The 72,089-nt window shown below is 38.4% G+C and overlaps 1 protein-coding gene and 2 long non-coding RNA genes across 3 annotated transcripts; 1 reads left to right on the top strand and 2 right to left on the bottom strand.

The window, feature by feature from the left end:
• Positions 1 to 23,065: 23,065 nt before the first annotated feature.
• On the bottom strand, positions 23,066 to 39,697 carry LOC109169494. The gene is made up of 3 exons (XR_002052228.1): positions 39,688 to 39,697; positions 31,632 to 31,637; positions 23,066 to 23,150 (listed from the first exon to the last, which is right to left on the bottom strand). It is a non-coding gene; the product is annotated as an uncharacterized LOC109169494 (long non-coding RNA).
• Positions 39,698 to 50,284: 10,587 nt separating this feature from the next.
• On the top strand, positions 50,285 to 53,251 carry LOC109169493. The gene is made up of 5 exons (XR_002052227.1): positions 50,285 to 50,532; positions 50,827 to 50,992; positions 51,325 to 51,443; positions 52,558 to 52,720; positions 52,935 to 53,251. It is a non-coding gene; the product is annotated as an uncharacterized LOC109169493 (long non-coding RNA).
• A 2,560-nt stretch (positions 53,252 to 55,811) lies between these two features.
• LOC109169456 (uncharacterized mitochondrial protein AtMg00810-like) lies at positions 55,812 to 56,609 on the bottom strand. The gene has a single exon (XM_019318339.1). The coding sequence runs from the start codon at positions 56,607 to 56,609 to the stop codon at positions 55,812 to 55,814; it is 798 nt and encodes a 265-aa protein (XP_019173884.1).
• Positions 56,610 to 72,089: the final 15,480 nt, after the last annotated feature.

Raw genomic sequence — 72,089 nt, forward strand, 5'->3', positions numbered from 1 at the left:
GTTGGTAGTTGTTTCCTCAGTTGTGCGTTTAGTCGTTCTCTCTTGTTTGTCGTTGTTGTTAGCTTGTGGTTTGAGTAGTTAGTTTAGTTGCTTCGCTTTTATGAAGACGCCGTCCGTCGCAGTTAACCAAAGGTTGGATCAGCTTGAGACCAGTTCTATCCGAGGGGAGCACTGATGAGTCGGAGAGCGAGTCGTTCTAGTTCGGTGTTGTGGTATCCTTGTTCGCCTTTTTCTTAGTAGTTGTATCTCCTTAGCCGTTGTTGCCGTTGTTGGTTGTTTGTTGTTTGCTTTTGTGCTTGTTTTGCTTGTTGCCTTGTTGCTTAGTTAGCATAGTAGTAGCAGCTGGTGCTTTGTGTTGGTTGTCTAGTTCTTAGTGGTTGGCTAGAAGTAGGTGTTTGTGTTGAGGCTAGAGTTCTTGATCCTCAATCTATCCGTTTGTTAAACTCTTGCCAATCCTTGAATTGAAATACCTTCTTTCTAGCTTTGGAATACTTCTTTGCCTTGGAATCTTTTGGAGTCTTTGACCAAAAGAGTTTGTTCTTGAACCTCTTGTCACAATGTTGTTTCTTCTCACCGTTTTGCCTTAAATTCGTCGTACCCAAGCTTCGGGGACGAAGCTTCTTTGAAGGGGGAGAGGATGTGACACCCCGAAATCCAAATGCAATTAATAGATTAATTGAGTAATTAATCCTATTTCTATTGAGGAATTAATTCCTAAAATCCTGAAATTTAATACTTGAGGACTAGTATTTGACTAGTCAATCCCAAGTCAAAGTTGTACCTATACCTTGCTTTGAACCCTTGTTTTCTCTAACTTTGGTTAGTGGCAAACACCTTTGTTGCTTAAAACCTCGTTTGCAACCCATCTCTTAAGCTTTGTCATCCGTTTCGCAAGCCGACCATTTTTGTTGCGGAACCTTGTTGCATCCCTTGCTTGTTTTGTTAGTAGGTTCGTTGGTAGTTGTTTCCTCAGTTGTGCGTTTAGTCGTTCTCTCTTGTTTGTCGTTGTTGTTAGCTTGTGGTTTGAGTAGTTGGTTTAGTTGCTTCGCTTTTATGAAGACGCCGTCCGTCGCAGTTAACCAAAGGTTGGATCAGCTTGAGACCAGTTCTATCCGAGGGGAGCACTGATGAGTCGGAGTGCGAGTCGTTCTAGTTCGTTGTTGTGGTATCCTTGTTCGCCTTTTTCTTAGTAGTTGTATCTCCTTAGCCGTTGTTGCCGTTGTTGGTTGTTTGTTGTTTGCTTTTGTGCTTGTTTTGCTTGTTGCCTTGTTGCTTAGTTAGCACAGTAGTAGCAGCTGGTGCTTTGTGTTGGTTGTCTAGTTCTTAGTGGTTGGCTAGAAGTAGGTGTTTGTGTTGAGGCTAGAGTTCTTGATGCTCAATCTATCCGTTTGTTAAACTCTTGCCAATCCTTGAATTGAAATACCTTCTTTCTTGCTTTGGAATACTTCTTTGCCTTGGAATCTTTTGGAGTCTTTGACCAAAAGAGTTTGTTCTTGAACCTCTTGTCACAATGTTGTTTCTTCTCACCGTTTTGCCTTAAATTCGTCGTACCCAAGCTTCGGGGACGAAGCTTCTTTGAAGGGGGAGAGGATGTGACACCCCGAAATCCAAATGCAATTAATAGATTAATTGAGTAATTAATCCTATTTCTATTGAGGAATTAATTCCTAAAATCCTGAAATTTAATACTTGAGGACTAGTATTTGACTAGTCAATCCCAAGTCAAAGTTGTACCTATACCTTGCTTTGAACCCTTGTTTTCTCTAACTTTGGTTAGTGGCAAACACCTTTGTTGCTTAAAACCTCGTTTGCAACCCATCTCTTAAGCTTTGTCATCCGTTTCGCAAGCCGACCATTTTTGTTGTGGAACCTTGTTGCATCCCTTGCTTGTTTTGTTAGTAGGTTCGTTGGTAGTTGTTTCCTCAGTTGTGCGTTTTGTCGTTCTCTCTTGTTTGTCGTTGTTGTTAGCTTGTGGTTTGAGTAGTTAGTTTAGTTGCTTCGCTTTTATGAAGACGCCGTCCGTCGCAGTTAACCAAAGGTTGGATCAGCTTGAGACCAGTTCTATCCGAGGGGAGCACTGATGAGTCGGAGAGCGAGTCGTTCTAGTTCGGTGTTGTGGTATCCTTGTTCGCCTTTTTCTTAGTAGTTGTATCTCCTTAGCCGTTGTTGCCGTTGTTGGTTGTTTGTTGTTTGCTTTTGTGCTTGTTTTGCTTGTTGCCTTGTTGCTTAGTTAGCATAGTAGTAGCAGCTGGTGCTTTGTGTTGGTTGTCTAGTTCTTAGTGGTTGGCTAGAAGTAGGTGTTTGTGTTGAGGCTAGAGTTCTTGATGCTCAATCTATCCGTTTGTTAAACTCTTGCCAATCCTTGAATTGAAATACCTTCTTTCTTGCTTTGGAATACTTCTTTGCCTTGGAATCTTTTGGAGTCTTTGACCAAAAGAGTTTGTTCTTTAACCTCTTGTCACAATGTTGTTTCTTCTCACCGTTTTGCCTTAAATTCGTCGTACCCAAGCTTCGGGGACGAAGCTTCTTTGAAGGGGGAGAGGATGTGACACCCCGAAATCCAAATGCAATTAATAGATTAATTGAGTAATTAATCCTATTTCTATTGAGGAATTAATTCCTAAAATCCTGAAATTTAATACTTGAGGACTAGTATTTGACTAGTCAATCCCAAGTCAAAGTTGTACCTATACCTTGCTTTGAACCCTTGTTTTCTCTAACTTTGGTTAGTGGCAAACACCTTTGTTGCTTAAAACCTCGTTTGCAACCCATCTCTTAAGCTTTGTCATCCGTTTCGCAAGCCGACCATTTTTGTTGTGGAACCTTGTTGCATCCCTTGCTTGTTTTGTTAGTAGGTTCGTTGGTAGTTGTTTCCTCAGTTGTGCGTTTAGTCGTTCTCTCTTGTTTGTCGTTGTTGTTAGCTTGTGGTTTGAGTAGTTGGTTTAGTTGCTTCGCTTTTATGAAGACGCCGTCCGTCGCAGTTAACCAAAGGTTGGATCAGCTTGAGACCAGTTCTATCCGAGGGGAGCACTGATGAGTCGGAGAGCGAGTCGTTCTAGTTCGTTATTGTGGTATCCTTGTTCGCCTTTTTCTTAGTAGTTGTATCTCCTTAGCCGTTGTTGCCGTTGTTGGTTGTTTGTTGTTTGCTTTTGTGCTTGTTTTGCTTGTTGCCTTGTTGCTTAGTTAGCATAGTAGTAGCAGCTGTTGCTTTGTGTTGGTTGTCTAGTTCTTAGTGGTTGGCTAGAAGTAGGTGTTTGTGTTGAGGCTAGAGTTCTTGATGCTCAATCTATCCGTTTGTTAAACTCTTGCCAATCCTTGAATTGAAATACCTTCTTTCTTGCTTTGGAATACTTCTTTGCCTTGGAATCTTTTGGAGTCTTTGACCAAAAGAGTTTGTTCTTGAACCTCTTGTCACAATGTTGTTTCTTCTCACCGTTTTGCCTTAAATTCGTCGTACCCAAGCTTCGGGGACGAAGCTTCTTTAAAGGGGGAGAGGATGTGACACCCCGAAATCCAAATGCAATTAATAGATTAATTGAGTAATTAATCCTATTTCTATTGAGGAATTAATTCCTAAAATCCTGAAATTTAATACTTGAGGACTAGTATTTGACTAGTCAATCCCAAGTCAAAGTTGTACCTATACCTTGCTTTGAACCCTTGTTTTCTCTAACTTTGGTTAGTGGCAAACACCTTTGTTGCTTAAAACCTCGTTTGCAACCCATCTCTTAAGCTTTGTCATCCGTTTCGCAAGCCGACCATTTTTGTTGTGGAACCTTGTTGCATCCCTTGCTTGTTTTGTTAGTAGGTTCGTTGGTAGTTGTTTCCTCAGTTGTGCGTTTAGTCGTTCTCTCTTGTTTGTCGTTGTTGTTAGCTTGTGGTTTGAGTAGTTGGTTTAGTTGCTTCGCTTTTATGAAGACGCCGTCCGTCGCAGTTAACCAAAGGTTGGATCAGCTTGAGACCAGTTCTATCCGAGGGGAGCACTGATGAGTCGGAGAGCGAGTCGTTCTAGTTCGTTATTGTGGTATCCTTGTTCGCCTTTTTCTTAGTAGTTGTATCTCCTTAGCCGTTGTTGCCGTTGTTGGTTGTTTGTTGTTTGCTTTTGTGCTTGTTTTGCTTGTTGCCTTGTTGCTTAGTTAGCATAGTAGTAGCAGCTGGTTGCTTTGTGTTGGTTGTCTAGTTCTTAGTGGTTGGCTAGAAGTAGGTGTTTGTGTTGAGGCTAGAGTTCTTGATGCTCAATCTATCCGTTTGTTAAACTCTTGCCAATCCTTGAATTGAAATACCTTCTTTCTTGCTTTGGAATACTTCTTTGCCTTGGAATCTTTTGGAGTCTTTGACCAAAAGAGTTTGTTCTTGAACCTCTTGTCACAATGTTGTTTCTTCTCACCGTTTTGCCTTAAATTCGTCGTACCCAAGCTTCGGGGACGAAGCTTCTTTAAAGGGGGAGAGGATGTGACACCCCGAAATCCAAATGCAATTAATAGATTAATTGAGTAATTAATCCTATTTCTATTGAGGAATTAATTCCTAAAATCCTGAAATTTAATACTTGAGGACTAGTATTTGACTAGTCAATCCCAAGTCAAAGTTGTACCTATACCTTGCTTTGAACCCTTGTTTTCTCTAACTTTGGTTAGTGGCAAACACCTTTGTTGCTTAAAACCTCGTTTGCAACCCATCTCTTAAGCTTTGTCTTCCGTTTCGCAAGCCGACCATTTTTGTTGTGGAACCTTGTTGCATCCCTTGCTTGTTTTGTTAGTAGGTTCGTTGGTAGTTGTTTCCTCAGTTGTGCGTTTAGTCGTTCTCTCTTGTTTGTCGTTGTTGTTAGCTTGTGGTTTGAGTAGTTGGTTTAGTTGCTTCGCTTTTATGAAGACGCCGTCCGTCGCAGTTAACCAAAGGTTGGATCAGCTTGAGACCAGTTCTATCCGAGGGGAGCACTGATGAGTCGGAGAGCGAGTCGTTCTAGTTCGTTGTTGTGGTATCCTTGTTCGCCTTTTTCTTAGTAGTTGTATCTCCTTAGCCGTTGTTGCCGTTGTTGGTTGTTTGTTGTTTGCTTTTGTGCTTGTTTTGCTTGTTGCCTTGTTGCTTAGTTAGCATAGTAGTAGCAGCTGGTGCTTTGTGTTGGTTGTCTAGTTCTTAGTGGTTGGCTAGAAGTAGGTGTTTGTGTTGAGGCTAGAGTTCTTGATGCTCAATCTATCCGTTTGTTAAACTCTTGCCAATCCTTGAATTGAAATACCTTCTTTCTTGCTTTGGAATACTTCTTTGCCTTGGAATCTTTTGGAGTCTTTGACCAAAAGAGTTTGTTCTTGAACCTCTTGTCACAATGTTGTTTCTTCTCACCGTTTTGCCTTAAATTCGTCGTACCCAAGCTTCGGGGACGAAGCTTCTTTGAAGGGGGAGAGGATGTGACACCCCGAAATCCAAATGCAATTAATAGATTAATTGAGTAATTAATCCTATTTCTATTGAGGAATTAATTCCTAAAATCCTGAAATTTAATACTTGAGGACTAGTATTTGACTAGTCAATCCCAAGTCAAAGTTGTACCTATACCTTGCTTTGAACCCTTGTTTTCTCTAACTTTGGTTAGTGGCAAACACCTTTGTTGCTTAAAACCTCGTTTGCAACCCATCTCTTAAGCTTTGACTTCCGTTTTGCAAGCCGACCATTTTTGTTGTGGAACCTTGTTGCATCCCTTGCTTGTTTTGTTAGTAGGTTCGTTGGTAGTTGTTTCCTCAGTTGTGCGTTTAGTCGTTCTCTCTTGTTTGTCGTTGTTGTTAGCTTGTGGTTTGAGTAGTTGGTTTAGTTGCTTCGCTTTTATGAAGACGCCGTCCGTCGCAGTTAACCAAAGGTTGGATCAGCTTGAGACCAGTTCTATCCGAGGGGAGCACTGATGAGTCGGAGAGCGAGTCGTTCTAGTTCGTTGTTGTGGTATCCTTGTTCGCCTTTTTCTTAGTAGTTGTATCTCCTTAGACGTTGTTGCCGTTGTTGGTTGTTTGTTGTTTGCTTTTGTGCTTGTTTTGCTTGTTGCCTTGTTGCTTAGTTAGCATAGTAGTAGCAGCTGGTGCTTTGTGTTGGTTGTCTAGTTCTTAGTGGTTGGCTAGAAGTAGGTGTTTGTGTTGAGGCTAGAGTTCTTGATGCTCAATCTATCCGTTTGTTAAACTCTTGCCAATCCTTGAATTGAAATACCTTCTTTCTTGCTTTGGAATACTTCTTTGCCTTGGAATCTTTTGGAGTCTTTGACCAAAAGAGTTTGTTCTTGAACCTCTTGTCACAATGTTGTTTCTTCTCACCGTTTTGCCTTAAATTCGTCGTACCCAAGCTTCGGGGACGAAGCTTCTTTGAAGGGGGAGAGGATGTGACACCCCGAAATCCAAATGCAATTAATAGATTAATTGAGTAATTAATCCTATTTCTATTGAGGAATTAATTCCTAAAATCCTGAAATTTAATACTTGAGGACTAGTATTTGACTAGTCAATCCCAAGTCAAAGTTGTACCTATACCTTGCTTTGAACCCTTGTTTTCTCTAACTTTGGTTAGTGGCAAACACCTTTGTTGCTTAAAACCTCGTTTGCAACCCATCTCTTAAGCTTTGTCATCCGTTTCGCAAGCCGACCATTTTTGTTGTGGAACCTTGTTGCATCCCTTGCTTGTTTTGTTAGTAGGTTCGTTGGTAGTTGTTTCCTCAGTTGTGCGTTTAGTCGTTCTCTCTTGTTTGTCGTTGTTGTTAGCTTGTGGTTTGAGTAGTTGGTTTAGTTGCTTCGCTTTTATGAAGACGCCGTCCGTCGCAGTTAACCAAAGGTTGGATCAGCTTGAGACCAGTTCTATCCGAGGGGAGCACTGATGAGTCGGAGAGCGAGTCGTTCTAGTTCGTTGTTGTGGTATCCTTGTTCGCCTTTTTCTTAGTATTTGTATCTCCTTAGCCGTTGTTGCCGTTGTTGGTTGTTTGTTGTTTGCTTTTGTGCTTGTTTTGCTTGTTGCCTTGTTGCTTAGTTAGCATAGTAGTAGCAGCTGGTGCTTTGTGTTGGTTGTCTAGTTCTTAGTGGTTGGCTAGAACTAGGTGTTTGTGTTGAGGCTAGAGTTCTTGATGCTCAATCTATCCGTTTGTTAAACTCTTGCCAATCCTTGAATTGAAATACCTTCTTTCTTGCTTTGGAATACTTCTTTGCCTTGGAATCTTTTGGAGTCTTTGACCAAAAGAGTTTGTTCTTGAACCTCTTGTCACAATGTTGTTTCTTCTCACCGTTTTGCCTTAAATTCGTCGTACCCAAGCTTCGGGGACGAAGCTTCTTTGATGGGGGAGAGGATGTGACACCCCGAAATCCAAATGCAATTAATAGATTAATTGAGTAATTAATCCTATTTCTATTGAGGAATAAATTCCTAAAATCCTGAAATTTAATACTTGAGGACTAGTATTTGACTAGTCAATCCCAAGTCAAAGTTGTACCTATACCTTGCTTTGAACCCTTGTTTTCTCTAACTTTGGTTAGTGGCAAACACCTTTGTTGCTTAAAACCTCGTTTGCAACCCATCTCTTAAGCTTTGTCATCCGTTTCGCAAGCCGACCATTTTTGTTGTGGAACCTTGTTGCATCCCTTGCTTGTTTTGTTAGTAGGTTCGTTGGTAGTTGTTTCCTCAGTTGTGCGTTTAGTCGTTCTCTCTTGTTTGTCGTTGTTGTTAGCTTGTGGTTTGAGTAGTTGGTTTAGTTGCTTCGCTTTTATGAAGACGCCGTCCGTCGCAGTTAACCAAAGGTTGGATCAGCTTGAGACCAGTTCTATCCGAGGGGAGCACTGATGAGTCGGAGAGCGAGTCGTTCTAGTTCGTTGTTGTGGTATCCTTGTTCGCCTTTTTCTTAGTAGTTGTATCTCCTTAGCCGTTGTTGCCGTTGTTGGTTGTTTGTTGTTTGCTTTTGTGCTTGTTTTGCTTGTTGCCTTGTTGCTTAGTTAGCATAGTAGTAGCAGCTGGTGCTTTGTGTTGGTTGTCTAGTTCTTAGTGGTTGGCTAGAACTAGGTGTTTGTGTTGAGGCTAGAGTTCTTGATGCTCAATCTATCCGTTTGTTAAACTCTTGCCAATCCTTGAATTGAAATACCTTCTTTCTTGCTTTGGAATACTTCTTTGCCTTGGAATCTTTTGGAGTCTTTGACCAAAAGAGTTTGTTCTTGAACCTCTTGTCACAATGTTGTTTCTTCTCACCGTTTTGCCTTAAATTCGTCGTACCCAAGCTTCGGGGACGAAGCTTCTTTGATGGGGGAGAGGATGTGACACCCCGAAATCCAAATGCAATTAATAGATTAATTGAGTAATTAATCCTATTTCTATTGAGGAATTAATTCCTAAAATCCTGAAATTTAATACTTGAGGACTAGTATTTGACTAGTCAATCCCAAGTCAAAGTTGTACCTATACCTTGCTTTGAACCCTTGTTTTCTCTAACTTTGGTTAGTGGCAAACACCTTTGTTGCTTAAAACCTCGTTTGCAACCCATCTCTTAAGCTTTGTCATCCGTTTCGCAAGCCGACCATTTTTGTTGTGGAACCTTGTTGCATCCCTTGCTTGTTTTGTTAGTAGGTTCGTTGGTAGTTGTTTCCTCAGTTGTGCGTTTAGTCGTTCTCTCTTGTTTGTCGTTGTTGTTAGCTTGTGGTTTGAGTAGTTGGTTTAGTTGCTTCGCTTTTATGAAGACGCCGTCCGTCGCAGTTAACCAAAGGTTGGATCAGCTTGAGACCAGTTCTATCCGAGGGGAGCACTGATGAGTCGGAGAGCGAGTCGTTCTAGTTCGGTGTTGTGGTATCCTTGTTCGCCTTTTTCTTAGTAATTGTATCTCCTTAGCCGTTGTTGCCGTTGTTAGTTGTTTGTTGTTTGCTTTTGTGCTTGTTTTGCTTGTTGCCTTGTTGCTTAGTTAGCATAGTAGTAGCAGCTGGTGCTTTGTGTTGGTTGTCTAGTTCTTAGTGGTTGGCTAGAAGTAGGTGTTTGTGTTGAGGCTAGAGTTCTTGATGCTCAATCTATCCGTGTGTTAAACTCTTGCCAATCCTTGAATTGAAATACCTTCTTTCTTGCTTTGGAATACTTCTTTGCCTTGGAATCTTTTGGAGTCTTTGACCAAAAGAGTTTGTTCTTGAACCTCTTGTCACAATGTTGTTTCTTCTCACCGTTTTGCCTTAAATTCGTCGTACCCAAGCTTCGGGGACGAAGCTTCTTTGAAGGGGGAGAGGATGTGACACCCCGAAATCCAAATGCAATTAATAGATTAATTGAGTAATTAATCCTATTTCTATTGAGGAATTAATTCCTAAAATCCTGAAATTTAATACTTGAGGACTAGTATTTGACTAGTCAATCCCAAGTCAAAGTTGTACCTATACCTTGCTTTGAACCCTTGTTTTTTCTAACTTTGGTTAGTGGCAAACACCTTTGTTGCTTAAAACCTCGTTTGCAACCCATCTCTTAAGCTTTGTCATCCGTTTCGCAAGCCGACCATTTTTGTTGTGGAACCTTGTTGCATCCCTTGCTTGTTTTGTTAGTAGGTTCGTTGGTAGTTGCTTCCTCAGTTGTGCGTTTAGTCGTTCTCTCTTGTTTGTCGTTGTTGTTAGATTGTGGTTTGAGTAGTTGGTTTAGTTGCTTCGCTTTTATGAAGACGTCGTCCGTCGCAGTTAACCAAAGGTTGGATCAGCTTGAGACCAGTTCTATCCGAGGGGAGCACTGATGAGTCGGAGAGCGAGTCATTCTAGTTCGGTGTTGTGGTATCCTTGTTCGCCTTTTTCTTAGTAGTTGTATCTCCTTAGCCGTTGTTGCCGTTGTTGGTTGTTTGTTGTTTGCTTTTGTGCTTGTTTTGCTTGTTGCCTTGTTGCTTAGTTAGCATAGTAGTAGCAGCTGGTGCTTTGTGTTGGTTGTCTAGTTCTTAGTGGTTGGCTAGAAGTAGGTGTTTGTGTTGAGGCTAGAGTTCTTGATGCTCAATCTATTCGTTTGTTAAACTCTTGTCAATCCTTGAATTGAAATACCTTCTTTCTTGCTTTGGAATACTTCTTTGCCTTGGAATCTTTTGGAGTCTTTGACCAAAAGAGTTTGTTCTTGAACCTCTTGTCACAATGTTGTTTCTTCTCACCGTTTTGCCTTAAATTCGTCGTACCCAAGCTTCGGGGACGAAGCTTCTTTGAAGGGGGAGAGGATGTGACACCCCGAAATCCAAATGCCATTAATAGATTAATTGAGTAATTAATCCTATTTCTATTGAGGAATTAATTCCTAAAATCCTGAAATTTAATACTTGAGGACTAGTATTTGACTAGTCAATCCCAAGTCAAAGTTGTACCTATACCTTGCTTTGAACCCTTGTTTTCTCTAACTTTGGTTAGTGGCAAACACCTTTGTTGCTTAAAACCTCGTTTGCAACCCATCTCTTAAGCTTTATCATCCGTTTCGCAAGCCGACCATTTTTGTTGTGGAACCTTGTTGCATCCCTTGCTTGTTTTGTTAGTAGGTTCGTTGGTAGTTGTTTCCTCAGTTGTGCGTTTAGTCGTTCTCTCTTGTTTGTCGTTGTTGTTAGCTTGTGGTTTGAGTAGTTGGTTTAGTTGCTTCGCTTTTATGAAGACGCCGTCCGTCGCAGTTAACCAAAGGTTGGATCAGCTTGAGACCAGTTCTATCCGAGGGGAGCACTGATGAGTCGGAGAGCGAGTCGTTCTAGTTCGTTGTTGTGGTATCCTTGTTCGCCTTTTTCTTAGTAGTTGTATCTCCTTAGCCGTTGTTGCCGTTGTTGGTTGTTTGTTGTTTGCTTTTGTGCTTGTTTTGCTTGTTGCCTTGTTGCTTAGTTAGCATAGTAGTAGCAGCTGGTGCTTTGTGTTGGTTGTCTAGTTCTTAGTGGTTGGCTAGAAGTAGGTGTTTGTGTTGAGGCTAGAGTTCTTGATGCTCAATCTATCCGTTTGTTAAACTCTTGCCAATCCTTGAATTGAAATACCTTCTTTCTTGCTTTGGAATACTTCTTTGCCTTGGAATCTTTTGGAGTCTTTGACCAAAAGAGTTTGTTCTTGAACCTCTTGTCACAATGTTGTTTCTTCTCACCGTTTTGCCTTAAATTCGTCGTACCCAAGCTTCGGGGACGAAGCTTCTTTGAAGGGGGAGAGGATGTGACACCCCGAAATCCAAATGCAATTAATAGATTAATTGAGTAATTAATCCTATTTCTATTGAAGAATTAATTCCTAAAATCCTGAAATTTAATACTTGAGGACTAGTATTTGACTAGTCAATCCCAAGTCAAAGTTGTACCTTGAGCTTTTAAGGGGGTTCCCTTGTTCCTTACATTTCCTAATGTTAGTAAGGGCATTCTTGACTTTACACATAGTGTTAGTATTCAAGTCATTTTGTTGTATTGGGTGAGATTTGGCATGTTTTGGACTTGAAATTGAGTTGGAGATGAAAAATCCGCGAAGTGTGTTTTGTGGTACAGGTTGTACCCGCGGGCGGAATGGCGGGTAGGAGGCCCACCCGCCGCCCACCCGCGATGTACACTTCTTGGGCGGCCTGTACCCGCGGGCGGAACCGCGGGTAGGGGCTTACCCGTGGGCCTACCCGCGGGTACATGATATGGTGATGGTGGGGATTTGTTCCCCGTGATTCTTTTGACTCGGTATTTGGTCTTTTGACTACCCGATGTTCTTTTGTGGGACTATTTGAGTGTGTTCTTGATGTTTCGTATGTCTAGAACTATATGGTAGGTATCCATGTACGACTTTGGTGTCTTGAATCGTGCTAAGTGTTCAACATTGTGTTTCGTTGAACCGTGGTGAGTCTTGTGTGTTCCTCGGAACTACCTTTGATTTACCCGTTTCATAAGCATGCTAGTTTAGTGTCTAAATGCTAGCATGTGTGTTGTTTGTACCTCCCGTTTGGCTGGTGATAACTTGTGTTATTCATCGTTGTTGTTGTTGGGCCGTGACCCATTCCTTGATTGAGTATGTTTCATACCTTCGTTGTGATCCGTTGATTGATTCTGGTTGAGGTGTGATGCGTGCGTGGCTTTACCTGGATTGCACGATTAGTGGTATGGGACACTAGTCACCAAGGTATTGCAGTGGTCCTCGTGGTGGCCTTGACGTGATTATGGAGCTGTGGCCTTTGTGTAAGGTTCACGTTTTTATTACTGGGATAACATGTGTTATCCAGGGCATGTGCTGCCATGTGTGTGTAGGGTACCTCGTGTACTATGAAATCGGTGGTTTTGTTGGAGGACTGTTGGAGGGGGAACGACGGTTCCCGGGGGAATAAGGTTGGACTTGGTGTACAGGGGTCCTGGAGGTAAAGGTTGGAACTAGATATAAGGTTGGGGGTAGCCATAAGGTTGGAACAGGGCATAAGGAAAGCATATCAACTCGTGATGTGTGATGTCACGAGGGCTTGTGTAGACGTGGTTGTGTGTTCTCTTCTTGTGACGTGTGTAGCCACAAAGGCATGTGTTGCCTAGGCATGTGTTGCCATTTGTCGTGTCTTTATCCTTGAGTTGTTATTGTCCTTTGTGGTCTTGGGATGTGTTCCCGTGTTATCTTTGAGAGTGATGAGTCTTGAGTTGGTGTTTACTCTTGGTTTTACACTTATATATATGTATTCCGTTTCGAAATGATTTTGTATATATATCATATCTATATGTATGATACTTAACAGGTATTGGTGGGTTACCAGCATTATTCGCTGACCGGGCGTCGTCCCATGTTTTTGTTGTGTTCTTTCAGGTGATGTCTAGACGAGCGCGATGTCTAGTGCCGATAGTATAGCTTCTTTCGTTTGTCTTACGGCCTGTGAGCCAATTTAGTTATAGACATGTGAGTTTTGGGATAGTTGTGAACCATGCAGATTTTGCCGTAGCGTTTATCGTTGTTGGTAAACGTGGCGTAACACCCCATGACTGAGATTTACATTTATCCAGTTATCTTTTAACCTTCCACTGTGCAAGTGTTTAGTTGTGTTATCTGCATGTGTTAAGGCTTTTTATATAGCTTGTTTTGGGGGGTGTTACAAATTGTCCCCTCGAGACCTGTCGGGACATGCCGTTTAATGTGCTTGGAGCGAAGTAGTCTCAAAATTTAACAACTGTCCTTTAAATTCAACAACGTGCATCTTAATTCCATGAGCCCAAAACACATTCATAATATTTCTTGAGTTTAATTTTAGGATGAAATTGACGTAGTGCATCTCCGTGGTCTCAAACATATGAAGATCCTGCCATGTTGATTGGTCTGGATATTGCATGAGCCCAAATCATCTCAAAGACATAACACCAGACTTGCGCCTCGTTACAAAAATAACTCAAGCCATGCTACACGTTACTCCAATAAACTAACCCAACTACCGCTTTAACCATTAATACCGTAAAATTAATCTAAACATCTAGCTCAGAACTAATTTTCACCATAGCCCAATAATAAATGCTTGGAGACTTATTAAATCAATTTTGTTTTCGTTAACCAAAGTGTTCGGCAGTGGGCTTCCTTTTGATAAGGAGTGCATGGACATCCAATAAACAACATTGGGCCGAAAATCACATAAAACAAATCAAGCCAACCGCACAACAAATTCCCTCTAACTGGGAGTAAGATCAGGCCACTTAAATTCAAAGTGATGGCAATCCCCAATGACTCAAGTTCATCCCTGCGGGATTCCAGCAACAAAACTGTAGAACTCCACTTCAATTCCAACCACAACACTCCTTTACGCCACACTATAAATATGACCACAACCCATCAGTTTTTCAACCACGAACAAAGGAGAGCAAATCACAGTAACGAGCTTCCCTTCAACAAGGTAAATCTCTACTCTTTATTTTTGTTTTCATTATGCGTTTTTATTTACAGGAGTAGGAAGGGAAGGCGAGAAGGAGACTGCAACATGAAGGCTAGAAAGGGACCTGGCAGCAATGGAAACGAGAGGACTGACGAACAAACAAGTTAGGACAACCATCGGAGCTTCAAATAATTTTTGCTAATCGCACATGGAAAAACCACTCGGCATGGGACCAATGTGTTACCGTCGGAGTGTGGGTTTCCATCGATTAATGCATAAATTCGAAGAGGAGCAATAGGAGACCTGCCAAACAAGTTAGGACAACCACCGAAGCACGAGTTTCCACTTGCAGTGCTCGAGTCATGTTGCTGCAGAGCTCTCCGCCGACGGTCGCCAGAGTTCTTTACTGTTTATTGCAGGTCGCCATTGCTGGAAATCAATGCCTTCTGTTCATCTCTGCTTTTCTACTACTTGGAGGTCGATGTTCGCCGGAGTTCCACCGTCAAGGTCGCCGGAGTTCTTTACCTTTGGTTGCAGGGTGCCGTAGACCGTCGGATTTGTTGAAGGTTGCCGGACTGCTGCCCGCCGGAGTTCCTCACGGAAGTCGCCAGAGGTTTTTACCGTCAGTTGGAGGTTGATGGACTGCTGCCCACCGGAATTGTTAAAGGTTGCCGGACTGCTGCCCGTCGCACTCAGCCCCTCGCCGACGCTGCCGTCTTGCCGATTGCTGGAGCTCCTCGGCGAATTTTTGGTTTTGTTTTTTTTTTTTTAAGTCGCTGGAGACTGCCGGAATGTTGCTCGCCGGAATCCAGAAGTCGCTGCTGTTGGAGCTTCCAACTACAACCAAATGTCGTCGTCGCACTCTGTCTCTTCGCCGTGGCTGTCGCTGGGAGTTGTTGCCGAAGTCCGTCGCCTTTGGATCGTCATCGCATTGCTCTGTTTCTCTATTGTTGTTGGTATAGGATCGCTGCCTGGAGTTAATCTTCCCACCGTCGAACGCATCGCTAAGCTCGGTTCTCTTCCGTCGTCGTAGCTGGAAATGGACTGAAGTCCCCTGTTGGAGCTTCACTTCTCAACCGACGACACTGCTGCATAGCCTAAGCGAAGAGGGAGGTGCAAACGAGAATTGGTGTTGGTGAAGACTTGCAAAGTGGAGAGTGGGATGGATTGAATTAAATGATGATGGATTTGATGGTGACAACACAGCTGCAACCCCCTCCACCTATCACCTTTCCGTCTTTTCCTTCTGTCTTTCTTTCCCCTTTTCTTTTATTTTTTCTTCTTTGCTTTCTGTTTCGTATTCCCTCATGATCCCCCTTTTTTATTTGCTTTTTTCGTTTTTTTTTTGTTTCGTTTCTTTTGTTTCTTTTGATATTTTAATATTAATACTTATATAATAATAATAATAAGTAATAATAATAACATTAATTATTGCCGCGGTTTTTTTCCGAATTTAGTATAATATGAACACAAACGGTTTAACGGGACCGGGACTAAAGAGCCTGGTGATATACGACAATCATAGCAATTAATTCACCACCCCTAACAAATTGACCCCTGAGCACGAAAGAGAAGTTCAAAGAAATTCATGACCAACAATTGAAATTCTTTTTACCCACGTTCAACAATAACTCGATATCACGCAAGCTGTCGTTCCATTAGCTCGCTTTGTCATTATAGCTCTGAATTTGTATTGTTGCTTCGCTTTAGCTCGTTCCTTTATTGGATTGTCAAAGCATACTTCTCTTCCACTTGAATATCCCTGGACACTAAAAAGAACCATGAAAACTACCCATATACCTTCTCCTTGGAAGAATTAAATGAGATATGAACATATATAGAAAATTCTGGACAGATTCGTGCATTCACTTTCCCTCGAATTTTGACCCTGAAAAAATTACATTCAAGCTTAGATGTCTTCATGAAAGTCGTAGCTCTGTAAGTTAGCTTTCCAACGATACCTATATCACCTCAATCGGACTATTATCAACCGAGATATGATCAAAATACTAAGCAATGACCAATTGTTGCGGGAATGCATACTTTGACAATTATTTTCCATTCCAAGACTTGCAATGTTTCCTAGACTTGTTCTACTCCTTTCCATGCCAATAATTAACGTGTGCTTGAATAGAATCACTATCTTGGACAAAAATATAAAAAATTTGTTATGACTGAACTTAGATAATAAAATTTCTAAGCTGCCTACGTACTCCTGCAAAGGAGATCAAGTCAAACGTAGTTCAAATTTTTAAAACAAGTCAAACGTAGTTCAAAATTTTTTTAAAAAAAGTAAAGCCGTTCACAGTTTAAGCTCATGCGGGCCAGGAGCGTCTATGACTTGGGCCCCCCATAGACAAGTGAGATGCATTAACAGTTTAACCACGCGCTGCATTTTTGGTGGATATCATTCAAAGTAGTCTCGTTTACTTAATTAATAGGGCCGACTTGCGCATCATTTTCATCAAAGTTGTACACGCCCCCCGCAACGGGATCTCATCATGTCAATTAACGTGGAATGAAGATGGCACCTCATCTTGAGTTGGTGTCGCTCCATAACCGGAATCAAGGTCTTCTTCTTTTCCTTCTTGCACACGGGTGTATATAATGGTCTTTGGCTGGACTTTCAAGACTTCGTTGCATGAAACATGGACATCAACTTCTCGTCTCATACAAGAGGGAACTATACTTCTAAGCTTTTTTTTAAGACTCTATTCGAAGAGAAGTGCTGGTGAGTTCTTTTAAAACTCGAGAAGCTCCAAGTCTGTCATGTATTGACTTCCTCTTAGCAGGTTTGGGATTTGACCCAAGCCTATGAAAGGCTGACCGTCGTGGTTCTACCTCGCCAATCCTATCAAAGACTGATTGCCTCTTGTGTTGTTCCTCCTCATCGGTAGACGTGATGCAATTACTTGCGGCTCTGTTTATGAAGATCCGCACTGGCTTAGGGAGCCCATAGCCTAATCCTTTACGTTCATGCGGTCCCTGCTGATTTGACTTGCCTTTACCGCCGACTTCTGGGATAAGCTTCCCTAACTTCTGCGGCTCCTTGGGATTATAGCCAGCTTTAGCTAGAAGTTTATAAGCATTGGGGTCGAAGCCATTAGTGCGCTTAACAGGCAACATTTCATCTATTCCATCCCGAGCATCGTTATCGTTGGTTTCTTCTCCAAGCGGTTTGGTTGGAGGAGCTTTCAATAGTTCAATTCTTGTAAGCGGGAAAACAAGTTCCTTATGGCAATGAGGTTGGTCTACTACTTGTTTGCCTTTCCACTTTGGATCGGGAGGTGTGTCAACATCGCTTTGGTCAGCCTCCTCTACAACTTGTTTCTTCAAGTAAAATTTTGCGTCTGCAAAGTACGACTCTGCTTCGATGAAGGGAGTTTCATCGGCGACTACCTTTTCTATCACACCGCCTTTTTCAAACATGAGGCATTGGTGCTAGGATGAGGGGACTACTCCATTCTCATGTATCCAACGTCGGCCTAGCAAAAAATTGTAGGACGTCCTTGCATCTATCACATAGCATAGTGTACTTGACTTTAGTGTTCCGATCCTGAGGTCGAGTCTGATGGTACCCAGTGCTCTTTATCCGACTTGATTAAATCCTCGAATCATTAAGCAGCTTTGAGAGAGCTCATCGGTGGAGATGTCAAGTTCCTTCATAGCCCGGAGTGACAGAATGTTCACAGCCGACCCTTGATCAATCAAAATCCTTTTAATCTTTTGCTCGCGGGCATAACCTTCAACAAACAACGGACGGTTATGTGGTGTACTACCAAGCAATAGATCTTCATCGTTAAAAGTTATCTCGGCGATATAAGACGCGGCTTTGCGAGTTTGGACCTCGTTGCTTCCTTCAATCAAGGGGAATGAAGATTCTCCCACTTCAACATGTTCTTCATTGGTATTCAAGCAAGCTCCAAGAATGTCTGTTCTACTCAAGCGAAACCCCTTTTGCATGTATTGAGCTAGGGTAACTGGTGCTCGTGGCTTGCTAGGACGTCCTTTCTTCTTCAAGTCATGGACGGGGTCCCTTGCCGACTTCTTCTCAACCCATTGCTTTGTCATTTTCTTTAATTGTTTAATATGACTAACAAGATCAACTTGTGATGCTTTTATATACTGGACGCCAGTATGCTTTACTCAAATGGAAGTGTGCATTCATGTTGCTTGCCCCCATTATTCCCATCGTCCTCTATAAGTAATGGAGCAAACCTTCCACATGAAATTTGGTTTATGCTTGCGCTAGCATCCGCAAGCTCTGTCTTTCCATCACGAGCAAGCCCCATCACTCTATCCTTAAAGACGAAGAATTTTTCAATCGGGTGTCCGAGGAGACGATGATACTTGCAATAGTTAAAGTCGTCCACCCTAGAAGCTTCTTCGGGGCGCTTCATCTCAGGCAACTCAATTAATTTGAGTTTCAGCAACTCGTCAAACATAGGAGAAACGTCAGAATCCAAGAATGGATATTGTTTTTCCTGCCACTCTTCAACAATTGTTTTTCTAGACCCCCTTGATGGGCCAGGGAATGATATTTGCTTGGGCTTCTCAACCACTTTGGTGAAAACCCGCATTGGTCCTGTCATCACGTTCATCGTCTCTTTCTTCTCTTGCTTTGGAAAGAACTTACTCCATTTGTTGACATCTTGGTTTGTAGGTGCCTTTGATGAGCTGGGCATACTTGACATGTTTAGTCCCCCATTGGCTTCAATACTCAATTCCATGTCATGAGCACGACTGGATAGTTCTTCAAATGTTCTAGGCTTGATTCCCTGCAAGATGTAAGAGAGCTCAAAGTGCATGCCTTGGATACACATTTCAATTGCGGAGCTTTGAGATATCCTCTCTTTACAGTTGAGGCGCAACTCCCTCCATCTCTCGATGAAAACACCTGCACGTTCACCCTTCCATTGGAACGGGTCAAGAACTCGCGCTCCATATAATTCCAGCTATCAATGCAACCATGCTCCAAGTCGGTGTACCAATCAAAGGCTGTGCCCTTCAGAGAGCGGACGAATTGCTTGACGAGGAGATCTCCGTATGTTCCAGCATCATTGCAGGTTTTAACAAAGTGGGCGATGTGTTGCCTTGGGTTGCCTTTTCCATCAAACTGTTGGAACTTGGGAGGTTGGTAGCTCAACGGCATCTTCATTTCTTCAATTCTCTGAGTATATGGCTTAGTGTAAGTGTACGAAGATTGTCCTCCCTCGAGCTTCCCTTTAATTGCTCCCATGATGTAGTCGTTCAAATGCTCGACAGGTATCATGCCCTCAGAAATTGGAATGCTTTTCTCAGCGGGTGGTGGACGAGAGATTGTCTCTTCCATTATTGGCCTACTTTGATGACGCGGTGACTCGACATCAATCTCATCTTCTAGGGTTTGAGGCTGCTTCCTGGAAGCTTGACTTGTTTCGTCGTTTCTTCCGCTTTCAACTTTTTCGCTTCACTCATTGATTCTCCTTTCTTGGTTATGCATGAACGTAGTTATCCCCTCAAGAGCTTTGGTGATGTTTGCTAGTTGTTCCTCCACCAAAGCTGCGTTTGTTGTCATAGCGGGCATGATTGTGTAGGTGTGAGTTAATTCTGACGATGTTTTTCGCAGAGGTGATGACTGAGATGTAGGAGACGAGCTACCGCTGCCAAGGGTTCCTTTTGGGGGAGTCATACTCTTGCTGCTAGGAATTCCTTTTGTGGCAGTAGGGCCCATATGACTCTTGTCGCCAACAGTTTCCCTCGTTGAAGATGAACCCTTGTCATATGCAGCTTTCCATGACTTGGTGGAGTTGCTTTCAATCCTTCGGACGATGATGCGAACCATGTTCTGGGTCTCGTTCAGTTCCACCCCTAAGCTCCTCACTCGGCTTCGAGTCATTGGGTCTTTCCATTTCGCGACTATCACCAGAACCGGCCACGGATGATGCTTTGGAGCGGGTAGCTTGAGCGTAGGTCATCTTAGAGGAGGGATTTCTTGATGCCATTTGGATTCCTTCCTTGTAGAGCTCGCAAATCAACAGTGAAAAGATGAGAGGCAGAGTAGTCTCACTGGGCGTGCCAAAATCTGTAAACACAAAAAAGTAAATTTTGTATATATTCACAAAATTCCTTGTACAGTGTATGTATAATTCAATATGCAGGTACAAAATCTCTGTCTAGTCCTCTGATTCTTCACTGACGTTATCTATGGAAGTGCCTCCGGGATTCAAATAGCGTAGCCTTCGGAATTTAAGTGGCGCGTGCCTTCGGGATCTAAGTGGCGTGGCTTCCGGGATTCAATTGGCGTGACTTCCAACAACGAGCGTCAAGAATTTAGAAGTAATCAACCCTGCAATGGATTCAAATTGCCTGCAAAATCAACAAAAATGCCTTCAAATCTTCAAGCGTTCTTCGGTGCCTTCAAGCTCTTCAAATGCTCTCAATTCCTCAAGCCTTCAAGTTGTTCAATTCCTTCAAGCTCTAAGCCTTCAAGTTGTGTTTTGGAATGAAAATGAAGGCTCTATTTATAGTAGAAGCCTAACCAACATTCCTCAACAAACTCCCCCTTTTTAATTAATTATTTATTTATTTATTTATTTAGGAAAATGAACCTTACCCAAAATCAAGTCTAGGTTCATTATTGTATAATCAAATTCAAATTCAAATTAAATTATAATTATCTAATTCAAATATAATAAAATTGTATTATATTTAAATTATAATTATAATTTATAATTCAAATATGAGATGGGCTTGGACCAATTAATTAATTAATTCAATGGCCCAAATCAAATTTAATTGGACTCATCAAATTAAATTAATTTCTATGATCCAATTAATTAAATTGGCCCAATCATTAATCTCAATATTGGCCCAATAACACTTTAATCGGCCCATTTGTCGGGTTCAAATTTTCCGTGTCTACAATACCAAGTATTTTTGTTGTAAAGGTTAATGTTGATTTTGCTTGTAATCTAAGCAGGTTGAGTCTAGAAGATGAAATGAATAGTAAATTTCTATTAGTTCTTCTTTTTTTAGGTTTGCCAAATTGATTGTAGCATTGTTGTAGTCTCAGCATCTTTTCAGTGCATCAAGTGTGTTACGATGTTCTATTGCCTACATTGACAGTTTTAATAATGAGTTTTAAATGTAGCTACGTAAGATAATGATATAATTAACATTTACATATTATTATCAACATAAAAGCATACCAATCCTTTAGGTGTTCTGCTTAGGGTTCATTTGGTTCAACCATTATTGTGTGAATGAGTTATCGTAGATAAAGAAATCCATAGTTTAAGTAATAAGATTAGATAAAGTAGTAAAATTTTGAATATTTTAAATAGAGTTAATACCCAAAATCGTCTTCGACTATAGTGATTTTTCTCAATTTTGTCCTAAACGACTTTGGTGACTTAATGTAGTCCCAGAGTTTTGTGTTTTTACTCAATTTCGTCCCAGACTTTTGTGTTTTTGCTCAATTTAGTCCCCTATTTGTTATTCTGTCCATTTGTTGTTAGATAAATAGACAATTCAGTAATTTTAATATTGGCATCTCGTTATTCATAGACATGCGAAGTGCGAAATCCCTCTTTTTTTACGAATTACTCCCAGAATCACTTCTAAAGCTGCGAATATAAAATTTGATTCGTAGGTCTGAGAGTAACTCTAGGTGTAATTCGTGTAAGACCAATTTGACACCAATTTAACACCAATTTGACGGAATAACAAAAGGAGGACTAAATTGAGCGAAACACAAAAGTCTGGGACTATATTAGGTTACCAAAGTCGTTTAGGACGAAATTGAGAAAAACCACTATAGTCGAGGACAATTTTGGGTATTAACTCATTTTAAATATGATGTAGTTCAAAGATATTACGTGGTAATTTCATGATTCAATTTGTTGGGTAATTTGAATACTCTCTTTGTCAACAAATCCCTCAAGTAGTTAATATGATTGACTTCAAACTATTTTTTTTTCATGGTATTAATAAATACTTGGTAAATAAATATATAACATTATTTTATATTATAACTTTGATATTTAATTACATGATTACAAGATAGTGTAAAAAGAAGATAATGGACAATGTAATGAATATCAGTTAATGAATTCGTATATAAAGAATCTTTGCATTGGATAAAATAAAAGACAATATAACTAATGAAATTATTTCTCCTATTTAATTATTGATAATGAATAATTTTTTTTTTTAAAATAAAGGCTTTGTAGACACATAATTTTAAATTAAAGAAATCCATATGCATCATTTTTTGTTTTAACTACTAATTTATTTAATTTAACAAGAGTAAAATAGAGTGAGGAACTTAATTATACCAAATTTGATTAGAATGAGGTTCGAACCTAAGACCTTTCTTATTGAAATCAATTAGTAAGTTAATAATTAAGGATAAATTTGGAAATCTCAATGAAAAATTAAAATCTAAATAATCTGAACAATTCATTCCATTTAATAATTTGAGAGATATTTTCTTCTACCAATTATAGGCCTTGAAATTAATGAGTAAGTTAATAATTAAGGATAAATTTGGAAATCTCAAGAAAAATTAAAATCTGAATAATCTGGACCATTTCATTTCATTTAATAATTTGATGGACATTTTTTTCTACCCATTATAGGCTTAATTTTATTGGCTCTTATTAGTATATATATATATATATATATATATATATATATATATATATATACTAATTTTATACGCACATTGTGTGAATGAGTTAATACCCAATGTTTATAATTAAATAAATATTTAAAAGTATATCAATGCAAGATTATATATGAGAAGTTCATACATAAGTAATTTAATGTCAAGTTTGTGTATTTAAATATGTAACTCATAATATATGAATACTAGATAATATAGGATCTAAGATTCATTATAATTGTCGTTAAACTTTTTTTAAATAGAGATCAATAAATGAATCAACGGTACCAGTCCTTTAGGTGCTTTGCTCGGTGTCCTAATTTAAGGAATTTAGATGAAGTAGTAAAAATTTAAAATTTTTAAATATAATGTAACCCAAAGATATTGGACGGTTAGTAAATATGATGTAACCCAAAGATCAAAATGCTAAAGAAAGTGTTTGGTTGGGGCAACAATTTGTTCCAAACCACTAAAAATACAAATACTGCAATTTACAACATTTTCACTTAGCATTTTTTAGAATGATTTCCCCAAAACACCTCTATATTAAAAAAAAAAAAAAAAAGTTAAAATTGTAGAACCATTTCTACTCCTTGAATAACAAGAGCCAGCTTCGCTGGATCATTGCTTGCCCGCAGGATAATTTTTAAATTGGAGCCTTAAGGCTCCTTTATAGGAACCTCAAGGCTCCCATGCCACTTTTCCCACCGATGTGGGAAAAGTGGCAAAACTAAGGGGAGCAGAACGTTCGGCTCTCCGTATGTTTTATTATTTTTATTTTTTTAAAATTTTATTTATTTTTATTAAATTACTATTATTATTATTATTATTATTATTATTTAAAAAAAAACAATTATTATTATTAAATATATGTATACCCTTAGATAATTTTACATGTTAATTAATCTAAACAGCTATTTTTTTCAAATATCTTTTTACCAACCGTTGATATAATTCACTGGTTAAATCCGCTAACGCTAACCGCTAGCTACTAATTGCCAAACAAGGACATTGCAAGATAGTTTCCAACTTCAATTTGTTGTGTGATTTGAATACTCTCTTTGTCAACAAATCCATCAAGTAGTTGATATGATTGACTTAATTATATTTTTATAATTTTTTCATGGTATTAATAAAATACTTGGTAAATAAATATATAGCATTATTTTGTATTATAACTTTGATATTTAATTAAAAAATAGTGCACAAAAAAAAGATAATAGACAACGTAGTGAATATAATCAATTGATGAATTTGAATGTAAAGAATTTTTACATTGGAGAAAAATAAAGACAATATAACTAATGAAATTATTTCTCTTAATTAATTTATTGATAATGAATATTTTTTTTTTAATAAAGACATTGTAGCGAATATAATTGAATTTGAATGTAAAGAATTTTTATATTGGAGAAAAATAAAGACAATATAACTAATGAAATAATTTCATTTAATTTATTGATAATGAATAATTTTTTTGAATAAAGGCATTGTAGACACATAATTCTAAATTAAAGAAATGCATATTTATTATTTTTTGTTGTAGCTACTAAATTAATCCTTATTATTTAATTTAATAAGAGTAAAATAGAGTACTAATTAGGCCAACTTTTATTGGGATGGGATTCGAACCTAAGACCTTTCTTATTGAAATCAATAATTAAGTTAACGGTGAACTAACAGAAATTAATGGAGAAGATAATATTTAATAGAAAAGTTCACAGATAATCATTTAATTAAGGATAAATTAGGAAATCTCAAGGGAAATTTAAAATCTGATCAATCTAAGCCATTCATTTGATTAAAAAATTTGACCTGTCATATTTTCTAACCATTATAGGCCTAACTCATTTTTTCTAACCAACAATTTGCTCCAAACCGTTGAAAATATAAACACTGCAATTCGCAATATTTTCACTTAGCGTTTTAGAGAAAGATTTCCCTAAAACATACATGTATTTTAAAAAAAATGTTTACTATGGAAGAGCCGTTTCGTCTCCTTGAACGCGACGAGCCAATTTGGTTGGCTCACTGCTTGCCCATCAACGGATGGGCAAGCTCAATGTTTAAATTGGAGCCTTGAGATTCCTTTTATAGGAGCCTCAAGGCTCCTATGCCACTTTTACCACCGATGTGGGAAAAGTGGCAAAACTAACCCTTATGTTTTTTTTTTAATTTTTTAATTTCTTTTATTAAATAATTGTTATTATTATGAAATATATATATACCATTTAGGTCATTTTACATGTTAATCTAAACAGCTAATTTTTTAAAATATTTTTTTACCAATCGCTGATATAATTCACTGGTCAAACCTGATAATATAATATGCTATTTGCTAACTTCTTACATAATCCGCTAACGCTAACCGCTAACCACTGATTGCCAAACTAGGACATTGCGAGTTAGTTTCCCGCTTCAATTTGTTGTGTTATTTGAGTACTCTCTATGTCAACAAATCCCCCAAATAGTTAATATGATTGGCTTAACTATTTTTTTTATGGTATTACAGTAGTAATAAATACTTGGTAAATAAATACAAAACATTATTTTGTATTATAACTTTGATATTTTAATTAAAAAATAGTGTAAAAAAAAAGATAATGGACAATATTGTTGAATGTAGTATATTTCTCAAACAAATAATACCTGGAGTATCGGGTTACCAATCCACAGGGAAGCGGGGTATTAAGCACTAGCTACTAATTTATTCACGAGAAACTAATCCTAACGAAAGACATGATGGTTGATTAATCACCTAGTGCCAAACTCAAGAACAATATTAACATCTGGGTTCAACAAGTGTGAGAATGCAAAGGTGGTATAGAGTTACTCCCGTAATCTCTAACCATAGTGAATATTCACTCCCTTGATATAAACACCCAAAAATAAAAAGAACAAGCATTCATAATAAATCTCTAATTACTACCATCTCCCGATGTGCAACAATCATATCAATAATTAAACTACGTAACATATTTGCCCTCTCCCAAGGTGCAACAGTTAAGTGCAATCGTGTGTGCCCTAAATTATGTCCAACTCCCGTTGTGACACAAAAGAAAGCTATGAAACAAGTAATTACGGTCGTTAATTACTAGCAACAACAATATAAAACGCAATTGCAACACAAGTTAAAACCCAAATTATAATATATTAAAGCATTAAAGAACTAGGCACAAAGGTTCATAAATACTTTCACCCATGAATCTCTAAAGTAAATTAGCCACACATGGCTAACATGCAATACATAGCAAATATTAAGAGTTTACAAGTAATCAAAAGAGTACAAGGATTAAACCAAGCGATTCTCCCAAATCTCCTTAGCTTTCTCATTGTTTCCCAAGACAACTTGTGGCTCTCAATTCTTTCTTTCTTGTCTCCAAAATTGAGCATGAATCTGACATAGGGTTGAGGAAGGCACCCATTTATAGCGGGAGTCAAATCGGGACAAAATAGGAAATTTCCACCAATTTTTGGAAGCTGCTGAAAATCGGCCTAACAGCCCGCTCGACGCATCGAGAATGAGGCGTCGGCTTTTCTCGGTACTGGGATGGGACGTTTCGACACTTCGAGACATGACTCAACGCGTCGAGTCTTCAACTCCTCGCTCCGGACCGCTACTGGAATTTCTCGACGCGTCGAGTCTGCTAAGCTTCGAACGGCCACCCTACTGGAATATTTGGAATGGCTCGAAGCGTCGAATCCTCTAAGTCGTGCACTTTTGGTCCATTTCGGCTCCAAACTCGTCCTAGAACATCCACTGCTCTTGCACTTGACATAAAATGGTTCCAAAACACTAACAAACACCGTAAAACATTCAAAACAAGTGTAAACCATATCTTAATGAGAAAACAATGGAATATGTATTTAAAGTGACATTTTCATGAACTTAATACAAACAAATATTAACAAACTAATACAAGAAATATGCACAATTTGACTCACATCAATAGTGAATATAATCAATTGGTGAATTCGAATGTAAAGAATTTTTACATTATAGAAAAATAAAGACAATATAACTAATGAAATTATTTCTCTTCATTAATTAATTATTGTATTGATAATGAATATTTTTTTTTTGAATAAAGGCATTGTAGGGACAATGTAGTGAATATAATCAATTGATGAATTTGAATGTAAAGAATTTTTACATTGGAGAAAAATAAAGACAATATAACTAATGAAATTATTTATCTTATTTAATTTATTGATAATGAATAATTTTTTTGAATAAAGGTATTGTAGACATATAATTCTAAATTAAAGAAATGCATATGCATTATTTATTGTTGTAGCTACTAAATTATTTTTAATTTAATTAGAGTAAAATAGAGTACTAATTATGTCAACTTTGATTGGGATGAGGTTCGAACCTAACATTTCTTATTGAAATCAATGAGTAAGTTAACGGAGAATATAATTTTAAAGGAACTTTGATTGTGATAGGGTTCGAACATAAGATCGTTCTTATTGAAATCATATCATCAAGGATAAATTTGGAAATTTAATGGAAAAATTAAAATATGAACAACCTAAACCATTCATTTGATTTAATAATTTGACAGACATTTTTTCTACCAAATATAGGCCTAACTTCTTTTGGCTCTTATTAGTATATATATATATATATATACTAGTTTTTTTACGCGCATTGCGCGATTGAGATAATGCCCAATATTTTTTTTTTAAATAAGTACTATAAAATATATCAACGCAAGATTATATTGGAATTGTTCATGCATAGATAATTGAATCTTGAATTTGCATATTTAAATAGGTAATTCTAAGTTTACAAGTGCAAGATAATATAGTCAAGATTGATTATAATTGTAAATAAAATAATTGTATGGGTATGGTTGAAATCAAATACGGGAAATAAGGGAGAGCAAATAAAAATTAGGGCATAAAATATTAAATATACACTAAAATTGAAGAGACTGCTGGTTGCCAAACAAAGACATTGCGAGATAGTTTCTCACTTCAATTTGTTGCGTGATTTGAATACTCTTTTTTGTCAATAAATCTCCCAATTAAGTAGTTAATATGATTGACTTAATTATATATATTTTTTTATTTTTTATAACAATTATAATAATAATAATAATAATAATAATAATAATAATAATAATAATATTAATAATATTAATTATTATTATTATTATTATTATTATTATTATTATTATTATTATTATTATTATTATTATTATTATTATTATTATTATTATTATTATTATTATTATTATTATTATTATACCCTTAAGTCATTTTACATGTTAATCTAAATGGCTAATTTTTTTAAATATCTTTTTTTCAACCGTTGATATAATTTGCTGGTCAAATCCGCTAACACTAACTGCTAACTGCTATCAAACAAGGACATTGCTATGTAGTTCTTACTTCAATTTGTTGTGTGATTTGAATATTCTCTTTGTTAACAAATCCCTCAAGTAGTTAATATGACTGGCTTTATTAATTATGTTTTTTTTTTAATTTTTAATTTTGTCATGCTATTAATAAAATACTTGGTAAATAAATATATAGCATTATTGTGTATTATAACTTTGATATTTAATTAAAAAATAGTGCACAAAAAAAGATAAAAGACAATGTAGTGAATATAATTAATTGATTAATTTGAATGTAAAGAATTTTTACATTTGAGAAAAATAAAGACAATATAACTAAAGAAATTATTTCTCTTATTTAATTTATTATTGATAAGGAATACTTTTTTTTTTGAATAAAGATATTGTACACACATAATTCTAAATTAAAGAAATGCATATATTTTTTTTGTTGTAGCTACTAAATTATTAATTAATTAATTTAATAAGAGTAAAATAGAGTACTAATTATGCCAACTTTAATTTGATTGGGATGAGGTTCGAACCTGAGACCTTTCTTATTAAAATCAATGAGTAAGTTAACGGTGAACTAACAGAAACTAACGAAAAAGATAATATTTTACGGAAAAGTTAACGGATAATCATATTCATTAAGGATAAATTAGGAAATGTCAAGGAAAAACTAAAATCTGATCAATCTGAGCCATTCATTTGATTAAAAAAATTGACCGCCATTTTTTCTACCCATTATAGCCCTAACTCTCTTGGGCTCTTATTAGTATAGTAGATAGTAGATAGTAGATAGTAGATAGTAGATAGTAGATATATATATATATATATATATATATATATATATATATATATATATATATATATACACTAGTTTTTTACGCGCTTTGCGCGAATGAGATAATGCCCAATGATTATTTTTACATAAGTATTTCAAAGTATATCAATGCAATATTATATAGGAGTTGTTTATGAATAGGTAAATAAATGTTGAATTTTTTTATTTAAATCGGTAATTAAAGTATACAAATTCAAGATAATATATGAGAGATTGATTATAATTGTCAGTTTGTCACTAAAATAAATGCTTGCAACTTTATAATAACGCTAGTCTAAATACTTAGTCTTATAGAAATAGTCTAAATAAATACTACTTTTAGTTTAAGTTTCTGTAATTCTTCTTAATTCTCTTTTGGGTAGCATTGTCATTATTTTCATCTTCAATACATGTCCTCTTTTTTTTTTTTTTTTTTTTTTTTTTTTTTTTAAATTAGTAGTGTGTCATGTGCAATTAGGTTACTGGGGGTAGCATAGAGGGATTCATCATGCAATGAGATTATGGTGTATGAAACTTTAGATTTGTCTTGCTGTGTATATGACTGAGATTTTAGTTGTAATATGAACTCTTTATCTTACAAACACCTATTGATATTTAGTATTGGTAGTTTTTCCCCTACATGTTTCATTTGTTGTGAGATGTGTGTCGTAGATTTTCATGTGAAAATATTGAACAAAATATTAATATTTATTATATTTCTATAAAATACATGGTAAATAAATAAATATATATATATATATATATATAACATGTTTTGTATTATAACTTTGATTTTTAATTACAAGAGAATGTAAAAAGAAGACAATGGACAATGTAGTGAATATAATAAGTGGATAAATTTTAAGGTAAGAAATGTTTGAATTGTAGAAAATAAAGATAATATACCTAATGAAATTATATTTCTTTTCATTTTTTTTATAATGAATATTGTTTTTTATAAATAAAGCATTATAGACATGTAATTCTAAATTAATTAAATGCATATGTATTATTTTTTTGTTGTACCTACTAATTTATTTAATTTAATAAGAGTAATAAAGTGTCGTAGAGGACAAATTGTAGTTACTTTTCATCAACAATAATGAAATCAATGATTTTTTTTTTTTAATTCCCATTCCTTGGTGAGACAAATTGTTTCGAGAGTTTGTCAATGACAATTGCTACAATTGTTGTCAATAGAGGATGATAATAAATAATTCAAAATATATGGTTACAATAGATATTGTTATAATGATATAGTAAAATTAATTTACAAATTTCTTTAGAAGTTTTCATGCATTGATCAAATTCTGATGTGTAAACTTGTTCAATTGGAGCTAGTAGGATGTTAACATTGTCAATTATTTGGAAAATGGTCATACCGTTTTAGAGTACATTTGCAATTGTAATTATGAACAACAACTTTTTAGTTAGGCCGCGCGGGTCTGACAATGATGTAAGAAAAATTTTGTCCGATAAAAAAATAATAGTATAATAATATAATATTTGTAAATTAATGTACAATTATACCATTATAAAAAATACAAAAAATATTAATACCATAATTACCTAAATCATTCCAATAATGCAAAAGCATAATTGAAATATTAAGTTTTGTTCTAAATAATCAAAAGAAGATTAATTAAACGTAAAAAAAAAAAAAAAAAAAAATTATCGACATTTGTTTTTTAAAAAAAATAAAGAAAATCAAATGATTTTTAAAGTTCCTGATTTATAATCTTTGATGCTCAACTTTGAATGCTAGGTATTTAGTCGGGCTAATTATTTGACCAAAGTTTATGTTAAATTTTATATTATATATTTTTAATACATTTTAACATATTCATAATATATGTTTAACAATTATGTCAACTCTAATTGGGATGGGGTTCGAACCTATGACCTTTCTTATATAAATTAATGAGTATGGTAAGAATAATAAATAGTTAACAGAATATTTCGTTACTAAAGTTTATATTAACGAAATTTAGGGTTATTTAAGGGAAGAAAATAATATAATAGAGTGTAAATAAGTAAAATCATTAAAAAAAATACTAAAATCAAAATAATATGAACCATTCATTTTAAAAAATAACTACTACCGACATTTTTTTGTTCCAGTTAAGGGCTTAACATTATTGACTCTTATTAGATTTGTAGGTTTCGTGTATATATATATATATATATATATATATATATATATATACATATATATATATATATATATATATATATATATAATGTAGATATACAGATCAATCGTTTGTTAAAAATAAAATATAAAAAAATGATGTCGTTTTAATTATAATATCTTAAAAGTATTTATGTTCTTATTTTCTAACCCATTAATTACTCAAACTTGACATATTCAGAACACTAGATTTCTACCTGATGACTAGTAACAGTGCCAATCCCTCTTATATATATTAGAAGTAGAAATGAAATTGTGAAAAGACATACAGTACATTGTCTACAACTCTACATTGAAGATGTCCATGAAACTGTAGTATAATTAAAATGATATTTTAGTATTGTTATAATGAAATTGGTGTGCATGAAAAATGAAACTAAAAAATTTAGGGCAATAAAATAACATAAATTGCCGAATGACCTGAAGTGCAATTAAAAATTAAAATAATACTTCAACTTTATTATAATTAAGTTAGTGTGCGTGGAAATTGAAAAAAAAAATAGAGTAAAGCAATAATGTATATTATCAAATAAAATTAAAGTAGAATTAAAATGATACTTTTTTGGGTACTATTGATTCTATTATAAGGTAGTTTATAAGGTAGTATCTATTCTATACTAATAAAATTAAAGTATAATTAAAATGATTAACTTTTTTGGGTACTATTGTCTATTCTACACTTTCTCCACCACTGGGTTTCGATCCTGTGACCTTTCCTCAAGAGAACCCAAAAAGATGCCATGTAAACAGAAAGTGCTTGTCACAATTAAAATGATACTTTATTATTACTATAATAAAACATGTGTGGAGAGAAAATGAAACTAAAAAACATAGCAATATTGTCACACGAAACTGAAGTGTAATTAAAATGATACATATTTCATGATCCACGCGCTACTGCATAGACCATAGTCCACAGTAAAATTTGACCAGTGGGTGAATAACTTCTACAAAGCGTATGGTTGCGTTTTTCCATTCACGATAATTTAATTTTGGGTTACACTTGAGTGTGACGGGTTGAGTCGGATTACCATGCAAATGTCATACTTATATGCTCAAATGTAATATTGATCAGGAATAAAAATATTTGTTACTTATAAGGAAAAATGTAATACTCTTGTGAAAAGATGTAATACATATACATTTGGATGTAAAAGTATTATATTTTCCATCAAAAGTATTACATTTTCCCTAATAAGTAATGTTGACAAGTGTTTGTTACTTATAAGGGAAAATATAATATTTTTGAGGAAAAATGTAATACTTTTAAAATAAAAACATAAAGATATTACATTTTACTATTTAAGTAATAAATATTTTATTCATAATTAATATTATAATTGTGCATATAAGTATTACAATTTTGGTTTTGTTATTGAATTAATATATGTACCTTTCCATTAAAAAAAAAAAGGTATTACATTTTCATTTTGACTCGGCCCCGACCCGACCCGGCCAGTCTCAGACAAATTTTTACCTTTAGTTTATTGGACTCTATCTCTGTTCTCTTGGATTCTAGATGGGAAAAATAAACGAAATTTAAACTGAAATCTGAATTAATCTTAATTAAATAAATTATAGAAATAAAATTTAGGGAATGTGAAAACAAGGAATTTGAGTAAAATTCTTTACATTTCATATATGCTCCTGAATTTATCATCCCACAACTGTAACTAGATAGTGAGTGTGGCAATATCGATAAATTGACCCATCTTTAACATTCACTATTCCACACGGTTATAAAGAATATGATAAATATTAACAATATTCTTTGAAGATGCATGTCCTTATCTAGTTATTAAATAATATATAATATGCCAAGGGGCAAATTATTGTATGGACCATGGTCCACACAATATTATGTGGACCATAACAAAAAGCACATTTTTAATATATTAAATGTACATTATTTTTGTACTGAATGTACATTATACAATATAATGTACACTCAGAACAAAAATAATGTATATCCCCTGTATACAATATACATTATTTTTATATTGAATGTACATTATTTTTGTACTGAATGTACATTATTTTATAGTAGACAAAATATGGTCCATACAACTTGTGTGGACCATGGTCCACACAATAATGATTGTGTTTGTGGTTTACATTCATGGATAGGGCTTGTGAAAAAGAAACAAGTAGAAATGTCCAAATATTTGTCTTCTGTTGTAAATATTAATATGGACATTATTATATATATGGTAGTAGTTGTAATTGATAGGTGACTACCTTTTATATTGTTATTACCTTATATTTGGTGATACCTTTGTATATGAATTCTTCCGATGAATGAGAAACACCACTGGCCTTCCTTCCCTATCTCTCTATTCTCTATTATGATATTCTTACAACACGCTTTGCTCTATATTCTCGGCGAACCGGAGACTGGGGAGATGTTCGAGACATTCTGTCCGACTTGCGCCGTCGGTGTTACGCTGTCCTCTTCCGCGATCCGGAGGCTCCAGGGGGGCAATGGTGGTCTGCCGTTGTCCGGGATCCTCTCCAACACTAATCCGCATAATCGCCAATATCAGTTGGCCGATCGACAACTAACCTGCTGCGATCCCTTCGATCGCGTATCAGTCCTCGACTATGGAGACAGTTCCGACGATGGAGACTTTGCAAGGACAATCGGAGGTGGTAGCTGATCTATCGCGATCGTCCGAAGTCGTTTTTCCGGTGGAGATCACTGTCGCTCACTTTCTATAGAGCGGACGTCGTCTGCGGCTTTTTCTGCACAGCCTGAGCCTTCACCACTGAGACAGTCCGCCGCGACCACCCCTGGGCCAACGCCATCCTCGTCTCCCACAGTTTCCTCCGATCACCGGAAAAGCTTCCCGCGACCAAAGACGGGTTCGCGACACGGATCGACAAGTTGATGGTGGCGACCGTTTTTCTGGGGGTTGGAGGGTCTTAGACGATCATTGCCGCCCTGAAGGCGACTGACCCACCTCCATGATCGTGTCAGAGAGACGGAATTATTGATCGGAAATCGCCAAGACGACGTCGTCCGTTTCATTCGCCATTGACCAACCCAATGCAATTCATCGTCTTGCAGATACGTACAATTCCTTCTCACTTTATATTTGCTCCCTGTGTGTGCATATATGTGTGTGTATGTATATATGCAGTAGTATGTCTGTGTGGAGAGGTTTAGAAATTAGTAGCACCGTAAATCTTAATCTTTAATTTACATGCTATTCTGAAAGCGGAAATAATTAATTGAATCAAAAGGTTGTGTTTAAGGTTCTGCTAAGTGAACTTGTGTTGCGTATATATTCATGTATTGAATGAAAAGCATATTTAACATTTATACTGTATCAATACAAATTGCACGTATATTTTAAAGCATATACTTCAAAACACAATGTGAAATATGCATATTATTGGCAATTTGAACATTATGAATGTTAATTAGAAAATAAACATACCGTTCACGTAAAGAATATGCATATTATTGGCAAAGTTGTGTACAAACTCAAGATCTTGTTTTGGAATTGTCTGTGCCACAAAAATTATGGATGCAAATATGCAATCTAGTGTTTGATCAATAATAATGTTTGTGAAAGTCATGCATGCACAATTGTAACCCATGATACTGTTTCAAATTACAGCTTTTAAGCAAGAAAGGTTATATTTTAAATCACAGTTATGTTTCTACATTAAGATGTCGTTTCTTGGACGATTTGTGCAGTATAACATGCCCCAAGAATGCATGATTAGATTTATTGGCTAAAATGTGTATGTAGATTTGTATCATTGTCTTGACATACGGCTTATATGAGATTGATTGCCTTGGCATACTGCTTCTATTTGTATCATTTGCATCCTGTAGTATGCTGATTTTGTATAGCTTTCTTTCATAAACTCTCATTACTTATTCATGTTTAAGTAAGATATTGATTGATGATATTGGTAATTGTTGCTGCTTAGTTGAAATATGAAGTGTGGTGAGTGATCAATTCAAGTTTTAAATGGTTTTCATGCCTATTTAATACCTTGCGCTACATGCCTACCAAAGCTTTTACAATGCACCTCTTGAGTATGTGTTGAATTTATTTGCATAAAATTTGAGAGGCATGCCTGGAAAATTCTGATCGGTGCAGTTTGAAAAATAAATTCGTGAAAAATACCTATTGAACTTCTTTTGGCCTGAAATTTTTCTGGAGAACCTAGACTTGTGATATTTGATGTCTATAAAAGTTTTTCTTAAAAATATGCTTTGGTTGTTCCAGTAAATTCTGTAAAATTTTGGCAGTGTGCTGCCAGTTATTTTTCTGCCTGACGCAGTGTTGGAAATATTTTTGGAAAAAATACTTCTAGACCTTGGATTGGCATGAAATTTTTCATGTACGTTCTAGACTTGCTGAAATACCTATATGCAAAATTTTGTGCCAAAATGTGTTACCGTTTTTCTCCAGAAAATTCTGCAATCCAGGTCAAAATTCTGAAATTTTCTACCAAGTTTCAGTTTAGCTTGTATATCTTGCTATTTTGTGATGTTTTCATACTTGTATGAAACTATGAGATAAAATGAGAGCTTGCTTGGAAAAGTGCTGTTTTTGACTCTCCGAAATAGGAATGAATGGGCCCGGCAGTGAACATGTGCTCGTTATCCTTTGGCGAACGGTACTTCTCTCATTTTATTTTCTAATTTATGAATTAATAGAATCTCTCTTTTCATGTCATGCATTACTCTTTGTTTAAAGTAGATGTGCATGACTTAATTGAGATTTTGGTGTCCATGACACAAGGGACAATTATATCACATATTGAATATGCTTATCTTTAATTAATTTTTAGCCTATAATCTCTCGATTAGGCTCATATAAGAGAATTTGTTATTTCTCTTGTTGGCAATTAATTATTTGCTATAGGCCATAGCTATTGTGATTCATCATGCAACTTATAAATGAGATAATAACATGAATTCTCAATATGATTTTCATTATTAGGTTGCACCTGTCGTTGCTAAACCTTAATTTGATCTTGTGATATCAATTAGATGATATGAGTCTAAATATTGTGATATATAACATAAATATTGAATATAGCTTTGCCCCGAAGGCGAATGTATTGCACTAATTATATGATAATAGCACTAAGACAAATTCCCCAAATATAAAATTGACTTGGTATTGATTTAAAAGTCAATTGTTATTTGTCCAAAATTGAAGTTTATTGGCTGCGCTAATTTATTATAGCATTGTTTCACACGAGTCTTTGACATTGAAATAAATCTCAAATTTGAGTATTTAAACAAAAGGATAGTACCTAATTTTTTAATATAGTTTTGCCCAGAAGGTAAACTTAGAACGCTAATTTATCTGTCACTCGTTATCTTGCATGTCATTTATGATAGTCACATTGTACTCCAGTAATAGTTCTTTGAGTAACCAATGACTCATGACTCGTGAATGAAGTCTACAATTTCTATTTTTAATGATATGCTACTATGCAAGAATGCTATGTGCTTAACCGCCAAAAGTGAGTAACATCATGTTGGTTTGCCTGATGCAAACAAATTGTTAATATTTGATAATTTTCAACATTTATACTTCTTTTGGCATTTAATCTCCCTAAGATTGTCGAATGTTTCACTCATTTTGTTCAATGTGTATGCTTGCCCTATATGATTTTATATGCCACTTATGGTAAATTTCATATACATTTGAGAACTTATTGTGTTGCGATAATCTTTACATTTTAGAGATCCAATTTTTAATTATGGCATGACCAATTGGGTCACTGAGGGCAAACATGAGTGAGATATTACAATTTCTTATCCACATGAGTATTTTATAGAGCATGAGTGAATGAGAAGTTACCAAATTATCTATTTTTGAGGATATTTGTATTAATTCAAATCTAACTCACTGCATATTGTAATTATTCCTCCATAGTACGTGGTAGAATTAAACATTTCCCGATCTGCGTTTCTAGTCTTAGTATGTAGTCCATTTTATTGTATCACCACCTCAAGCGTATCTCTATGGGCTATATACCTCCGTCTGCTGTTTAAATACCCAGAGCCCATTATAGGGGATCAACAGATACGCTGACTACATACTTAATGAAGATTGTTTCTTGGCATTAGGGGGAGATAATAGATTAAATTTTAATGGAATGCCAAGAAATTTCATAGAATGAAAACATCTTCATTATTAAAAATCCATGTACTAGTTAGATTGAACTGGAAGTTCATAAGATAATCTCTATTTGCGATATTAGCAAATAATCTGCCAAATACATCTATTGATCATACCGATCATATAAGAGTGACTAGGTCCCATATAATTTCCCCAACTTGGACCAAATATATCTACCGATACTCCTTGGCGCCAGAGGTGTAGGAGATCTATCGGTGTAAAAGTTAAGAATCATAATACTAGATCTAGTAAATAAACATTGTCACTCTTGAAATAGTTTGAATAATTATGTCCTGCAGACGTTCGTCCAGATGACGAAAAACCCTAGTAAAATTATAGGTGCACCAAACAAATGTAATACTAGGGATGCGGAACAACCAGATCAAAATATCTTTGGGAAATGTCTAGAATCTGGTTGACTTAAATATTGCCATGAACAATCATAAATATAGGAGAAATTCTTGAAAAATGTTATAAGTTGTCGACAATACAATTGCCTTCAAATTGCTCAAATTATATGACAATCTGGATCCAGAACTAGGTGCCAGAAGTGCCTAGATTGATTAACGTATAAAGAGAGCAATTAAAGACATATACAGCTCAACTCGCTAATATATTCTTTTCGTACACCATTGAGGTATTAACCCTGTAGGTTACAAATGGTGTGGAAGGAAAACAAGAATAACGAGGTGATAAGATATGAAGCGAGTTTGTAGCCTATGGGTTCACGCAGAGACCCTTAATTAATTTTAATCAAATATACTCTCCCACGATGAATGGCATTAAGTTCCGCTACGTAATATTATTGGCAGAATAATAATAAATTTAGATATGCAGTTAATATTTAATTTGAGAAATTCCTGATGGATTTATAATCCCCGAAATGAGAATTTAAGTGTCATTATATTTACTCTTTAAAGGGTTGCGAATGGAGTTAATATCATCATTGAAGGAATAATATGTACCATTGTGTGCTCGATAAAGGGTTGATAATGAACTTATTTATTATTTATTATCTAAGTCAATATTGATGGTGGAAAACATCAATGAAATATATAAAGGGCTTGATGATGTCAGCCCATATCTAAAGACGGAGATTTTGAAACAAAAGCTTCGGAAAGCTAAGAATTATCTCGACTTGAAGATCGAGTTTTTCTTTGAAGAAATTTTTATACACCAGTTAGCCAATATATGATTTTGATTGGATACTTAGACAAATCAATATACAATGGGCTACTTGGGTACTGGCTATTATTTTTGTATCCCATAATGCCAAGTCCCAAAACTGGATGTACTATATTTACCCCCATTGTTCCATAAAGGGTCAATGAAGATTGTGTTGACTAGATATTATGATATCAATATTATACCACGTGAACTCCAGAAAAGTCACGAGATTATTATAGAGTATATTTATTCAATTGACAGTTGTATATATTTATTTACAAAATTTCTCTATACTGTTTAGAAATTTAATGTATGGGAACTAAAGATTGTTATCTTGAGGGGAAGTATCATTTTACATGAATCAATCCTGAAGATTGGGTCTTAGATGACTAACAGTTGTACTCTTTTCCTTAGTTAAGTTTTTCCCCACGGGGTTTTTCCTTAAATCTAAGGTTTTTAATGAGGCAGTTAATCTAAAACAAGAATACACATACATCATGCACTCTTTTCCTCAACTAATTTTTTCCACTGGGTTTTCTATTGAGGTTTTAACGAGACATGAGTATGATATAGTAATGTAAATGGGGAAAAGTTGCAAAATAATTGCTTAAGTTGACAAACCCCAAAATCCTGAAGATTATGTCGATTGTGCCCTGAAGGTTTTGGTTGTACTCTTTTTCCCTTAACTTAGTTTTTCCCACAGGGTTTTCTTAAGTTAAGGTTTTTAATGAGGCAATCAGTACAATATATGTTCTTACAAATATCATGTACTATTTTCTTCAACTAGGTTTTTCCCACGAGGTTTTCCTAGTGAAGTTTTTAACGAGACATGAATATATATACATTTATACTATTTTGTCTAGGTTTTTCCCACAGGGTTTTCCTAGCAAATTTTTACAAGGCAGGATCATGTCAAATAATGTCCAAGGGGGAGTGTTGTAAATATTAATATGGACATTATTATATATATGGTAGTAGTTGTAATTGATAGGTGACTACCTTTTATATGTATTGTTATTACCTTATATTTGGTGATACCTTTGTATATGAATTCTTCCGATGAATGAGAAACACCACTGGCCTTCCTTCCCTATCTCTCTATTCTCTATTATGATATTCTTACAACATCTTCTTAATTATTGACCATTGACTTGGATTAAATTATCAATCTTTACTTAAAATTAAAGAAATGTAGAGTAAATTTCAATTTTAATTTGGAATTATGGTGAAAATTCTATATTTAGTTTAGACTCTAAAACTAACCAACATAACCTGGAAGGATGATTGGGCATGTTTTCTTTTCAATCATGACAAAATAATTAGCATGTTTAATTATAGGTTCGATTTTGATGGTGGGGTTTAGAATTTTTGGGTATGTAATTTTTGCTGTAAATTAATGAAATGTAAGAGAAATTGAGGGAATTTGATAAGAAATTTGAGAAAGATTCTTTACATTTCATAGTCACTATATTCATCATCATTCTACAACTAATGCACTTAAAAAGAAAAAAAAAAAAAAGAAAAAAAAAAAGAAAAGAGAAAAAGGTAGGCCGGGATCCCAAATACAAATATGAAACTAAAAGCCGATTTCCACTATATTAAAAGTATAGTCAATAGCTAATCTCAACTTAATTTCCTTATACTTGCTCAGCGCTACGTTCCGATGACATGATGTTGGACTCCACTTTTCAAGCAGTCGCCCAACAGTTAAAATTCTAATTTGAAGATCTTATTATTATTATTATTATTATTATTATTATTATTATTATTATTATTATTATTATTATTATTATTGATGGGGTGTGAACCCCGTGGGCTCGGGGCCCAAGAAGAAAATAGATAAAGCCCGGACGAAGAAGAGAAACCCAAGAAGAAAATGGAGTACGCCCAAAAGAGACACGAGCTAAACCGAGGAGTCAACTCGACCCAGGGGTCGGCTCGACCCGGAAGTCGGCCTAAACTAGCCGTTAGCCCATTTGCTACCCTATTTGCCTACCTCATTACTATCCCATCACTACCCAATTTAATATCCATAACCCCCCAAAGTAAATATCCTATTAAAACTACCTCATCCTAACCCCCCAACTTAATACCCTTAATCCCTACTAAATAACCCCCCAACGTCTCTAAAGCTCCTTTAGCTATAAAAGGGGGAAGACAGTAAGATCAAAGGGGGGGCTTCATCATGGGAGAAAGACACCACGTACTCCACATCACAAAACATAGAATACCCTTGTAACACCCCGTGTTACGGCCCCTAAAACCGATTAAGTAATTAACCCATAGCCCAAGAGAAAGAATAAATTATAATAATTAATTAGGGAAAAAGGTCCACCATAGTCCATGGGCCCTCATCCCTAAACCCAACCCCTAATCCTAAAAGGATTAGACCCTAAATAAGACCCTTAGATATATAAATAGGGAACCTAGAAGGCACCTAGAACTCCCACAAGAATAACGCCCCACCGCCCCAAAAGAGCTCCAAGAATCCCCTTAGAAGAAATCAAGAAAGCAAGAAAGCTTAAAGAAAGACCCTTCATAGCCAAGGAATTAATTAAGGCTAAGAGGTAACCCATGGCTCAACAAAACCTATTTTCATAGCTATGATTTCCCCCGTAGGATTTCCCCATATTATTGTGTATTGATGATTTGTGATATTATTATTGATGATTGATGGGATAATTCCATGGGTGATCTTGATATTGGGAGATCCTTGATAATTATGGTGTTCTTGATGATTATGTGGAGTTCTTGATGTTTATATGTCGTTCTTGATAATTGTATGGCATTCTTGATGCTTATGTGATATTCTTACCGAATCTTGTAATTAGAAGACGAATCGTATTCTTGTTGGTATAAAAGTGATTAGAACCCTAGGTTGTATCGTATGATATTATTCTTGGTGTATCGGGTGGGGAAATCGCATGTTTGGGTGTCGATTATGTTTAGAAAAGCATGATAGGTTATGTGTCGTACGTTTCTCGTATTTGATCCGTTAATTGTCTACGTGTTGATCGTTAATTGCGTTATAAAGTGTCTAAGCATGGTTTCGGGTTCTACAATGGTTCCTGGGGCGTTTTGTGTATAAAGAGTCAGTGGGGGGTAGGTGGGGGTAGGGGACCCGCCACCTACCCGTGGCCAGAAGGGACGTCTCCGGCAGCGGGCAGCCGGCAGGCGGGCAGCTGCCCGCCGGTGACCCGCTGCCCGGAACAGTGCTTACCGGCGGGTGGCCCCCCACCCACCGGCTACCCGCTGGAAATCTCCCCCATTCGGGACTCCGGCTTCCCCGTTTGATGTTTCCCTGATCCCCGTGGTGTCCCAACGGACTCTGTTCATCGTGCCGTGTCTAGTTTGATGTTTTGGGTACCGTTCGTAGGTTATGAGTCTTATATATTGCATGCTAGTTGAATTGGTATCCCGTTGACCTAGGTGGAAGAACTATGAACCCCTTAGGACCATTCTTAGTATGTGAAGGATCACGCATGGGTTTTGTTATACGCTTTCTCCCCTTCCCAATGTGTTAATGTGGGTTGCATGTGCTTGCTATGTGTTATGTGTGCATGACACCCCAATTCGGTTGCGATCGGATTGGTTATTCCTGAGCTGCGGTTCAGAAGCTGGCTGCGGTCAGATTTACACTCTTGGGCTGCGGTCCACCGTTTGGTTGCGATCAAACGTTTCTACATGAGCTGCGGTTCATACTTTCCTGGCTGCGGTCAGATGACATACTCTTGGGCTGCGGTCCACTGTTTGGTTGCGATCAAACTATGATGAGCTGCGGTTCATCGGTCGGTTGCGATCGACCCCTCCGTGTTGCGATACGGGGCAGGGTGCTGCGGGGCCGTGTCAGAGCTATATGTGCTGACCCTCATGTATGGGCATGCGATTGGTCCTGTGGTGCCAACAAAGTGTGCTATGTGATGAGATATGGATGAGTTGTGATTATGAGTATCTTGGGGGATGTGACTATGGGATTTATACTGGGAATCGTATATGTTGGATTATGATTATTAATTGTGCTTATCTTACCTGTCTTGCCTGTTGTAAACTGTATATGCTTGGTATAACTGCTGTCTGTGCTTAGCCCTATCTGTTGAGTCGATCCCTGTTTTAAAAGCTAGAGTCTCGTAGGATATATCTTCATGCTTCAAAATGGTTTTCGTATACCTATATATATCTCTATATGTAATGTATTTCAACGCGTTGGAGTGGGTTACCAGCATTTCTCGCTGAACAGATATATTTGGCTTTCAGGCACAGAGGATTAGAGCACTGGAGCGCGCTAGACTGGAACGTAGAAGTAGAGTAGTTTCCCTTTCGGCCTGCGTGCCATGTTATGCATTTATATTTCGGAGGATATTAGTTAGATAGCCTGTGCACCTGGGTTCTCTAGCCCAGGTGTGGCATAGCACCCCGTACGCTTATGTTATACTTTGGGATTTAATGAGATGTTATCCTTGTTATATAAGTTTTAAATGTCTTGAAAATCTGGGGTGTTACAACCCTTCCCACGCCACTCATCCACACACATGGGGGCACTCTCCCACAACCACTCTCCACTCATTCAAGCAAGAAGACCACATGAAGAAGATTCCATTCTTGAGCACAAGAGAAGACTCCATCACTCTTCCTACACCACTCTTCCACACATGAAGAAGACTCCACATGGGAAGACTCTACCACCATTCCATCAAGAAGCATACTCGATCTCTCGGTATCAAAAATATCTTTATTCTTACACAATATCTCTATATACAAAATAGCCATACAATATGTACAAAGACACCTACAAAATACATAGTGGAGTTAGGCTTGGCACCGCCCAAAAAGGCCCGTGGTTTTCCTTTTGGTTTCCACGTCAAAATCATCGAGTTCATATTAGTTTAGCAAGTTTTTTATTGAAAGGTGTATCCTCCAGCTAAAGGTTGTGTTGGACCTCCTTGGGCCCGAAAACCCAAAAACCATCACTGGCGCCGTCTGTGGGGATCGTGACAAAAGGTCGCGTTTGCCTCTTTGTTTGAGCAATTTCGGAGAGCGTCCACTACGGACGGAAAATTGAGAAGGTTCACGGAGTACCGTGGACCAATAAGAGGACTAGAAGCGAATCAAACAAAGAAAACTGCGTATCGAGGTCTACAAGAGGTAACCATTATCATCTAAAATAGATGTAGTATTTAAATTAAAATGGTTGGCGAGGAGTGGTCGGTCCATCCTATTGAGGGACTCGGCCGGGGGAATCAAGAAGTCGGGACGCCGAATAAATGATTCCCCCACCACGACCTTAACGGTAGACACCGTGGTCACAATTATTTTTTCTTTGATGTTACTCTTAATCATATGAGAGGCTTTGTTATATTGAAACGTATAAGCAGCATGTTGTTAAAAGATGCTTGTAAAAGAGACTCTCCAGTATACACATTTTAATACCATCACAACAAGGAAGCCAACCGCTTGGATTTATTGTTCCGAACCGTTTGCTTGGATACATTATGTCAAGTAGCAAATTCCAAGACCATTTGGTCTCTAGTAAGCCTGCTATGGGTAAAGCACCTTTCCAGAAGATTTCTTTTAATCTTTTCTCACTATATAATGAGGAGAATCATGCATCATGTACGAGGCCAAGGGAAGGCTTGTGTAGCATTATATGAGCAAAAGGCCTAAAAATGGGTAATAGTCCGAGACCATCTGTTGGAAGCGAGACATTAAAGAAGTTGACTCCATGTAAACGAACGAGGGCGGAATCGCGCCGGAGCCGCCAATTATAATTTTGTTTCACTCAAATTGCGATAAAAAGAACAGAGCGCAAGTGGAGTCCTCGGCAGCCACAGATGTACTGACTCCGAGGGGAGGCCGTCGGCGGAGAAAATCAACGATATGAGCGGCTTGACCACGCCCGCTTGGGCAATTTTGATTTGATTCCAGGCTTATTCATCGCGAGGAGTTAGATTTCCATCGCGGCTTACTTCTATTCGTGGATTGATGTCGACAGAAGATGGCACACCAGTTCCTGAAACAATCTGCCGAAATTATGAGTAGTCGTCGACTCTGAGAGGAAGTCAGCAGAAAATAGTTGAGGAAGCGGTAGAGTCAGAGTCGGAGGCAGTGTAAAAATCAACTCAAACACAAGAAAGCTCCACTATCACTGGTGACTCGTTGGAAATACACATGATGCAAAAAAAGGGTGCGAAATCAGAGGTCCGAGTCGCCTTCAACTCGCCTTCATCCATATCGACCATTCCCGTTGCCGACTGCATGCGGTCGACTATTCCAGACCTCAGTCTTCGCCCTCAAATCTCACTCGCGGCTGAAGGCCGAGTCTTCTAATTCGTGGCATATATAGGCATTCATGATTGCACGCTGAGTCCGTCAATAGAAGCGCTCGACGAAAAAAAAAAAAAAAAACTCTCGACGAAGAGAATGGTCGACATTCAAGTAAGTGCTCATTGTGACCTGTGTATTTTTCGCCCGGTTCTCACCATTATTCTCTGGCACGTTTTGCGCCTGGGTATGTTTTGCATAAAAGGATTTACATTTAAAAAGGGGAGGATATACTCGCGTCAGACCAACGAATCTGCATCTAATTTGGGGACTTCCCATATGTGTACCGCGCATACAGTGCATGGTTTAGGCAGGAAGATTTCTGCACCAAAATTCCCTATTTTATTCTTGCATTTTCCGCACCTTTGCCTTATTATGCGAGAGTGGAGCTTCTTATATGGAAATATATGTCATTATGGAAAATCAAACGCATGATTGGTGGTGGACAAGGCTACAGGGCAAGCCATTAGACATGGAACCGGAAACACCCAATGGACTCGACTGACTCTTCGCATAGAGGGCTTGCAAGTAAGCAATCTAAATTACCCTTCCAAGAGCATCCTTACATGGAATTATTATCATTGCTTCTCTGGTTGCATTTGGTATGCGTAAAAGTTTAGGAGAAAGGAGGGAACGCATGGGTATTCGCAATTAAGGGGTCAACTTATTCTATCGAAATTCGTTTGTTTTTGGGGAGTCATTATATATGCGTCAGTCATGCATGTAACAATGCATGTGGGAAGCAGGAAGAAAGAAGTTATAATAGAGTTAAGAGTTATATGGGTGGTTGCATGCATATTTGCAGAGAAGGCTGCTAAAATTATCGACTTGGCCTGTGTATCTGTTGACAAACTGTTAGGGCTAAGGGAATAAATGAAAAGCTGAATTAATTTGGCTGATGAGAAACAGTAAAATGACTGATGGAATGGCTGAGTAGCGGATGACCCATGTAGCTTGGTGGTCTTAGGGCCTCACGACTTTGATTATGGCGGAATGGGGCATAACATTTGACAATTGTGTTCCAGGAGGATTGCAAAATTAAAATGGCTGAGTTTGGCTACTGGAATTTGAGGCATAAATTGAGTGGAAAGATTTGATAAGGGGCTCCTATTGGCAGTGCGTGACATCCAATCATCCCAAATTAGTCTCTTTTAAAAGCTTTGTATGAAAATTTGGAGGCAGAACTGTGGCGAAAATGTTGAAGCACAAATGTGTACATGGCAATGTCTGGTGGGGAAAGCATGCTTGCGAGGCCGACTCCTAGAATCTGACCGAGTAGGTCTGCCCATTCGCGCTGGGCCGACCACTCCGTGTCGGACGTTGGATTGTCCGCCCAATCAGCTTCAAGGCCGACTCCTATAGTCTAACCGAGTAGGTCCGCCCATTCGCGCTGGGCCGACCACTCCATGTCGGACATTGGATTGACCACCCAATTAGCTTCGAAGCCGACTCTAAGAGTCTGCCCGAGTATCATTTCTTATGCGAGTTTGGAGGATGAATTTTTCTACATATGGCGAGCTTAATTTCCAGTCACATGTGCCGCACAATAGACTTGGATATATTCTGGGCGTGGCAAGAAAATACATTCCAAAATATTGCTCTTGAAATTTCTCATCTACAAGGGGCTACATAAAGGAAGAAAAATTAAAGCTACAACCGAGAATCAACCCGACTAAAAGACGTGAGTCAGTAAAGAAAGAACCAAGAGTCCAAGCTCTTAGAAGTTTACTAGAAAAAGAAAAATTATAGCCAGGAGTCGCCTCGAGCAGGGACTCGGCGAGAGAAAAAGAAAAGAAACAAGGGCTAGGACCCTATGAAAAAGCCAAAAGAGTCACCTCGAGTAGGGACTCGGCCAGAAAAGATAGGAAACAAGGGCACTGACCCTTAGACGTTTCCGAGAAAAAGCCTACAGGAGTCGCCTCGACTGGGGGACTCGGCGAGAAAAGATAGAAACGACGAGGCACTGACCCTAAACTGTTTCTGAGATAGAAAAAGCCTAAAGGGTCGCCTCGACTAAGGGACTCGGCGAGAAAAGATAGGAAACAAGGGCACTGACCCTTAGACGTTTCCGGGAAAAAGCCTACAGGAATCGCCTCGACTGAGGGACTCAGCGAGAAAAGATAGAAACGACGGGGCACTGACCCTAAACTATTTCTGAGATAGAAAAAGCCTAAAGGGTCGCCTCGACTTAGGGACTCGGCGAGGAAAGATAGGAAACAAGGGCACTGACCCTTAGACGTTTCTTAGAGAAAAGAGAAAAGAAACAAGGGTTCCGACCCTTAGACGTTTCTAGAGAAAAGAGAAAAGAAACAAGGGTTCCAACCCTTAGACGTTTCTAAAGAAAAGAGAAAAGAAACCGAGGCACTGTCCCTTAGACATTTTCTTAGAAAGAAAAGAAGTTATCACCCAAGAGTCGCCTCAACTGAGGGACTCGGCGAACGAAGAAGGAATCGAGGGTTCGAACCCTTAGGAGTTTATTAGAGAAAGAGAAAGTTACAGCCGAGAATCACTTCGACGGCTAAAGAAAAAAGGGGCTCGAAGCCAGAAGGTCACATCTACTGAAGCAGTCGGTCATATGGCAAACGAAGAGAAGTCATGAGGATGGAGTCGTGTGGAATCTTGAATAAAGAGTCGGCAAAAATCGAGGGGGCTAACAAAGGGAATTTTAAGGCAAGACAATATACTTTTCCATGCCCTGCTAAGCGTGAGACATAGAAAAGTGAGGGACTAGTTGATGGGGTGTGAACCCCGTGGGCTCGGGGCCCAAGAAGAAAATAGATAAAGCCCGGACGATGAAGAGAAGCCCAAGAAGAAAATGGAGTAAGCCCAAAAGGGACACGAGCCAAACCAAGGAGTCGACTCGACCCGGAAGTCGGCACGGGTAGGAAGTCGGCCTAAACTAGCCGTTAGTACATTTACTACCCTATTTGCCTACCTCATTACTATCCCATCACTACCCAATTTAATATCCATAACCCCCCAAAGTAAGTATCTTATTAAAACTACCTCATCCTAACCCCCCAACTTAATACCCTTAATCCCTACTAAATACCCCCCAACGTCTCTAAAGCTCCTTTAGCTATAAAAGGGGGAAGGCAGCAAGATCAAAGGGAGGGGGCTTCATCATGGGAGAAAGTCACCACGTACTCCACATTACAAAACATAGAATACCCTTCCCACGCCACTCATCCACACACATGGGGGCACTCTCCCACAACCACTCTCCACTCATTCAAGCAAGAAGACCACATGAAGAAGATTCCATTCTTGAGCACAAGAGAAGACTCCACCACTCTTCCTACACCACTCTTCCACACATGAAGAAGACTCCATATGGGAAGACTCTTCCACCATTCCATCAAGAAGCATACTCGATCTCTCGGTATCAAAAATATCTTTATTCTTACACAATATCTCTATATACAAAATAGCCATACAATATGTACAAAGACACCTACAAAATACATAGTGGAGTTAGGCTTGGCACCGCCCAAAAAGGCCCGTGGTTTTCCTTTCGGTTTCCATGTCAAAATCATCGAGTTCATATTAGTTTAGCAAGCTTTTTATTGAAAGGTGTATCCTCCAGCTAAAGGTTGTGTTGGACCTCCTTGGGCCCGAAAACCCAAAAACCATCAATTATTATTATTATTATTATTATTATTATTATTATTATTGTTGTTGTTGTTGTTGTTGTTGTTGTTGTTGTTGTTGTTGTTGTTAGGAATATAGCAGAATAATGCGGAAGCGACGAATCGAAAATTGAGAATTATAGAAGTTAAATAATAGGGAAAATATATAAATGAAGAAAATTATATAAATGACAAAAGAATAGAATAATATATATATAATAATCTCTTAAATGAGAATACAAAAATTATATATATATATATATATATATATATATATATATATATATATATATACACGAATACGTTGGAAAGCTAATAGAGGAAAGAAGAATGAATTCTGAATTGAGGTGATTACAAATGCAAATTAAGCATGCTATTTATACAAAAGAAAAATAGAGAAATGCGGAGGATTAGCGCATGTAATGGCATGCAAATGGAGAATGCATTGGTAGCTATGTGGAGAGACATGCGGCAGTGGTGCGGTACGTGTGTCATGTAGAAATGCAGCTACTGCGTGAAAGACTCATTCTCCGTGGATTTGAGGCACAAATATATTATTATTTCTTAACAATCTCCACCTTGGATCAAATCCATTGTGGAATTAACAACTGGAACAGTCGACTAAACTCAAGCACTGCATGAACTTAGCAATAGAAAGAACCTCAAAATAGTAGGATGGATCACCATCAACTTCCTGTGTGACTGAAAGAGCATATGCAACCAAGTTGGTTTCATCATCATCAACATACCTAGCAGGTTTTTTAATCCTCCTAGGACGATTCATAGCAATGGAATACTCTCGTTGTAGCTTGACGAGAGGTGTTGTGCTAGTAGATGCATCGTCTTTAGTATTACCATAACTGGTAGTAACACTATCAATAGGCCTGAATTCAAACTCCACTGCACCTTCTCACCAGTACTCTGCGTCTCATCTGTACTGGGAACTTTTCCAGAAGAAAATAGTGCATTTTCGTCAAAAGTGATATCTCCACTCAGAATGATTTTCCGAGAATCAAGAGACCATAGACGATACCCTTTTAACTCAGAGGCATAACCAAGGAAAATGCATTTGACAGCTCGCGGGTTTAATTTACCGTACTGGAATGAGCATAAGCAGGACATCCAAAAACTCTTAAGATAGAGTAATCAACAGGATTACCTGACCAAACTTCCTCTGGAATTTTGAAATCAAGGAATGAATGTAGAGATATATTTACCAAATAACATGAAGTAGAAATTGCCTCGGCCCAAAAATCACGTCGTTTCCATAACCCAGCATTAGAGAGCATACAACGAGCTCTTTCCAATAGAGTCCCGTTCAAACGTTTGGCAACACCATTCTGTTGGGGTTTATCAGGCAAGATCTTGTGCCTGGCGATTCCATTTGCCGCACAAAAGTCATTGAAATCTGACTCACAGAACTCCAAGCCATTGTCTGTCCTGAGCTTCTTGACTTTTTTACCTGTCTGAGTCTCAACAAGTATTTTCCACTTATTGAAAATAGAAAATGTCTGATTTTTATGTTTCAGGAAATAGACCCAAACTTTACGAGAAAAGTCATCAATAATAGACATAAAATATCTACAACCTCCCATAGACTGGAATTTAGTTGGTCCCCATAAATCAGAACGTATGTATTCTAATACATCTTTGGTATGGTGCGTAGCAGTAGAGAAACTAACCCTCTTTTGTTTTCCAAAAACACAATGCTCACAAAATTGTAATTTACCCGTACCTAAACCACCAAGGATCACTTTCTTGCTCAGGAGATGCATGCCTTTCTCACTCGTATGCCACAGACGCATATGCCATAGTTGAGTGAGATCCGCATCAGACATCGATGAGGATATCGCTACTGAACCTGTCACTAGTACAAAATTGGGAATATGAGTTGCACTTTCTAAGACACCTTTACAATGGAGGTGTTGTGGATAGAAAATTGTAAAACTTTTTGAGGCACCAACTGCGAAAAGGTGCCTCTGAAATTATATTATTAAAATAATAATAGGAGAATCCGCGACACCCACTCAAAGAGGTGCCATGGATATTATATTATTAAAATATTAATAATGGATCCGCGGCACCTTTTGAAGAAGGTGCTGCGGATACGTTTATTATTATTTTAATAATAAGGGAATCCGCGGCACCTTCTAAGTAGCCGCGGATAATGACCACAAAAAGACCTCCTAGACCACGAATATAATTGCTCTGCCCCAAATTAAAACAAATTGCGAATTCTCTCAAATTGCCCCAAATTGCCACCGTGAGCCCTAGTAGACCACGACCACCAATCTGATTCTCTCAAATTGCCTCCGCCGATCTGATTCTACTCCGCCGACCAAGACTGTCCACGATCTGAGCCTCCGTCGTGAGCCTCAGCCGACTGCCCGCCAAGACGCCGTGTCTCCTCTGCTGTCGCCAAGACGCCGACCGCCCTCGCCGTCTGCTCACCTGATCGATCGTCGCTGCTCACAGGTAATAACTTCTTTTTTTTTTTTTTTTTTTAAAAAACAGTCTCTGCAAGCTAATTACTTTGATAGTCTCTTCGATCTATTTTGATAGTTTCTTCCAATCGTCTATTTTGATAGTTTCTTCGATCTCTAAAAGCAGACCTAGGGAGGCTGGTTCTGGTTTTTGCATCACTTAGACCATTACAATATTAAAATATGATTAGGTGTTGTTTGTTGTTCACAATATTGATTATGTATATTTCTTCTGTTAAAAAAGAATTCACAATTGTTGCTTAACAATAGTCTGTTAATTAAGAAGGAAAGGGCAACCATGTTGTCATTGAGCTTAACAATAGTCTCCAGATCCGGTTAGTGCTCAGATCTGGTGCTGTGGTGGAGAGAGACGACGAAATGTCACTTCTCCGCGAGGCTCATCAAGCCTTCTCCGAGAGCGCACGCATCTTCATCCATTACCTCTCTACTGTGTAAGTTCTCTGGATCGCTCAAATAACCTATTTCTGCCTTTTGTTTATCCGTAATTCCATTTTTATTATTCTTTTTGGAGTGATAGCTGATATGGCTTTGTATAATTAGGGATTATTTAATCTTTGCGGAATGATAGAGTTGCTTTATGTAACATGAATTAATAGCTTCGTCTCACTAATTGTTGTAAATTAATTGATTAATATTAAAAGGGTCACGTTGTCACTACTTAGAAAATAAAGAAAAATTCACAAGTGCAAAAAAAAAAAAAGTTTGCTTTTTGATTTCTTGAGTTGGCTTCATATGATTTCGAGTTTATCTTTTTTACTTGTAGTGCAAATGATGTATGCATGGAGTCTAAGAGGCAAACGATGAATGCAGAAGATGTTTTCAATGCTCTTGATGAAATAGAGTTTAGTGAATTTATTGATCCTCTCAGAGCTTCTCTTGAAGGTTAGTTTTTGTTTATTTACTGGTGTATGCTATTTTGAAAGATCATCTTTTGTATTGGTTGATTGATTTTAAGTGATCCCAGTTCTACAATTTTCTTGGTTATTACTGGTTTTTTGTCATCCTTCAATTATTTTCCTGTCCTTTAGATAAATGTTACTGTTTTTGGTTTTAGCCAGATGTTTGCTCCAATTATGAACTACACAATGTTAATCATTAATGGCATCGCTTAGTTTGTCTAACAAACGTGGAATAGCAAGGACCAAAATACTTTCACCTTGCACAATATTGCAACTGACATATGTGCCTTACCTAATCTCTGTACAGAACAATTTATATTTTAGTTTCTTTCTCTAAACCTCATTGTTTGTTAGAACGCCTTTAGTGCTTCTATAGCAAGAGTAGCCATCTCTATTGACAGGAGCAGAACAATAATTATGAACAGTAATGACCAACATATTCACTAATTGGAGGAACTGGCTGTCATGAAATTTAACTGCTTTAATTATCCAATTTTTGTGCTTCTGTAATATACACCATTTTGTAGACATTTATGTAGTTACATATGTTTAGGATACATGATCTATTTCTTTTTTGAAACTTTTTTCCTGCTAGAGTCATGTATGCCTTTTTTCTATATCATATCCATTTCACTGAAAACTATATCTTTTTTCCTAAAATTTACTTGTTGGAATTACTTTTTTATCTCCAAATAGCCAAATGTTATAATTCCTAGCCTCCACAATGCCAGCCAATTTGTCCCCATATTTTATATGCCTCCACGAAATGAAAAGAGTTCTGTCAACTTTGATCTGCCTTTGTTGCTTCTTCTTCCATTCCCCTTCTACCAAGCTCTTCAGCCCATTTCTTGCTTGAAAGAGTGTTCAATCATCTTTAGCATTACTGGATAAGTGAGTGCCTTGAAAGTAGTAACTCATTCAAAAACATGTTGCCTATGGAGTTTGACATTGTCAGTTCATTATTATCTTAAGTAAATTCATAAACAAATTTGTCTATTTGTTAGAGAAGTGTTGCTTCTCCTTTGTGCGGCTTTTTCCCTCTCAATTTCAATCATTCAATCTCCTCATTTATCATATTTCTTTTCTGGTTTAAGTAGATTAGGAATGCATGGCTAGCAGAGAATGATAGAATCATTTCTTGGGAGATATGCTTTAAGCCGGCTTGTAGGGATGAATTATCAAGCACGGTTGGGCATGATGGTTGCTGGAGCATATGGATTCCCCCAATTTCGCATGCGTGTCTTCATGTGGAGAGGAGAGGTAATAAAATCTCTTAAACTAACTGATGACCTTATTCATTTTGCAGAAATTGCCACAATATCCATTGCAAACACATAATATTGTTGTGAGATAGAATATGCATAATTAGTTCTTCCATGTTTTTTAATCTGTTGGCAATCTTTCTTTCATGACTGCAGCTAAAAGTAAGTCTTCTATTTCCCTAACAATTCCTGACTCATCTTTGAACTATCAGTTTACCTCCAGGTCGAACTATTCTGTCAACCTCCACCATCCAATCCGGTGGAGTTCAATTTGCCTTCTTGATGGTTACTAGCTCCCAACACATGGACACTGTTAGAGCAGACATTTCTGGGAAGAAAGATGTGACAGACCTGAATATATCATTCAATTTTGTGGGACAGAGAGTCAAGGAAAGGAAAGGAAAGATTGAAGTCCTCCTCCTCCCTTTCCATATCTGCACATCCTCTTCAAGCTTAAGCTTATTTTTACTGTGTAATTTTGTGAAAATTTCTTTGTTAAACTTTTCCTTTGGCTGTAATTTTATTTATTGTTTTATAAAATTAGCTGCTTTTATGTATGTGTATATATATATATATATATATATATATATATATATATATATATATATGTATATATATATATATATATATATTTTTTTTTTTTAATAATAAAGAGGTATCCGCGACACCCTCTGCAGAGGGTGTCGCAGATAGACTAATTAACTGCGACACCCACCTGTGCGTGGGTGTCGCGGATATGCATAATAATAAAAAAATAAATGACTTTCTGAGGCACCTGCAGCGTAGCAGGTGCCTCGGAAAGTCTGTATAAAAAAAAATAAAAAATTATTGGATAGCTTTCCGCGACACCTTATACGGGTGTCTCGGAAAGCTAACCACTTTCAGTGTCACTGGAATCCGAGTCACCTGTACAGGTGACTCGGAAAGTATTTTATAGGTGACTCAGAAAGTTTTTTTTGTACTAGTGTGTCACAGTACTGCCACGCAAGACGTACAAGCTTCCAGAACGAGAAGCTTTCATGAGAACAAGAGAACCTTTTATGACCTTCAGAACTCCACCTTCAGCTATGTGCTTGCACCCTAGAGATTCCAAGGTGCCCAAGGATATCAGATTGCGTTTCAAATCAGGAATATACCTAACATTGGTAAGAGCCCTGATAACGTTATCATGAGTTTTAATCTGCACACTTCAAATTCCACTAACCTTGCATTGGGTATCATTACCCAGCAAGACAATTTCACCATCAACCGGTTCCAGAAAGACGAACCAGTCTTTGTGAGGACACATGTGGAATATAATGTACAACCAAAGTCCAGAATCCACTCGGTTCCGCTCCGTTGCAACCAGAGCTAACAGATAACATAACGTCGCCTTTTGAATCACTTTCAACAACACTAGCTTCAACGAACTTCTTTTCTCTCTCTTGCTTGTTCTTCATCTTGAAGCATTCAGTCACATCATGACCCTATTTCTTGCAGTACTTACAGGATTTGTTGGACTTACGTCCTTTGAACTTGGATCTAAATTTTTTATTGCTACTCTCTGTTTCAAGTGAGCGACCACTTACAGTCAAGCCTTCACCTTTGTCCTCAGACTTAATTTCAAAGTCAAAACTTTTCTTTGGACAATAAGTTTGACTTAACATTGTCGAAAGTAAGGGTATCACTACTATTACCATAGAGTATAATTTCTTTGAAATGCTTGTATGATTTAGGGAGAGAGACAAGCAATAAAACAGCACGATCCTCATCTTCAATTACGACATCAATATTCTCCAAGTCCAATAAAATAGATTTGAATTCATCCAAGTGAGTTTAATAGAAGTACCTTCTGTCATACGGATTATGAACATATGCTCCTTCAGGCGTAACGTGTTCGCCAGAGTTTTGGCCATGTAAAGCGTATCCAGCTTGGACCATAAATTTGACGTAGTCGTCTCACTTACCACCTCACGTAGAACCTCTTTAGACAGACACAAAATAATGGTTGAACGTGCCTTGTCATCTAAATCTTCCCAATCTTCATCTGTCATTGTAGCCGGTTTCTTCTTCTTCCCAGCTAGCGCTTTCTTCAAACCGTTATGGGTTAGAACGGCTTCCATCTGAACCTTCCAGATAGAGAAGCTAATTTTCCCGTCGAACTTCTCGATATCGAACTTAGTGACAGTCGACATCTTTGAAAATAATTCTCAATTAAACCGCTCTGATACCACTTGTTAGGAATAATGCGAAATAATGCGGAAGCGATGAATCGAAAATTGAGAATTATAGAAGTTAAATAATAGGGAAAATATATAAATGAAGAAAATTATATAAATGACGAAAGAATAGAATAATATATATATATATATATATATATATATATATATATATATATATATGAATACGTTGGAAAGCTAAAAGAAGGAAGAAGAATGAATTATGAATTGAGGTGATTACAAATGCAAATTAAGCATGGTATTTATACAAAAGAAAAATAGATAAATGCGGAGGATTAGCGCATGTAATGGCATGCAAATGGAGAATGCATTGCTAGCTACGTGGAGAGACATGCGGAAGGCAGTAGGCCTGGCTCTGGGCAAGGGCAGGCTGGGCCGTTGCCCAGGGCCCCATCGCTAATAGGGGCCCATAGGCCATAGTGCCATAGATATATAGTATCTATAGTATATATATATAAAAAAATTCTTTTAATGTTTTAGGTCAAGTTCGCGTATTGCGAAGAAGCCGAAGTAGTCAACGAAGACGAGGAGTGGGAGGACTGGAGGAGACGCCCACCACTCACGCCGCCTTGCACCTACGCTGCTATTTATTTTCTTCCCAACAGTAAAAATGGAGTCATCAATAAAAGCTCAGATTCCTCAGAAGCAAACTCACCATACTGCAAATCTATTAAATCACCTTCACGGTTCTACAAATCCAAATTTGTTCTCCGTTCACGGGATGAGAGTGGAAGCGATAGATTAATTCAATAACTGAATCTGAATACAAATATACTCTCTTAGAGAGAGACCTAAATAATAGGCTTAAGACTAGAACAATTATTCTATGCTACAATATACAATAGAATAAATATAATTAATAAACATAGTCTAACACTCCCCCTCAAGCGCAAGGTGGTGACAGACGACATTGAGCTTGCTACGCAAAGTACCAAACCGTGCTGCTGGAAGCGGTTTGGTGAAGATGTCCGCTAGCTGATCTTTAGTCGAGACAAAGTGAACTTGGAACTCTCCGGAAGATACTTTATCTCGAACAAAGTGGTAATCCACCTCAACATGCTTGGTGCGTGCATGGAACACAGGGTTTGCGCAGAGGTACGTGGCTCCAAGATTATCACACCACAGTGCGGGTGGCGTGGAAAAACACAGATGAAGCTCCCGTAACAAGGACACGATCCAGGTGACCTCAGCACAGACATCGGCTAACCCCTTGTATTCAGCTTCGGTGGACGAGCGAGCCACAGTCCGCTGTTTTCGCGAGACCCACGAGACCAGATTAGTCCCCAAATACACAGCGTATCCGCTCGTAGACTTCCGATCTACTGGGCATCCGGCCCAGTCCGAATCCGAGTAAGCATGAATATCAGACGACACAGAAGGTGAAACACGGAGACCGTAGTCGAGGGTGCCCTTAATATAGCGGAGCACACACTTAAGCAGCCCCCAATGATCTTCCGTAGGAGTATGCATAAACTGGCATAGACGATTGACCGCATAGGACAAGTCTGGCCGAGTGATGGTGAGATACTGCAGGGCCCCGGTGAGACGACGGTAATGAGTCAGGTTGTGAAACGGATCTGTAGATTGACTAACAGGCTGTGTCACGGCTGCTGGAGTGGCTAGTGGCTTGCACTCGGACATGCCTGCTCGTTGAAGAATGTCCCGCATGTCAGAATCATGCCATCTGGGGTCGTAACTGTCTCTATGCCAAGGAAGAAGGCCGGCTTTCCCAAGTCCCGGATTTTGAACGCCGTGGACAGCCGACGCAAAAGAGAATCAATCAAGGTAGTGTTATCACCCATCATGATAATGTCGTCAACATAGACGAGTAAGAACACTCGGGAATCCCCTGCAGAGTAGTGAAAAAGGGATACATCTGTTTTGGAGGCAATAAAACCTGTCACAAGCAAAAAGTCATGCAAACGATTGAACCAGGCCCGTGGAGCCTGCTTCAACCCATAGAGTGAGCGCTATAAGTGGCACACATAATTAGGATGATCCGGATCTTCGTAGCCTGGAGGCTGCCTCATGTAGACAGTCTCGGATAGATGACCATTTAAAAAAGCGTTATGGACATCCAACTGACGTAGGGTCCACCCATGGGACACGGCAAACGAGAGCAATAACCGTACTGTGGTCGGCTTAACCACCGGACTAAATGTCTCGAAGAAATCCTCGCCAGCGACCTGGTTAAAGCCCTTGGCTACTAACCTGGCCTTGTAGCGTTCTACCGTTCCATCGGCCTTACGCTTAGTGCGAAAGACCCACTTGCAGCCCACAATATTCATATTCGGTGTGGCCGGAACTAGCTGCCAAGTGTTATTGTGAAGCAAGGCGTTGAACTCTTGATCCATGGCATCCCGCCATTGTGGATGCCCAACAGCCTGCGAGTAACAGGTCGGATCTGCCGTAGTGGCGGTGAGAGCGTGAAACGACTCTCCAGTGCCCCGTGTCATACGCCGAAGCCGCATAACGTGGTCCCGTTCACCTGGTTGAGCCCGTTGTCTCCGTTTCCTGGGTGCACGAACAGGTGCCTGAGGAGGAACAGGAGGCGATGGGGCCGGAACAGCACAACTGTCGGGAGTCAATAAAACAGGACTTGACCCCCACGGAGAGGCATGCACTTCAGGTGTTGTATCATTCCGTTTTAAAGGACCTATTTCAAATGGAAAATTAGTCTCGTCAAAGCGGACATGACGACAGATATAGGTTTTCCCGGTGTTAAGGCACATGCAGCGGTAACCCCTAAAGGACGACGGGTAACCTAAGAATACACATGGACTCGACCGATACTCGATTTTGTGACGGTTATACGGACGTAAGTATGGGTAACATAGATACCCAAACACACGTAAGTAAGTGTACGTGGGCAGAGTCTTATATAGGCGGAAAAAGGGTGTATCAAACTTTAGTGAGGCTGACGGTAACCGATTTATAAGATAAGTTGCTGTTTCAAAGGCATGATCCCAATAGCGCTGTGGGACAGACGCTTGGGCCATTAACGCCAAGCCAGTTTCGACTATATGGCGATTTCGACGCTCCACACGGCCATTTTGCTCGTGTGTGTAGGCACACGACTGCCGGTGTACTATTCCTAAGGACATGAATGTTTTATGTAGCTTTTGGTATTCCCCCCCCCCCCCCCCCCCCCCCAAATCAGACTGAACGGACTTGATAGAACATGAAAACGTACGTTCTACCATCGCCCGCCAAAGATCAAAGATTTTATATATATATATGTTTTTAGACGTAGAGGATAGTACCAACAATAGCGAGTACAGTCGTCTACGAATAATACAAAGTAGTGGGACCCGTCCGCTGAAAGGACCGGTGCGGGACCCCATATATCGGTAAAAACAAGGTCGAGTACATTTGCACTAGATGTAACTACCCTATCTAATGGAAAACGTGCCGATTTTCCAAGTTGGCACGGGGTACATAATTTGGGTGTTACATTTTTATTTGACTCGACTGGACAATCTTGTAAAACACGACGCAAGGCTTGGCTGTGTGGGTGACCGAGACGCTGGTGCCAGACCGTGGAAGAGGCACGAGCCGAGACGAACGCGAAGTGATTATTTGGTAGAGACAACGAATAGAGTCCTCCCGAACTCGGACCTTTAAGAAGCACCGCCTGAGTGATTGAGTCCTTCACAACAAAGTAAGAGGGTGAAATTCAAAATAGCAATTATTGTCCCAGGTAAACCGGTTAACAGACATCAAAGACACTGACAACTCAGGAACATGTAACAGATTAGACATTTTTAATGACTTTTTGACCGTAGGAATTACTACATGACCCACACTCGAGATCACCAAACCTGTGTCGTTGCCTACTCGTAAGACGTCATCTCCGTGGGAATCCTCGGGATTGATAATCACACCGGAATCGGGGGTGGCGTGGGTTGAGGCTCCGGTGTCCGGCAGCCACGTGGTGACCGCCGATGGTGGTGCTGCCCCATCTCCTGCAACGGCAACGTGAGCCTGCGACGGCGGCGGCTCCGTGTACCGGCGGTAACAAAAAGCGGCCGAATGGCCTTGAGAGCTGCAAATCTGACAGCGCAACCCGCCGTTCCGGCCGCGTCCGCCGCGACCGCCGCGTTGGTTGCCTCCGCGTCCACCACCACCGCGGGAGTGCCTGCCACCACCGTCTCCATTCTGCCGTCTGCCTCGACCGGCGTACATCGCTGCTGGAACACCGCCTTGCGTCGCCGGTGGGTAGGTGGGATAGTCGTCAACCTGTATAAATTGTTGTGCCTGGAGGTAATCCGCTAGCTGAGGGATGGAGACGGACCTGCCCGCGATCGCCAGTGAGGATGCAACTGCCCGGAACTCCGGTCGCAACCCCCGGAAGACGTACAGGTTCTGTTCAGTTGGCGTCAGGGTTCGTCCGGCAAGCGCAAGATCCTCGACCAGATGTTGCGAACGGCCCAAATACTCCTCCGTGGAACTGTCACCCTGCCGTAACGTCTGAATCTGCCTGAGCAGATTCAAGCTTCGGACCTCCGTCGACGACCCGAGAGCCGTTTCCGCCGCCAGCCACACGCCGCGCGAGGTTGTCCGGCCAAGTGCGAGATACATGACTTCCTCCGAGAGGGAGGAAATCAATAGGGACAGGATCGAGGCGTCTTGCTGCACCCATACGCCGTACGCCAGGTTCTCCGTGGAAGAGGCGGCATCATCAGGACCACTGCCAGTCGGAATCTCCAGGTTTGATGAGGGGCATGGCCGTGTACCATCAACAAAGCCAAGGAGGCCTTGGCCGCGGAGAAACGGAATCACCTGTGTCCTCCAATATAGATAGTTACGGTGCGTCAATTTGAGCGACACAAAATGGTGTGCGCTCGTGAGGGTGTTGGGACCAGAGTTGCCGGAAGAAACAGTGGTGGCCGTGAGGGTGCGCTCAGAACTGTCGTTCGACATGATCGACGCTAGGAGAGAGAGAAAGGTGAGAGGGGGATATTTACTGGCTAACTGATACCAGATGAGAGTGGAAGCGATAGATTAATTCAATAACTGAATCTGAATACAAATATACTCTCTTAGAGAGAGACCTAAATAATAGGCTTAAGACTAGAACAATTATTCTATGCTACAATATACAATAGAATAAATATAATTAATAAACATAGTCTAACACACGGTTCATCGGGGCACCGGGCCTTCCGCCAGACCGCCGACCTCCGCAGTTCCGCTTCCGCGATTCTGCCTTCGCAACTTCACCTAATTGGCTAATTACCTTCACCGCTTCACGAGGTCACGGCTTCACCGAATTTCAATTCCGCAAAGGTAATTTCTAAATTCTTATTTCAACTAATTATAAATTTGTCTTTTGCTATTATTATTCTATTAATTAATAATGAAATATGCAATTCTGGGTATTCCTAATTTGATACCGATTGCTGTGAAAAATGCTTGAACTATAGTCTGTAAATTAAAGTCTGTAATTAGGATTTAGGAAGTTTTGTGATTGTGAAAAATGCTTGAATGTAGTCTATAAATTAAAATCTGTAATTAGGATTTATGAAGTTTTGTGAATGTGAAAAGTGCTTGAACTGTAGTTTGTAAATTAAAGTCTGTAATTAGGATTTAGGAAGTTTTGTGAATGTGAAAAATGCTTGAACTGTAGTCTGTAATTAGGATTTAGGAAGTTTTGTGAATGTGAAAAATGCTTGAACTGTAGTCTGTAATTAGGATTTAGGAAGTTTTGTGAATGTGAAAAATGCTTGAATTGTAGTCTGTAAATTAAAGTCTGTAATTAGGATTTAGGAAGTTTTGTGAAGTACTAAGTCATAATTCATAAGTGTAATTAGTATTGTGCTATTGCACATTAGAATTTAGAAACTGAATGATTTAATTTACATCATGTAAAATAAATTTAAGAACATGCTGCATTTAAGTTCAATATTTCATATTATAAGGAATTAAGTTTAACATTATAATCCAACTTTACAAAATTACAGGAGGAGAAAGTACTGCATTCTCATCAAATATTGATTTAAGAAGCACGAGGAAATACTGCTTGCTGTCAAACTTACTCTGATTAATTGATTCACAAGTGCAAACGCTACACAAGTGCTTTTGTTCTTTTTTTTTTTTTTTAGATCAATTTTATAATAATTTTGTTTATACAATGTTGCCTAAAAACATTTATCTGGAAGTGAAAAATGAAAAAAAAAAAAAAAGAAGAAGTTGAGCAGTTAATAGACTCACAAAGAGGCGCTATGAATAAATTTATTAAAATAGTAGGATCCTCTAATGAAAATTTAGAAAGACCTACTGTAGATAATCTTGAACAATCTAATGAAAATTTGAGTAATCAAGATCATGTTGATGATGATAACAATGTGTCGGATGTTGATTCAAATGATCTTTTTTTTTTTGAATTAAAAGTGTTACAGATGACTTTCCCAGAATAGTTGATGTCGGCAATCGAGATTCTTGAGTTTGTCAAAGTTGCAAATTGCTACGCAACGGTTTCTGTTGCTTATCGGATTTTATTGACTATATCCGTGACTGTAGCTTCTGCTGAAAGGAGTTTCTCAAAATTAAAATTATTGAAAACATATTTAAGATCTTCAATGTCACAAGAAAGATTAAATGGATGGGCAATATTATGTATTGAGAATGATACCTTAGACAATATTAGTCTTGAAGAGGTCATTGATGACTTTGCATCTAGGAAAGCACATAGAAGTTTTTTGTCATAATTAGTTTTGTATTAGTATTGTATTTGTAAAATGTTGAAAATTTTTAAATTTTATTTCAATTTAGTTGGCATTAGTATTTTTGTACTTGTATATGACATTTAAAATTTTTAAAAATTTAAATTAACTTCTAAATATCATATTGGGACCCTTTTTTTTCACTTGCCCCGGGCCTATAAAACTATAGGACCGGCCCTGTGCAGCAGTGGTGCGGTACGTGTGTCATGGAGAAATGCAGCTACTACGTGGAAGACTCATTCTCCATGGATTTGAGGCACAAATATATTATTATTTCCTAACAATTATTATTATTATTATTATTATTATTATTATTATTTATTATTATTATTATTATTATTATTATTATTATTATTATTATTATTATTATTATTATTATTATTATTATTATTATTATTATTATTATTATTATTATTATTATTATTATTTTGGAGATAGTAGTCTAACTCAAATTAGAATTTTATTATAAAAGTCTTCTTACAATATGATATTAAAGAGATTGAGATTCCGTATTGTCTATATTTAATATTTTCTTATTTTCTTACTACTAACTTTGACTAAATTAGGGTCCATTTTTATATGAAATTAATTAAAATAATCGTTAATTTACTTCTCTATTATGGTAAAATTTTCACATTAAATTTTAATTTGAAAGTCTTCCTAAAGTATTAAAAAAAAAAAAAAGGAACAATTTAAAAGTATAGAAAGAAAAAGTTATAAAAATTTCATAAGATGAAAAAACTATCGTATATAATATTTTCTTATTATTATTTGAATTCCATTGTCTAACTCAAGTTATAATTTTATTTTAATAGTCTTTTCAGAGTTCATTGTTGTTATCATTTTATTGTGTAATTGTAGTGTACTAGTGTAATAGTGTTTGGTATGTAATTCTTCTCAATTTGCTTCAAATGGAACAATTCATTACTTTTCTTTATAATTTCAACACACACTCATTGCATGGTATATAAATTTAATTTCAAGTGAAAAAGAAAGAAAGAAGAAAAAAGTTCGAGTACTTTAAGGAGTTGATTAAAAAAAAAAACACACAAAATGAACTCAATTCATTAAAACCAAAGCAAGCTAAGCTAGAACATCATGAACGAAACAAGGAATAGCGGCATACCACTCACCCGAATCAGGCATAGAAATGGTCTTATTGGCAAAAGCATAGGCAGTCCGATTCGCAGAACTCCTAAATCCTAATAAATTTGAAGTTCACATCTCTAAATTACATCACAGCTTCTTTAATATAAAAAATAATAATGTCAAATTCATAATAAAAATTGGTAGAATGCAAGGCAGTAATAACTAGCTGCGCATTCGTTTTCATGTCCGCATTGTCAATATGTAAGATTTTTTTCGTATAATACATATACTATATATTGGGACCTTAATTATGTGGTGCAAGTTAACTGGACTTGTTAAGTAGTCCAATTGGACTGAATAACAAGTAGTTATTCTATTGGGCCTTGTGCCAAATACAATACATGTATTGATTGGATACATAATACTATATTATATATATATATATATATATATATATATATATATATATAATAAAGCTATATGGTCTTGTGAAAATTGAATGTTGCATTTAATTTTCACAAGACCATATGACTTTAAGATGTGAAAGTCTTGTGAAAATTAAATGGGCTTTAAGATGTGAAAATTACTTTAAGATGTGAAAATTAAATGCAACATTTAATTTTCACATCTTAAAGCCATATGGCTTTAAGAAGTATGCATGCAACCCCAAAGTCCATAAGTTTGAAATTAATATATAGCATAGCTATGTGGCTTAATATTTAAGATTGTTGATGTGCATATTGAGGACTACGAAGACAAAGATGCGTTATTCGTGGATTCATCGGATACTATCCAACAACACTCTCCAACTTAATTGACATGAAGTAGGCTTAGTAACATTAAGATTATATTCTCGAATTATTAGTTCTCATCTTTTATTGATTACACACTTAATTCGATAGTATTTGGAAGAAAAAAATCAATGTTCTAACTAAGATTGTGATTTTGGTCTTTAAAGGTCAATTGTATGTTGCTACATCTAGAGTTAGAAATCTCAAAGGTCTAAAAATTTTGATCCGTGGTGACTCTAAAATTGTAATCACCCACCTTAAATATTATTTTAATTGTAAATATATTTATGTTCATAATTTTATCATAGGAATTCACACATAATAATTATTAAATAACAAAAATTTTATATATGAATAAACCTCGATCATATAGTGTATATTTTTATAACATATTTTTCGTGCATCGCACGTGAAAAATACTAGTATATATATATATATATATATATATATATATATATATATATATATATATATATATATATATATATATATATAGGGTAGAATTCCAGTGAGAACATGTCATTAGGTGAGAACGTGAGAACACATCATGTGCATCCATCTAATATTTTTTAATGGTCTAGATTAGATTAAGTGTGTGCGAACGCGTATTAAATGTGTGCAAATGTGATTTAGTGTGTTTGCAGACATTTAATGTGCGTTCACACACACTTAATCTAATCTAGACCATTAAAAAATATTAGATGGATGCACATGATGTGTTCTTACGTTCTCACCTAAGCACATGTTCTCATATGATCCTAACTATATATATATATATATATATATATATATATATATATATATATATATATATATATGTTACGTTCTCATGCTGACAGTGCTTTCCGTGCGGCCTTGCGGTCACGCACCATTAGGTAATCATAAATGCACCACAAAGTGTTTGAAAATGCACCATTAAGTGTGATGCTTTTTTTTTTTGGTGTGTGGTGCATTTTGTGGTTCATTTGTGTATTTAATTTTGGTGCATTTATGTATACCTAATGGTGTATTTGTGTATTTAATTTTGGTGCATTTATGTATACCTAATGGTGTATTTGTGCATTTAATTCTGGTGCATTCATACAACGAAATTATGGTATTTACTTTTTAGCTTTATTCTCTTATGAGATTTTTCCAAACATTAGAAGCATAAATTTTTCTAAGTTTCTTTTCATATATATTAGTCTTGACCCTACACATTAAGTTAAGGGCGCCCCTAGCTTTACGCGAAAATGACGCTGCTTTTTGCTTTTTCTCTTTCCGCACTAGCCCCACAAAAAATCATTTTGACTGTGTTTGAAAACTCAGAAAATGATTTTTGCAAGTGAGGGAAAATTTAAGTCAATGAAAAATAAGATTTGATCAAAATAAAAATCACCCTCCTTTTTCGAAAAATAACTTCTTTTTTTGGGAAGTCATTTTTCAAAATTCATTGCACGAAACGACAACCTTCTTTCTTGCAGTTGGATCTTCATCTTCTTGATACAGAGAAACCATAACCTTCACCTTCAACATGATCTTCTGGCACTTTGGTTTTCGTCGGAAACCAAACATCTGGTTTCTGCTGGAAACTAGTGCTCCGGTCACTGGCTTCCGCTAGAGTTCTAGTTTCCGGTGGGGTGACTCTAGAACAAGCTAACGCCCGAAGCTGACATGCAAGGAAGGGCACAAAGACAAAGGGAGGTGCAACAAAAGGGTACAAGAACTTACTTCGTCGGGAAGACACTTGCATCTTCCTCACGACTGCGGATCTTGCCTCGCCGAGGTCTCGGCTTCGCACCCGGGTCCTGGTTGCTTCTTCCACTTCGTCCGCCGTTGATTCCCCTTTGAAGCTTACTTCCCGACTGAGGTCTCACACTACCAGCTGGTTTCGGGCTTGTTGAAGTCTTCCTCTTAGGCGCGCACTCAAAGGACCGGTAGCCCTTCTTGCCACAAGGAAAACACTCTACCGGTTTCCCTAGACAGTCCACGTCGAGGTGGTCACTTCCACACTTCTTGCAAACGGAGCGCCTTCCCTTAGCCTTGTTGTTCCGGATTGGCTGGGGAGTCTTACCTCTCTTAGAGTCATCTCTTTGGAGGCTTCTTGTCAATTCAGCACCAGTAGCCATCAAACTCCTAACCACGGGTGAAACACTTCCTTGAAGCTTCCTCTTACGGTTCTTCCGGATTCATTTCTGAACTTGCTGTGCTCGATAGAGGTCAGCTGCACAAAGGTAGGCCTCCTTGACTTGAGCAGGATAGAACCGCTCACGTAACTTAACCTTCAGGTTTTCCCAACTAAACTCCGGACCTTGTCTACAAACTGGCCTTTCAAGCATCCACCACAAGTCCGCTTCTTGTCTAAGGTAGAACGTAGCCAACTCCACCTAGCGATCCTCCGGGCAACCCACTACCTCGAAGATCTTATCGAACATCCGGATCCACTCATCCAGCACTGCGGGATCTTCTTCACCGGCGAAGACTAGGGGACGAAGACTTGAGACTTGGCGTACTATGTCCCGATTCCCATCCTGAAAAGGGTGGTTGTTGTTGAGGAGGGCGTTGCTCAGCGTCTCGGTGATCTGCGTCAGTTGATGGACGCTTTGAACTAGCTGAACGTTGGTGGCCGCTTCTGAAGACGCTGCACGACGTCTCGATGGTGCCTGTAACACCCCCAATTTCCATACCAATTTAAAACTTAATCATGCAGATAATTCTAACCATAAAAGCATACACAGCGGAAGACTAAACATGAAATAGATGGAAAACGTAGAATGTTATGCCACGTCCATACAACGGCGAGCGCACAGGCGTAAACCACATCAACATAATCTGTCTATCCAAGAACAAGGTCAACAACATCAAGTCTAAAGTCTAACAAAGGGACACAGGCCAAAACAACTACACGATTCAAGGGATCTACTCTATCCATCTCTAGACCGCACTTGCCTCTACTCAGCACCTGAAAGAAACACATAAATATATGGGGCGATGCCCGGTCAGCGAATGATGCTGGTAACCCACCAATACATGTGTAATATCATACATAGATAGGATATATATACAAAATCATTTGCGAAATGGAATATAGTATATATAAGTTTCAATGTCAAGATAGAAGTCAAACACAAGACTCTATGCACTCACAATAAAGATAAGGGAACACATCCCAAGATAACAAGAAGCAATAACTACTCATAAGAACGGCTCAAGGCGTATTCTACCATCACTTAGTAGAATAACACCCGACATGCATAACACAAGAGAATAAGGACACAACCATTGGCAATACATGCCTTTGTGACAACACATGTCACAAATAGAGAATCACACAACAATGGCAACACATGCCTTCGTGACATCACCCATCATGAATTGATATGCCTTCCTTATGCCCGGTCCAACCTTATGGCTACCCCCCACCTTTTGTGTAGTTCCAACCTTTGCCTCCAGGACCCCTGTACACCAAGTCCAACCTTTTCCCTCCGAGGACTGTCGTCCCAATCCACAACAAACCACCAACGAAATTCCACCAATTCACAGTACACGAGGGTACCAATCACACACATGGCAACACATGCCTCTCCAGAACACGTGAACCCATCACTCGGGTCACATCCTCCATAATCACGTCATGGCCACCACGAGGACCACTGCCGTACCTTGGTGACTAATGTCCCATACCATTAATCGTGCAATCCAGGTACAACCACACACACGACACCATCATAGGAATCAATCAACGGATCACAACGAAGATATGAAACCATACTCAATCAAGGAATGGATCACAATCCGACAACAACGATGATTAACACAAGTCATCATCCACAATAGGAAAAGACAAACAACACACACGCTAGCATTTAAACACCGAACAAGCATGCTTATCAAACGGGTAAAACGAAAGTTGTTCCGAAGAACACACAAGACTCACCATGGTTCAACGAATCACAACGTTGAACACTTAGCATGATTCAAGACAACGAAACCTACAAGGAATCCTGCCATATAGTTCTAGACATACGAAACATCAAGAAGACACTCAAATAGTTTCACAAAAGAACATCGCGAAGTCAAAGGACCAAATACCGAGTCAAAAGAATCACGGAGAACAAATCCCCGCCCAAGCCTCATATGTACCCCGCGGGTGGGGCCACGGGTGGACCACCACCCGTGGTACCGCCCGTGGGTACCACACCCACATCACCCTGTACCCCACGGGTGGGGCGGCGGGTGGTGCACTACCCGCCGTTCCGCCCGCGGGTACACACCTGTACCACAATTAATCCCTTCGGGGATTTACAACACCAAGCTCAAATTCAAGTCCAAAACATGCCAAATCTCACCAAATACAACAAAATGACTTGAATCAAAGGAATAGCCAAGCAATGGCATACATGAACCCTAATATCAAGCTCTAGATATGCATTTTCACAAGACAATGCATCAACACTAACATTTCATAGCAAAATCACATGTAGAATCCAATAAATCATCATATAGGTAAGCAAAATAGATTTTGTGGAGCATGGGTTACCTCTTGTAGACAAAAACCTTCACTTAACACTTCTTAAAGCTCCTAACAAGGTTACCTTTCCACACCCACTTCAAGAACACACCAAAAGATCATAAAGATTTCACCTTTAGAAAAAGACACCTTAGAAAACACTAAAAACAGAAAATGAGGATAGATATTACCCTCCTAGATGCTCAAGAGTAGGAAAGGTGGAATCTTGGAGACAAACTTTGGAGATCTTGATAACCCTCAACTTAGCTTGGAGAGAAAGCTAGCTAGGTTTTTAGAGAGAAGGAAGAGCTTATGATTTGGAAAGTGTTTAGGAAGAAATGAAATGTGTCTCCTAGGTTAACTTGGAATACCATTACAAGGAAAATGTCTTCTTTACCCTTACTAAGATGAAAAGTGTAAGGGAACTATTCACAAAGCTTTAGGTACAACACTTGACTTTGGGTTGACTAGTTAATTACTAGTCTCCGACTATTGAATTTTCAGGAATTTAGGGAATTAAATTACGAATTGGTTTAGGATTAATTACTTAATTAATCCCTTAATTGAATTTGGATTACGGGGTGTCACATCCTCTCCCCCTTAAAAGAAGCTTCATCCCCGAAGTTTGGGTACGACAAATTAAAACAAACGATGAAATGGAGCATCAATGTGACAAGAATGTCAAGAACATCCTCTTTTGATCAAACTCAAAGGATTCAAAAGATATCAAGAATAAGCAAGAAGTAATAGCATTGCAAGGATTGAAAGAAATAATCAACGGAGATGATGAGCATAACAAACTCTAAGCCAAAAACAACCACCAACTTCTATCCAACACCCAAGATCTAAACAACTAGGTCAAAGCACAAGCTGCAAGGCTAATTACTCAACCAAACAAGCAAGCAAAAACGAACACACAAGGTAAACAACAAGCAACTCACGAGCGGTAACAACAGCTAAAAGATAACAACAAACTAAGGAAAAGGTGAACGGGATTACCACGACACCGCGCTAAAACGACTCGCTCTCTGATTCATCGGTGCCCTCCTCAGACTCCTCGTCATCCCCTCCTCTTCGGCTTGAGCTGGCCTCGATTTGATCTAACCTCTGGTGGACGGCAACAAACCGCGTCTTCATAAAAGCGAAGCCTTCTTCAAACATCCGGTTCTGTTGTCATAGCAAGGTGACCACATGCTCCTCGTGCGTCATAGCATCGTGTTCTCTCTTGGTTCGGGCTTCTCTTCTTCTTCGGTTCTCTTCACTTTCCGGATCACTTTCCTCAACCTCGGCAGCTTCTTTCGCTTCTACCTCTTCTTCATGGCTTTCTTCTTCTTCATCCCCCATATCACCTCATAGGCTCTAAACCGCGAGGTTCAACTTTCCAACAGGGATCTCGAGCTCTGCAACCAACTCATCTCTTTCCTCAGGGGTCTTCCTAGCAACCTCTTCCAAAGTGATATAATCACCGTCATCCAACTGGAACAAGTTGCAATTCCGAAGATTATAGGCATCCAAAACCATTTTTCCTACGGGCTTCGGCATACAACCATCAACGCTCACACCCTTCTTGACAAGAATCCAACTCAACACCATACCATAGGGTAGGCTCTTTTGGTTGTGATCGCGGCAGAAGACCATGTGTTGCAACATCAAGGCCGGCAGATTGAACTTTACCATGTTCTTAAGACAAAAAGCAAAGGTGCACTCCAACTTTCCCAACAACCAACTTTTGTTGTTATTGGGCAACAAACAATCTGACACAAGCATAACCAAAATCCTTTGCTCGTCGGACAACCACTTCTTCTCCGGTCTTGAAGCTTGAGTGAAATCACTCGTGCGACCCAACAAATAACTCAAATACTCCCGGTACCCCTTGGTATCCGTACTAATCTACGAGTTACTACTATACTGAGCAACTCCCGAAGCAGATAAACACAAAAGCTGCGCTAGCCTCTTTTCAGAAAAAAACCACTTTCACACCCCTCACTTTAGAGGTGATTTCAAACTTACCACCATCCTTCGCTACAACCATGTGACGGTAAAACTCCTTAACCAAACTTGGGTATGTCTCGGCCCTTATGACGAGAAACCCATCTAACAAACCTTGATATCTAAGCATAACCAACAAAGAACTAGGAAAAGATTCCGGGTCGAAAGCTTTACCTTCAAGTTTGAGATAATGGGCATCCACCAATTCTACCTTTCTTGCAAAACTTGGTCTTCTAGGCATGATTAGGAGATGACCCAAAGCTCAACAAAAGGAACCCAAAGCTTTCCTCTTCTTTTTCCTTTTTCTTGCTGCTCTCTCTCTCTCTCGCTGCTCTCTCTCTCTTGCTCGCGACGGCCCAGCGACGACGAGGTGACTCCGGCAGACGGCTACTCTGGTAGACGGTGGCGGGTAGCGGATCAACGACGGGCAGGTTGTGGCGGGTGGCAGGGGGTGTTCTCGGCTGTCTCACGGGTAGGGAGAGAGAGGGAAGGAAATAAGGGTTTTGGGATTTGGGGAAAAATTGGGGAAAGAAGATGATTTGATTTGGGGATTTTGGGTAAAGTGAGAAATTATGGGTTAGATAGAATTAAAATTGGATAGGTTTTAAGAAGCATAATTAGCTCAAGTGGTTGAAGGGTTGAGTTGGCAAATGGCACACTCCAGTTCGAAACTAAAGGCTTGCAATTAAAAAAAAACTACTTTGTCTTTAATCGCAACCAGAAACAAGATGCGTTCTAAAGACAAGGGTAGGCTAGAAAAGGGATTACCAGCTAACTCCTCCTCAACCAAGCCCTCGGTCTCCGCTGCTCCACGGCTCGAGCTACCTCCTGTTGCTCCTCCGGATCCTGGGGGTGGTGGCAACGCCCTTTGGTTGGCACTCGGCGATCTTGTGACCCCTATCTCTGCAACAAAAACACCGGAACGCTTAACCAGGGCACACCTTGTTCGCATGCTCTCTCCCACACCTACGGCATGGGAACTTCCTGGCTTGATTTCCATGCTCCGCTCGGTTGGGCCCTTGGGTTGGAGATGATGCGTTCTTGGCTTGGAAGCTCGGCTTGGGCCTCTTGAAGTTGGAAGAACCTCCACTCTCGGTCCTCTTTCTTGTAAGCTCGAAAGATCCACGCTGTAGCTGCTGAACACGATACAAATCCGCGGCACTCAGGTATGCTTCCTTCAAAGAACTCGGCCTACTCATGGTTAAAGCCTTTCGTGCCTCGTAGTTCAAGCCAGCTACGAACTTCTCAACTTTGGCGAGCTCAGTAGGGACCAGCATCCGGGCGAAGCGAGCAAGCTCTAGAAACCTTTTGTGGTACTCAACCACCGATGAAGAACCTTGCTGAAGGTGAAAGAATTCCTCGTAAATTGCAGCTCTAACATACGCTGGGTAGAACCTCTCACGCATTCGATCCTTCAAGGTACTCCAATCAAAACCAGGCTCCTCAAGGCAAGCTGGGCCCTCGTGTATCCACCACAAGTCGGCCTCGTGGCGGAAGTAGAACGTCGCGAGCTCTACTCTCCGCTCCTCTGGGCACCCGACAACCGAGAAGATCTTATCAAACGTCCTTACCCACTCTTCCAGGACAACGGGGTCTTCCTCTCCCGCGAACGTCGGAGGTCTATGGCTCGACACAAGGAGCCCTATATCCCTCTGCCCGGCAGGCTACGGAGGTGGCACGGGATGGTTGTTGTGCAACAAGGCCTCACTAAGGGTCTGCATACTCTGCGTCAACTGATGTAGCTTCTGGGCGAGCTGCTCAATTGTCGGGGTCTCTGGGGTATGCGCACACTGACGGGGAGGCATCACAAAGCTTCTACAACAACAACACTGTTACCAACAAGACAACAAACAAGCAAACAACTATAAACAACGCTCAGCTCACCGCGCATCCTAAGAATCCTAAGCCTAAACACGTAGATTCTTATGGTCACCTTAAGGTCTCAAACCACACTTAGCCACTAAGAAGTCTAGACTCTACCATCCTAGGCTCAAACCTAGGCTCTGATACCAACTGTAACACCCGCGATTTTCATACCAATTTAAAACTTAATCATGCAGATAAT

Source organism: Ipomoea nil, unplaced genomic scaffold, assembly GCF_001879475.1.
Source record: "Ipomoea nil cultivar Tokyo-kokei standard unplaced genomic scaffold, Asagao_1.1 scaffold3314, whole genome shotgun sequence".
NCBI lineage: Eukaryota > Viridiplantae > Streptophyta > Magnoliopsida > Solanales > Convolvulaceae > Ipomoea > Ipomoea nil.

Coding starts and splice junctions, on each gene's coding strand:
- LOC109169456 (XM_019318339.1), bottom strand. CDS start 56,609: ATGCGGGACATTCTTCAACGAGCAGGCATGTCCGAGTGCAAGCCACTA.